Consider the following 69,688-nt stretch of genomic DNA (forward strand, 5'->3'; position numbering starts at 1 on the left):
GAGCCAGCGAACAGCGGTCCTCTTTGTGCCCAGCGGCAGAGGCCCTGCCCCGTGGCCAGACAGGCCTGGAACCAGCTGCAGGGTGCCCAGGAAGGCTTGGGGGGTGCAGGATCCAGCCATGATGTCACACGGGCCCTTTGCACCTGGGATCAAAGCCGCCAGGTCAACGGGCCAGCGAAACCATCGCCCTCCTTCCAGGCTTGTTTCTGTCCAGCTGTCCTTTTGCGCGCACACACTCACCAAATCCTCGGAGCGGTTTCTTTTCTCTCCTTGTGCTCTGAAAGGGGCCTGCCAGCCGCAGAGGCCTGTCAATGGGGCAGCTAAGCTTAAGGGGGCCCCTCCCCCCCCGTTTCCTTTCTAAGGAGGTGGCGGCATCCCCTTCCCCAGCTCTTGGATGCAGAAGAACTCAGGGGAGCAAAATAAGCTGGGTGGGAAGTGGGGAATCAAGGAGGACGCAGATCTCCACCGGTCCATACGCAACACCCCAATTATTTTATTTTTTTGCTTCCAAATGCACATTTCCCAAGACGGAGGCCTCTTTCGTGCCGCACTCAGAGGTGTTTCTGCGCCTCTAAGACTGGGCTTGTGTAGAATTCATGGAGGAGAGGCTGTCGATGGCTCCTAGCCAGGACTCCGCAGTCAGAGGCAGCAAGTCCCAATTGCTGGAAACTTCTGGAGTCGGGGAGAGGCTCTTGCTCTGGGATCCTGTTTGCAGGTTTCCGACACGCATCTGGCTGGCCTCTGTGAGAACAGGATGCTGGACCAGACGGGCCATTGGCCTCATCCAGCAAGTCCTTCTTATGTTCATTCCTAACTTCAGCAGACCCTCCAAGTGCTTCTATTTCCCAGGGACGTCCCTGATTTAGAGAAGCCGTCCCGGTTTCTGATCTGATCCCGGAATGTCCCGCTTTTCCTTAGAATATCCCAGTTTTCACTGGAGAAACGTTGGAGGGTATGGAGTTATCTGACCATCGAGCTGTCTGAAGGCAATCTTGTATAGGGAAGGGGTTTTTGTTTAATGTTTTATTATGTTTTTATATATGTTGGAAGCTGCCCAGAGTGGCTGGGGGCAACTCAGTCAGATGTGTGGGGTAGAAATAGTAAAATTATCATTATGGAATGGGACGTCCCTATTTCACCAGAGAAATGTTGGATGGTATGCTTCAGTTTTCATTTAGTTGATTTGAGGTTAATCCCGTGTGTGTGTGTGTGTGTGTGTGTGTGTGTATCTATCATCTATCTTACACGTACACACACATCCATATAGATCCCCTCCCCCTACTTTTGGAAGCCATGGGTTCCCCTAAATGGCCGATTCTCTCTCTCTCTCTCTCTCTCTCTCTCTCTCACACACACACACACACACACACAGTGTTGTTTTGGCCACAAAGGGATGCATTTGTCATTAGTAGCAGAGATGGATGGATCAATCTATATTTGGTTCATTTCAGTTTCCCACGTCTTCATTCATAGATATGTTCCATCTTTTTCTGCATCTGTCAGCATTTTTTTCAATAAAAAGCTGCATGAAAATTTGCATTAGGTTCACACACTGTTTTGTTTTTACAAAACACACATTTTGTGCACATTAAATCATTTGAACACATGCTAGCCATAAGTGTGTGTGTGTGTGCGTGCATGCATGTGTGTTCATGTATATTTCAGTACTTATTACTTCAGAAGGTGCAGGTTAAGTTTGTTACCTAGAAAGTGTGGCCAGAATAAGACCCTCAAGCATAATTGTTTGTTTGTTGATTGCATTTACATACCACCTTTTCTTCCAAGGAACTCAAGATGATGTAATCTCACTGTGTAATCTCACTGTATACAAGTTGTACAAGTGACAATAAAATATTTCAATTTCAATTTTTTTTAAAAAAAATAATAATAATATCTTTATTGTCATTGCCCCCTTCGGGGACAACGAAATTACTTAATTCAATTCAATTTCAAGATGCTTTACATTATTCTCCGCTCCTTGTTTTGTCCCTACAATAATCCTAGAGGGCAGGGCCGGCTGAAAGCACCAGCAACTGGCCCAACTCAGCGAGCTTCGTGGCCGAGTAGGGAATCGAACCCTGGTCTACCACGCCATAGTCCAGCGCTCTCTCCACTATTCCACACTGCTTATTATTCTAATTATTAGTGCATGGGATACATTCCCACTCTGTGCATGCGCAGGAACCCCACAGTCTCCAGAGCTGGTGCCTGGCTTGCAAGCCAAATCTTGAGCCACCAACACCCAGAGTTGAGATGAGGGTCTCTGCTGCCCACCCCTCCCTCATCTCCCACCCACTCTGCTCAGCCCCCACCCCAGCTGCTCCGCACAGCTGCCTAGGGCAACCCTCTGCATGGCTTTTCAGCTTCTTTGGAGAGGCACAGAGTCCCCATTCACAGATGCAGAGGAGCTTGTGAGGCCCCGTCCCGAGAGCCTCCTCAGAAGTCACCAACCCCCTTTCTTATATCTTATTCTATTATTATTTTTTGCCAGTCGCCCCTGCCCCTGCGCTCTGGGCACCCATTGTATCTCAGGTTGCCTCTCCAGACATCATGTCACTGAGCGGAAGCGCTGGATGGGGTCAAGAGGGAGAGGAGGGTCTCGGGATGAGCTGGTGAGCAAGGAGGGAACAGGGAGGTTTTTATGGGAGAGGCTGACATCAGGGCGTGTGACGCGGAGCAAGGGGAGAGCCTCTGAATATGCCTTTCAGTGGGGAAGATATTTCTGAAACACAGGTGGGGGGTTCCTAAGCTGTGCCCTCTGTTCTGAGATGGTTTGGACCTTGCATTCTGTTGAAAATAGTGATTTACCCCATACTACTAAGCACATGTGGGACGCGGGTGGTGCTGTGGGTTAAACCACAGAGCCTAGAACTTGCCGATCAGAAGGTCGGCGGTTTGAATCCCTGCAACAGGGTGAGCTCCCGTTGCTCGGTCCCTGCTCCTGCCCACCTAGCAGTTCGAAAGCACGTCAAGGTGCAAGTAGATAAATAGGTACCACTCCGGCAGGAAGGTGAACGCCGTTTCCGTGCGCTGCTCTGGTTCGCCAGAAGCAGCTTAGTCATGCTGGTCACATGACCCGGAAGCTGTATGCCGGCTCCCTTGGCCAATAAAGCGAGATGAGCACCGCAACCCCAGAGTCGGTCATGACTGGACTTACAGTGGTACCTCGCAAGACGAATGCCTCGCAAGACAAAAAACTCGCTAGACGAAAGGGTTTTTTGTTTTTTGAGCTGCTTCGCAAGACGATTTTCCCTATGGGCTTGCTTCGCAAGACGGAAACGTCTTGCAAGTTTGTTTCCTTTTTCTTAACACCGTTAATACAGTTGCAACTTGACTTCGAGGAGCAACTCATAGAACGCGGTGTGGTAGCCTTTTTGAGGTTTTTAAAGACTTTGGTGATTTTTGAAGCTTTTCCAAAACTTTCCCGACACCGTGCTTCGCAAGACGAAAAAAATCGCAAGACGACAAAACTTGCGGAACGAATTAATTTCGTCTTGCGAGGCACCACTGTAATGGTCAGGGGTCCCTTTACCTTCTACTAAGCACATAAGCTGAGCCCTGCTGAATCCCACTGCAGGCATGACTTGGCGGCTGAATTCTATGCTCTGGTAGCTTCCAGACTGGATCACCACAATATGGTCTACATGGAGCTGCCCTTGAAGACGACCTGGAAACTTTATTTGCTCCAAAATGCATCAGCCAAATTACCAGATGGGGTTCCATTTAGATCGCATATAACCATACCCTCCAACATCTGGGTGGTCCAAATCGGGACGCTCTTTTTTGGGTCCTGAGCTTTCGCAGGAGCCAACTGACTTGCGCCAGAGCACCAGACCAAAAGAACAGGACGTTCCAAGATCCAATGGGAAGCCAGGAATGACTCCTGTAATTCTGGGGTGTCCCACTTAAATCAGGATGGCTGAACAATATGATATATCCCTTTTTAAAAGGAGCTGTGTTGGTTGCCAGTTTGTTTCTGGGACTAATTCAAGCTGCTCATATAGGTATTTGTGTTGGTTCAAGGAGAAAGATCCATGAAAGAAGAATTTCTGCAGATGCCAAGATCCAAGTCTGGGGCAAGTACTCTTTGGTGACAGAACCCCAGCAGAGATTTAAAACCAGCAAAATGAAGCGTGAAAATCTTGGCTGTAAAACCTTAAAGATGTGCCCTTTCAAGTGAGTTCCAAAATTGTCCCTTTTAAAAGTTCCAAAGTTTCCCTCTTCCCACAGCATAGGAAAAGACGGCACATTTGGTTTACTTACAAACTCTCCAAAGGTCAGATTCATGTGCTTTTCCATACATCAGTCAGAAAAGCTGCACGGGCTTAGTTACGAAATGGCAAACATTCCTAGAACTATTGGTATAGGGACACAAAAGAGGCTGGTGAGAGCAGGAGTAGCTCAGAGCTCCTCACATGCTGAGCTTCTCTGGTAGGCTAGGGATACAACAATAGGCTTGATTACCTAGTTCCCTGCAATGTGAAGGGAACACAGCTAAGCCCTGCAAGACTGCTTACTCTGTGGCCTTAACCCCTTCATGCATTAATTAACCCTACCATTTTTAAAGCCCTAAATGACTCAGGTCTCAAATACCCGGAATACCACTTCTTTCCCTATAGACCAGGGATCTACCATTGTATTGATCATAGTTATTGATCAGAACATTGATCAGAGTTGTCGAGCTGTCGTTTTTTAGGAGGGTCACACCATCGACCAGGATCGACCAGGGATGCACCACAATTGACCAGTAGGACATCTGTGCTATAGACCCTCTTGGGTGCTGAGATGGGCAGAAGGGACCCTCTTGGTTGTTCCTCTACCTCCAGAGGCTCAGGGGTGGTGGCCCAGCGGGAGAGGCTCTTCATCGTGCAACTTCCAGAGGACACTGAAGACATGCCATAATTAATTTATGGAACTCCCTCCTATAAGAAAGGGCTATTGATGGCTTCTGAATCCCAGTTGCTGGAAACCGCAGGAGGCGAGAGGGGTCTTGTGTTCGAATCCTGCTTGTGGGCTTCCCATGACTGTGAGGACAGGGTGCTGGACTAAATGGGCCATTGGCCCGATCCAGCAAGCTCTTCTTATATTCTTAATCATTCTCATGCCTCAAGTGCAGGGGGTTGGACTACATGACCCCTGGGTCCCTTCCAACTCCCTGATTCTGTCTCTGTGTGTCACGGTCCGGTTCACGGCGATCAAAGTCCCGGCTGGGGACATCGGGACCGGGGGCAAGATGGCGGGGTGGGAGCAGGAATGGGGGTCCAGAAGCCAGAAAGTCAAGAGTCCGAGGGTCAGAGAGCTGGGAGTCAAGAAGCCAGGTGTACGAGGGTCAGGAAGCAAGGACTCATGAAGTCAAGGGTCCAGGGATCAAGAAGCTGGAAGTCAAACACAGCAAGGGAGGAAGCGTATTGCTGTGGCAAAGAGCCGAAGGGAAATGCTGACCTTATATCCCTTCCCAGCTCTTGCCACCAGGTGCTGTGAGTTATCAATCGGCCTCACCTTTGCAGCCGTGCCTTGCCTCTTCAGAACAAACTCAGGAAGGCCCCAGTCCTGCAAAGTCCTATTGGCCACAGGGCCTGGCTCCTGCACGCACACCTGACACTGTGGTCCAGCAGCAAGTCTGGATGAGGGCTGATCTGCAAAGGATGGTCTTCTCCTTGCCCTTCTGCACTCTCTGCCTTCATTTGGGCATGTTCCCCCCTCCGTCCAGCTTGGGCTTCCTGTTCTCTGTGTTCCAGCTGCCTGCTGACGCTTGCTCCACCTTCAGACACATGGACGCCATCCCAGGCATCCCTCTGGGGTCAGGCTGGCCTTGTGGGGAGGAGAGCCCCAAGCTGCAGCTGGGAAAACAGAAGCAAGGCAGGTGCTGCTGACCTCCTCCCCGACCATCCTTGGCCTCCACTTGGCCTGCTGTGTCTTCTTTTATATATATACATTTTTATTAGTTTTTTTAACATATCATCTTCAACAACCATATAACATATCTTCTCATCTTATACAACATTTTAGACTTCCGTCAACACCTCTGATGATTTTCCGTTCTTTATCACTTACTCTGCATTTCTTAATTTCTCTATTACTCTTAATTATCATTAACTAATAGTTCTCCTCATAGTCTCTCTTGCAATATTTCAAATAATCATCCTTACAAAACTTCTTGCAATCCTACTAGCATGATCTGTTCATTACAATTGCTTTTCAAATAGTTCGTATGTTTACTCCAGTCTTCTAAGAATCTCTGGTCCCGCAGGTTTCGAATCCTTCCTGTTAATTTATCCAATTCTGCTATAGTCCATGGCCTGCTGTGTTTTCATACAGACAGCAGAAGGACAGCTGGCAGCAGCTGGGGGTCCATCGGACCTTGGCATAAATGGGGGAAGGGGGCTGTTTTCTTCCCACCCCCATGGGTGTCTTGCTCTCCTTGGGGCTCTGTGTGGCAGCCATGCGCAGGGGCTTCTCCAAAGAGACCATATTTTGTCCTAGAGTGGCCCAACGTGCCACCTTTTCCCCCAAGTTAATTGGCATGGGAAATGTAGGGTCCCAGGGTACAGGATCCCAAGAGCTGGAAGGGATTCACACAGATTCCCATCCACTGAATGCCAGACTCCAACAGTCCGTCATATTTTTGCAGAGCAAACCGAAGGGAAGTTTAGCTAGAGAAAATCAATGTTGCAGAGGACAAAAAAACCCTGTCTCTTTAGCTATGTGGCTGGGGCAAACCAGCCAGATGGGTGGGGTGCAAATAAAATGATGATGATGATGATGTGTGGGGAGTGATTGTTCCATGATGATGATGATGATGATGATGATAATAATAATAATTTTATTCTTTACATCCCGCCCATCTGGCTGGGTCTCCCCAGCTACTCTGGGCAGCTTACAGTGTTAAAAAAGAACAGACTATCTTATGCAGACTATAAATAAAGCAATAAAGCAATAGAAAACAGCCACAACAACCACTTTACAATTATACCCAAGTTTTAAAAACTGCCAACCCCAACCCAATAAAACAACATCAACAGAGGAACCAAAATTTAAAACCCCACAAATTAAAAACCTTCTGGAGTGATGGCAAGAAGGTGCCCCTCCTACTGCAATACAGAGAACTTGTGGACGACATGGGAGGTGTGCAAAATGCACATTTTGCAAGAGTTTTCAGTGGATTATTTGTTTTAAATCAGGGATTGCAAACAGAGAATGATTCCCACCCACCCAGATCACATTTGCGATTTATGGCTCAGAGGAGACGTCTCCTGTGTCATGGCTGACCCTTCTGCTATAAACAACGGCGGCTCAGCTCTTGAGCAATGGATCCGTTTGTTCTCTTCCCACGCAGCCCAGGCCAGGGCTTTGGGGTGGACAGGGGCTCTCTGGAGGCTTGCTGGATGGAGCAAGGAAAGCTCTGATCTTGCTCTCCCTCTCCCCCCAACGTCCGGCCTCTTCCCCAGAAGAAGAAGCAAACGCTTCTTAAAAATATGATTCGTCTTCTCATTCCTTCAACTTTCCAGGCAGTTTTTGGAAGCAGAAGAAAAGCTGCCCCTGGACGCTTTTGGCAAAGCCCCACTTCTGTCAATAGAGATGGGCTCTGCCCCAAGAAGCAAGGTCAACGCAAGGCAGGAATAGGTCCCTTCGCAACATCTGCAGGAGGGATGCTATTCCACCCAGGAAGATGGAATGAGAAGGTAAATTGGTCCTTAGTGCGGCGATGGTGATAAGTTCCAGTCTGGTCCTGTTCACCTTGGCAGATGCCACTGAAGTGTGTTTGTGTGCACATATTTTTCCAAGTGTGGGGGGTTCAGTCCAGATGATGCCCCAAGTCTCTTCCAATTCTTGGGGTCCTGCACACAGGCAGGGCGAGAATCCAACAGGAATTTGCTGAACTGGACAGATAAGGGTGTTGTTGCTTTTTTGTAAGACCTTAAAGGTAAAGGGACCCCTGACCATTAAGTCCAGTCATGGCCAACTCTGGAGTTGCAGTGCTCATCTCGCTTTATTGGCCGAGGGAGCCGGCGTACAGCTTCCGGGTCATGTGGCTAGCATGACTAAGCCGCTTCTGGTGAACCAGAGCAGCGCACGGAAACGCCATTTACCTTCCCGCTGGAGTGGTACCTATTTATCTACTTGCACTTTGACGTGCTTTCGAACTGCTAGGTTGGCAGGAGCAGGGACTGAAGAAAAGGAGCTCACTCCGTTGCAGGGATTCGAACCCCCGATCTTCTGATTGGCAAGCCCTAGGCTCTGTGGTTTAACCCACAGCTGCCCACTTAGGTGTCCTGATCAGCATCCCAAAAGAATGAGCCAGGTTGCAAGAGCTACAGCTAAGGGACTGGGCCCTGCAGGCTAGTGGGTGGGCCTTCCTCCACCCACCCACCCCCTCCTGGCTGCCAGGTAGGAGAACAAGAGCCAGAGACACTTTGTTGGAGATGAGCTGGAAGCTGGAGACAGAGGCCAGCTTGCTCTGTACTGGATCCAAAGCTGCGATTAACGGAGAAGCAAGATTTGCCAAGGTGTTGGTGATGTGAGCCAACTGTACTCAGAATGGTTGGGATCTGAAATGGAAACAAGTATCTAATAAGAATATATGTGTATATATACACTACAGTCTGTGCTGCTCTTCACCTCAAGGAAACAGAACCTGGGTAACTGCCTGGAACGTCTGGAGTCTCTCACGGGTTGAAGATGGGCTTAGTGTGTAAAAATACATTTTCAATGGGTATTGAAAGATCTACATTGGATCCCAGTATATTTCTGAGCACAATTCAAAGTGTTGGTGCTGACCTTGAAAGCCCTAAACGGCCTCGGTCCAGTATACCTAAAGGAGCGTCTCCACCCCCATCGTTCTGCCCGGACACTGAGGTCCAGCTCTGAGGGCCTTCTGGCGGTTTCCTCACTGCGAGAAGCCAAGTTACAGGGAACCAGGCAGAGGGCCTTCTCGGTGGTGGCACCCGCCCTGTGGAATGCCCTCCCACCAGATGTCAAAGAGAAAAACAACGACCAGACTTTTAGAAGACATCTGAAGGCAGCCCTGTTCAGGGAAGCTTTTAATGTTTAACGGACCACTGTATTTTAATACTTTGTTGGAAGCCGCCCAGAGTGGCTGGAGAAACCCAGCCAGATGGGCGGGGTATAAATAATAAATTATTATTATATATTATTATTATTATTCCATGTGTAGCCACCCTTCTGCCAAGTCACTCAAGGCAGTCTACCATTTCAAAATGTTTTATTTCATTAGAATGCTGAAGGTTGCCTGGGGTGGAGGACGGGGGCTGAGGTGAACTCCAGAAAGGGCCCCCTCTCCATGGAAAGGAAGATTTGTGGTCCACGTGGTTTTGCTGCCCCAGCTGAGAAGCAGAAGGAAAAATGCCTCTAGCACGTAAAAGCCTGTTTCTGAGAGGTGAAGCTAGACCCCCATTCCAGCTCTAGGACTCCACGATTCTTTTTGGGAGAGATTTGAGCCACATCCTTTGGCCTACAATCCACAGTCCCTAATCCCAGAGGGAGGGGGGTGAATTCTGGTTACTTAATGCTACGGAAAAGCTACTCTGCAAACTCTCTGGCCAGAACCCCTCTGATATGATTTTATATCTCCTCGCAGACACAGATAAGTATCTGACCTGGCATCTAGCACTCTTTTCAACTGCTGCTAGGAAAATTAGAGCAAATTATATAGCCAAAGTGGGAAGCGGGTGGCGCTGTGGGTTAAACCACAGAGCCTAGGGCTTGTCAATCAGAAGGTCAGCGGTTTGAATCCCCGCGTTGCTTGGTCCCTGCTCCTGCCAACATAGCAGTTTGAAAGCACCTCAAAGTGCAAGGAGATAAATAGGTACCGATCCGGCGGGAAGGTAAACGGCGTTTCCATGCGCTGCTCTGGTTCGCCAGAAGCGGCTTAGTCATGCTGGCCACATGACCCAGAAGCTGTACGCCGGCTCCCTCGGCCAATAAAGCAAGATGAGCACTGCAACCCCAGAGTCGGCCACGACTGGACCTAATGGTCAGGGGTCCCAGTGTGGTGTAGTGGTTAAGAGCAATAGACTCGTAATCTGGTGAACCGGGTTCGCGTCTCCGCTCCTCCACATGCAGCTGCTGGGTGACCTTGGGCCAGTCACACTTCTCTGAAGTCTCTCAGCCCCACTCACCTCACAGAGTGTTTGTTGTGGGGAAGGAAGGGAAAGGAGAATGTTAGCCGCTTTGAGACTCCTTCGTGTAGTGATAAAGCGGGATATCAAATCCAAACTCTTCTTCTTCTTCTTCCCTTTACCATTACATTACATCAAGCTATATTCTATCTTTATCATCAAAATCTGAATATAATTGCACATTGTATTAATTAACATTATTTTTTAATATATTAGTGGCCATGTGATAATTTTAGCTTATAAATTTTATTGTTTAATGTCTTAACTTGTATATTAAGGTACTTTTATAGCTCTGTTTAGAGTAGGTAATGTCTTGATAATATAAATGTTTTAAGTTTTTTGTATCAATCCAGTATATTTTCTTTTAATTGCTGGATGGTTCTGTCTACATTGCGGCAGCCTTTGGCTATGTGGAATAAAACTGACAGACTGACTGGTGTGTCCTCTATTTGGATCCATTTCTGCCTTCTTGAATTATGTTCCTCCGTATTATCCCAGCAAGGAACAAATCCATTTACAAGTCACAGGTAATTGGTCACTAATGTGAAGGCTTTGAAAGAGGAGGAAGCAGCCGTTTAGGAAAGCCATTTGGGTAATGGGACCCCCGCTGCCCCCACAGCCACAATTATTATGCTCTGCCTTTGACATCCCATCTCCTCAGGAGGAAGCAAATCTATGCCTGGCAGTTTCACATAAGGAGGAACCCTAAATCAAGCACAGGACAATCCATCACTTCTGGGGAGAAAGGAGGTCATCCTATATGCTCCCCACCCCCTAATCTGGGCAGCTGCAACAGCTATCCTGACTTTCCAGAAACCGTCTCCCTCCTCATTCATTTCAATTTGCACAGCTCTCGTTAGGCAGCCAAATGCAGTTTTATGTCATTGTGGAAATAGGGGTGAAGAAAACATTTTTGTCTCTTCTGACAAGTCACTTCTGAAAGTTATTAACACAGCACAGAAAGTAAAAGCGAGGATCCTCCAGGGATTCCCTTTGTGAGAATTTCAGATATGAAAAAAATCTGAATTCAGAACTTTTGGAGGAACGTCCCGATTGCACTTTTATAAAGGCTGTGACAATGTTTTTGGCAGCTTTGATACGTACTAAAATATGCATTTGAAACATTGTTTCCTGGGGATATGAGGATTTGAATAGGAACATGGGAAGCTGCCTTGTATGGAGGGCAACTTGCATCGCCTACACTTCCTGGCAGATGCTCCCTCCAAGATATCAGGGTCTCCTACAGGAAGGTAGCAGGTGCAAACATAAGAAAAGCACATGGAAAGCCAAATACTCATGTTAGAATATTTACCTCTAGCAAAACTGATGGGAAGAGTTAGAGGAGGATTGAACCAGTTGGAGAATGGAGTTCTCCAATCACACCATATTAGCAGAACTTGAGTGATACACAACAAATACCGTTTTGGAGTAGACGGGAACAATATTAAAGAATATAAAACTCTGTGGGGAAAAACGACAGTATAAACAGTACAATGAGAATGTTTGGAAGACTCGTTTTGTCAGAAGTCTTTATTTAAGTGTTTAATTAAGTATTAATTAGGAAGATTAAGTGTTTTTTTATGTACATAAATTTGCTTTTCCTTCTTTCTTTTTTTCTGTATTATCTTTTCTTTTTTCTTGTTTCTTCTTTAATTTTCTTTTTGTAGTATGCAATTGTAAATTCTTTGTATAAGTGTGTAATTTAAATAAATAAAGATTATTTTTATTTATTTATTTTAAAAAGAAAGTCAGTTGCCAAGACATGCAGCAGACAAGCTCTTAGCAGTCCTGGTTACCTTCTGGCAGTGGCTTCTCTCTCTGAGGGTGCAGCAAGGCAGGGAGTCCTGTACAAGGTGGGTTTAAACACACACCTGTTTGAGCATTATGTGTGGGACCATCTAGTGGATAGTTAAAACCCTGCAGAGAGAAGGGGCAGAACATAAGTCTCCAGGATGAGGCCAATGGCCCGTCCAGTCCAGTATCCTGTTCTCACGGTGCCCCAAAGGGAAGCCTGCAAGCAGGATCCGAGCACTAGAGCTCTCTCCCCTCCTGCAGTTTTCTAGCATTCAGAAGCATCCCTGCCTTGACCCTGGAGACAGGGCAGAACTGTCCTGGCCAGGAGCCACTGAGAGCCCCCCCTCCCCTGAAATGGTCTAATTTGTGCAACGCTTGACTGCAAAATAAACTTCAGAGCGGTTTACAAAGAGAATGAAATGGTAAAATTGTCCGTAGAGACAGCACTTTAAACTATAGTTTTCTTTGTTCTTTGAGAAGCAGGTACTTGGGAGGTGACAGGAAGCACGGTTGATAACCTTTCGCGCCCTGATCTGGCCACTGTGATCCACGCGACTGTCACCTCCAGGCCTGACTACTGTAACTCGCTCTACGCGGGGCTGCCCTTGAAGCTGACCCAGAAACTCCAGCGGGTGCAGAATGCCGCGGCGAGGCTCCTTATGGGGTCCTTGTTGCAAGATCACAATCCTCCAGTGCTTTTCCAGCTGCACTGGCTCCCGTTGGAGTACAGGGTCAGGTTGGAGGTGCTGGTTTTGACCTTTAAAGCCCTATGCAGCCTAGGACCCTCGTACCTACGGGACTGCCTCTCCTGGTATGCCCCACAGAGGACCTTAAGGTCCACAAATGACAACATTTTGGAGGTCCTGGGTCGCAAGGTGGTTAGATTGGTCTCAACCAGGGCCAGGGCCTTTTCAGTATTGGCCCCGATCTGGTGGAACGCTCTGTCACAAGAGTCTAGGGCCCTGCGGGACTTGACATCTTTCTGCAGGGCCTGCAAGACAGAGCTGTTCCACCAGTCCTTTGGTTTGGACTCAGTCTGAACCTTATTTTCCTTCCCCTTATGGTTTTGATCTATGGGCTACTTTTAAAATGAGGCTGCATTTTAAATTGCATTTTAGCCTGTATTTTAAATTGTGGTTTTTTTCCTCCCTCTCTTTCCCCCCTATTATGTTTTTACTGTGATTTTATTCTATTGGTGTTAGCCGCCCTGAGCCCGGCTCTGGCTGGGGAGGGTGGGGTATAAATAAAATTTATTATTATTATATTAACAGTGGTCAGTGGTTGACTCAGGCGACCTCCTGAGGACCGCTCCCTCTTTGTGACATATTTGTGATGCGATGCTGATGCTGTTGGAAATCATGGGAAAGGGAAGAGAGGACTTAAAGGCAGGTGCAACCCCATGTGTGTGTGAACCTTGTTGCAACAAATAAAGTGTTAGGATATTTCCGTTCCACCTTAAAAGGGAGCAGGCTTTGTGAGTCACAGAGTCTGCGTATTTCCTGTTCACAGGATGTTTATGTTTTGTCTATGCTTTCGTTTCTCTCTCTGTGTCAGAGACACTGAAGCTGGCAGTCATGTTTTCTTTGTTCTGACCAACGCTGAATAAACTTGTAAATAATACTCTCCTGCGTGCATCTTTCGCTGTGAATTATCTGCTGATGGAGCGTGCATCAGCTCTGGAATGTGGCAAGCTATTTCTGGAGCTCGTGTCGCTAATTGCTGATACTGCGTGTCTACTGGAGATCGATGGACGTCCGGAGACGACTTGTGGGGCCATGATGGACTTTGTCTCCCTGGCAGTATCCCAACATAAAGATCAGGTCTACCGACTGCTGATTTGCTTCTTTTCTTGGTTGGGACTCCTTTCTTCTGCTGACCAAAGGGACCCGTGGCGAGTTGCACCCCGATGAGATGGGCAGCGGAGCAAATCCGCACCCCAGGATTTTCTGTAGCAATACAAAAGATAAACTGAGCCATAATCTAAAATCAGATTCAGGCACACACTACACATAAAACAGGCAGCGTCCTCCTCTGCCTGCAGGCTGCATGGCCACGAGGTGGAAGGAGAAAATCCATCCTTGACTGGGAGAAGTTGGTTGAGGACGTTGTGGCAGGCGCTGGTGTTAACAGAGAAATCCAAGGGCTCCCTTGGACAAAAGCAAAGACACCAGCCAGGACAACTGGAGCAAAACAGCAGCCAGTAGGCTTGGTCTTTACTGAAGACTGTTGCGACAGGCCTCCCGCTCTCACTGCAAGACGAAGCAAGATGGAAGCCCTGAACAAAAGAAGACTCCAACTTTTATTAGCTACTAATCCCCCATGCTATACCCCCAAGACTACATCATTGACACATCACAAAGAGGAGGGGTTCAGGGAGGAGTTGTGGTGGTAACCTGAGTGTCTTGTCACCTGTCCGGTTCCTCCTTTCCCCCTCCCCATGAGTACTTTCCAGAGGACAAAGGGGAGTTTGCAGTTTTCTGCCCCCAGAGGGAAGGGCTGGTCACTGTCCTTTGTTTCAGTCCAGTACTGAATCCACTCCCGTATGCAGGTCCTTTGTGAGTGTGATGATCTTCTGTCTAGGACCATCAAGGTTGTCATGCCAACTGGATATGGGGGATTTTCTATGAATTTATAACAGAAGCGTCATGTACATCGTGTGTGAGTGTGTTGTGTTTGTACAAACTGAATGATGGGGGGGGGTTTCCTGCAACACTGGTGCTTACTGGGAAGGCAGATGCGGAATGAGCAGACAGAGAGAGAAAGAGCCCCCGGGGCGCTGTTTGGAGCAGGAAAGCATCTTCCGCACTCATCACGGAGAACAGTTGGCAACTGACAGCCCAGAACATGGGACAAAGTTGCAGCATGTGTCCTGGTGGGAGTCAGAACTTCTGGGAACTCTGGGTTGTCTGGAAGGGAAATGATCTGTGGGGAAAAGGAACAGGGAACATTCCTGACAAGCATGTCCCACCCCCCCAGCAGTCTTCTGCTTCTCATTAGCTCACCAGAGACTAGCAAGGTGGGGGTGGGTGTTCTGAAAATGAGCATTAGGGAGGCAAGAGTCGCAGAATAATAATAATAATAATAATAATAATAATAATAATAATAATAATAATAATTTATTTATACCCCTCCCTCCCCAGCCAGAGCCAGACTCAGGTCGGCCAACACCAGTAAAATTAAAATAAAAACATAACGGGGGGAGGGGACCCAATTTAAAATACAGGTTAAAATGCAATTTAAAATGCAGCCTCATTTTAAAAGTAGCCCATAGATCAAAACCGTAAGGGGAGGGCAACATAAGGGTCAGACTGAGTCCAAACCAAAGGCCAGGCAGAACAGCTCTGTCTTGCAGGCCCTGCGGAAAGATGTCAAGTCCCACAGGGCCCTGGTCTCTTGTGACAGAGCGTTCCACCAAGTCGGGGCCGGTACTGAAAAGAATCAGCTCTCTCTGGGTGTGCAGACTCTGCAGTTAATCATGGAATTGCAGAGTTGGAAGGGACCCGCAGGGGTCATCTAGTCCAGCCCTCTGCAATGCAGGGATCGTGGCTAATTGGAGCCTTGTCGCTCTCACAAACTCACAGGGAGGGCTTCCATGTGGCGCCAACCAGATTGCTCCATCCTCACAAGCGTTTATGCTTCCTGATGAAACGATCTGGCCGCTTCTGCATTCATGCACTCTTAGGAGCCAGCTCCCTGGGGCCCTGGGAAGGAGGGGGAATTCTCCGTGATCCCAGTGAGACATCAGAACAAAAAACAACAACAGAGCGTCCTTCGCGCAGGTCAGCTTGCCCCAGGCTGAGAGAAGCAGGGGTTCTGTTTAACCAGAGGTCCAAAAATAGAAAGGGACTCTACAGCTGTTTGCTGTCCAATGCATCTAAAAGCAGTCTTTCGAAACTTATTGCAATTTAATTATTATATATTTCTTGCACCGGCATCCCATCTTTCATCCCCCACCCCCAAAGCAAAAGGTGGCAAAAATGGTTCTCCTTCCCCTCATTTAATCCTTACAACAACCCTGTGATGTAGGTTATGCTGTGAGGCAAGGGCACCCGGGGAGCTTCAGCGGGTTGGACTAAATGACCTTCGGGGTCCCTTCCAACTCTGCGTCTAATTCTACGATTCTATGATTCATGTCCGAGTGGGGATTTGAACCCTGATCTCTCCCAGGTGCTAGTGCAGCGCTCTAACTTCTATACCACACTGGTTCTCAATAAATCCCTTTTACAGCTCCAAGCATTCAGTGCAATATGACCCAGATGCTCTTGGGATCCCCCCTCGCCCCCAGTTCTCCTGTCACCTTATGTCTGTTGCCTGGGGTTGTTGCTTTCTCTTTCACCTCCTCCATTGCAGGGGGTTGGTCTAGATGACCCTTGGGATCCCCTGATTCTTCCTCCTTCCTCCAAGAGGTGGCTGCACTCCCAGAGTCCTGTCTGCATTTCTTGTTGACTATCCCCGCAGCAGCCATTGCCATCCATGGAAGCCAAGCCTTTTCAGAGCTGTCGACGAACTGTTAAATAATCATTTATGATTGAAATCCGTGGTGCAAACCCAGGGAGATTTTGGAAGCTCTCCCAGAGCTGAGAGCAGCTTTGAGCTAGCGTGGGAATCCCTGGGTGGGGGGATTTGCAGAGACCCAAACACCCACCCACACACTCTGTACGTAAACACGGGGACATCTGGGCTTGCACAGACAATTCTGTGCGCACAATCGCTGCTGGCTGATGCGCGCCACCCTCTGATGTGCAGCTAATATTGATGCATATGCTTTGGAACGGGGAGCTTGCGACATGTGTGAGAAGCAGAGGGCTCACACAGCAGGCTTCTTCCAAAACCTCAATTATAATTCACTGTAAAACCCAAGGAATCGAAACCACAGGGACGGGCGCTGGAGAAATTCAGACCACATTTGCACTTTCTGAAACAGTACACGGACTGAGACACAGCTATCCTTTAGAATCAAGGCCAGATCACCAAACAGACAGGGTGGGCAACGGCCTATGGGCCCCAAACCTTTTAGGGGCTACGCCTGGGCGATGTATCAAGGGGCAGCCCGCGAAAATCTGCTCTTATTCCCTTATGAGGGACACAAGAACCCTTATAGAGTCCTTTGCAGGTTCTCCATCGGTCGGAGAAAAGAACAGAGAATATTGAGAAGCAAAGCAGCTCGTAAGCCTGATCTTTATTGAACAGTTGCAATGGGGTGCCCCCTTCACACGCAGGAGGAGGACCCAGAACAAAGGTGTTCCCGCCCTTATATAGACATTTTAAATTGCCCGCCCTGGAGTCCAAGACCACCCCCAGAAACATCATACCTACATCACGGAAAGGGCAGTCTACAGCAGAAATCCGAGTGCCTTGTTTATCTTCTGTCTGGCAGGTTACCTGTTAATGCTCACTTGATTGGATTGCCTGGGGAGCCTGGCCAGTCTTTTGTAATGACAAATACTTAGTTCCTGAGCCAGATCACAGGCTCACCCTAGTCATACACAGACATACCCTTAAGACAGGATTTGTGAAGGAAAAGACAATGGGGAGGCTTTTCCATTTTCCTTTGACCTTGCAGAGAAAACATTTGGTCAGATTGGGAGTCAAAATGGTTCCAGGGCTGTTTTCCTGCACTGCTTCAGACATGTGGTTTATATATTTATGTACGTGTTTGCTTGGTACATTTATGAACATTTGTTATATATATAAGATCTTAATTTTTTTTATTTCACTGCATTGCAGGGGGTTGGACTAGATGGCCCTTGGAGACCCCTTCCAGCTCTAAAATTCTATGATCTCCCTGACCGTCCAACTAGCCCCACAGGGAGCGTGAGGCATGTTTATCCTTTTATTCCCTTGGCTGCCTCAGCCAACAATTGCATGTGGCAATCACAGCGCCCTTATGAAGTGTGGCAAAATAAACGTTGCCCAACGCCTCTCAGATAGATGTTTCACGCACAACAAGGGGTGCTTTCAAATCAATGGCAAGCGCCCGTCCTTTGCTGAAGCCCCCACCCATCAGGATGGGGCTGCTATTTATATTTATTCTGCTTCAGAAATATCCTTCCTAGAAAAGTAGCCATAAACTGCTGGCAACCTCCTGGGGAATAATGGAGCCATCTGCAATGATGGAGAGCAATCTCTTTCCCGCGGGTCTGATGCGATCGGCCCCCTCTCAAAAACAGACGAGGCAGAAAGCTCAGCGCAAACAAAGAATGCTGTTTGTGCAAATGTCTGAAGTGCAGAATGCTTGGCGATGCATCAGTGCGATATGATGGGTGACCTCAAGCGCAAAGTCACCCAGTGCGGGTGTGTGGCTGGTTTATAAAAGGTAAAGGGACCCTTGACCATTAGGTCCAGTCGTGACCGACTCTGGGGTTGCGGCGCTCATCTCGCTTTATTGGCCGAGGGAGCCGGCGTACAGCTTCCGGGTTATGTGGCCAGCAGGACTAAGCCGCTTCTGGCGAACCAGAGCAGCGCACGGAAACGCCGTTTACCTTCCCGCCAGAGCAGTACCTATTTATCTACTTGCACTTTGATGTGCTTTCGAACTGCTAGGTTGGCAGGAGCAGGGACCGAGCAACGGGAACTCACCCGTTGCGGGGATTCGAACCGCCGACCTTCTGATCGGCAAGTCCTAGGCTCTGTGGTTTAACCCACAACGCCACCCGCGTCCTTTGGCTGGTTTATAGGCCCCCTCTATCACAACGGGGTGTGTGGGATGCTAGGGGAAAGGGTGGTCCCTCTGGTGGGGACACATCCTGCTCCTTCTGGGGTCATTTGGCCTCCTTTGCACCCCCCCCCCACTCATCTCACACTTTTTTTGGGGTAAAGTTTTTATTAGAAATTTCAACATAACATTTTATCAAAAGACATATCATCCTTAGTCCCCCCCCTATTTTCCCCCTCCCCCCTCCCGAGAAAGACCCCCCCCCCGACTTCCCTCAGCTCCTCTCTCTGGTTTTTCAATACCTGTAATTCTCTGCATATCATAAAATTGTAAAGAACCTTAATTTATCTATCTATATGTTGTTAATAATAAATAGGTGCATGTTTATTCCAAACCTGCCAAGGAGTCCAGTTCATTTTGTTGTTTCTTTAAGTACTTTGTAAAAGGTTCCCATTCTTCTTTAAAGTCACAGTTGTCCTTGTCACGCAGTTTGTGTGTCAATTTCTCTAATTCCGCATAGTCCATCAGTTTCTCTTGCCACAGTTCTTTGGTCAAGATTTCTTCATTCTTCCATCCTTGTGCTATTAAGACTCTTGCCGCCGTTGTCGCATACATGAAAATGTTCTTAAACTTCCTTGGCAGGTCTTTTCCTACAATCTCCAATGCTTCAGGCTTTTTAACAAATGTTAATTTCATCTTGCACTTGAAGCTCCTACAAGCTGTTGGCACGCAACAGCGGCCACATCCCGGGAACGGATTCGACTGGCTGGCTAAACCAGGTGAGGGCCATCAATAGGTCTCAAGCCCTCAGACCTTTTCATACCATCAGACCCAGCCAGCACAATAAACGGTCCAGGATTATGAGAGTTGTAGTCCAACAACATCTGGAGATATACCAGTTCCTCACCCCCCAAATTTAAAGGAACTGCATTTACAGCCAACCTTTTCCGTGAGGGAGGGGTAGTTATTTTTCTGATCTGCACGCTGAAGAATTCTGTGTAATCTGGAAGACTGCATCATCGTTCATGATCACACTGGCAGCGCAATTCTATCAATGTCTACTCAGAAGTAAGTTTTAATTCCTAATAATAATAATAATAATAATAATAATTTATTATTTATACCCCACCCATCTGGCTGGGCTTCTCCAGCCACTCTGGGCAGCTTCCAACAAAACATTAAAATACAGTAATGCATCAAACATTAAAAGCTTCCCTAAACAGAGCTGCCTTCAGATGTCCTCTAAAAGTCTGGTAGTTGTTTTTCTCCTTGACATCTGGTGGGAGGGAGTTCCACAGGGCAGGCGCCACCACCGAGAAGGCTCTCTGTCTGGTTCCCTGTAGCTTGGCTTCTCGCAGTGAGGGAACCGCTTACTCTCTGGTAAGCAGGGTTAGGACTGCAGCCTAAGACAGAGAATCAGTAGAGTTGGAAGGGATCTCCAGGGTCATCTAGTCCAACCCCCGGCAATGGGGGATTGAGCTCGTTTTCTCCTGCTCTGGAGGATAGGACTCGAATCAGTGGCTTCATGTTACAAGAAAGGAGATTCTAACTAAACATCAGGAGGGGGTTTCTGACGGTAAGAGCTGTTCAGAAGTGGAAGGGACTCCCTCAGGAGCTGGTGGACTCCTCCTTCCTTGGAGGCTTTGAAGTAGAATGGGTGGTCACCTGTCATGGATTCTTCAGCTCTGATTCCTCCATTGCAGGGGGTTGGACTAGATGACCCTAGGGGTCCCTTCCAACTGTACAATTCTGATTCCATATAATAATAACGCAACAGGTTTGGGGGAATGGTTTTGATGAAAGGGCTGGTGCCCTGCTATTTTCATTGTAATTATTTGTATAGTTTTAATAGCATATTTTATTTTAATAGACTATTCTATTAAATATAATATTAAAATTTAAAAGAATTTTCTATTAAAATCATGCAAATAATGTAAGCATAAACAAATATCTCTGTCTATACCCATCAATGTCTGATTGCTTTTCAATTGCTTTTTCTCTATGTTTATATTTTTAATCTGTAAACTACGGAGGGTGGAAGTACAAATAAAATACATTTTGCTGATTTGGACGCTTCACCCGACGAACTTCTGCCTGCCCGCCCAGCAGCCCCAGGCCCGGCAGCCTCTTGCAACCGGAAAGCAGCGTCGCCGGCTCGGCAAGGAAGCCGCCCTGGGCCTCCGACGGGGCCGGAGCGCCGCCCGAGCAGAGCCGCCCAGGGTGGCCTCGGCCGGGGAAGAGGCGCGGCGGCCGGGCGGGGGAACGTTGCCAGGGCGGAACGGAGCAGCGCCGGGAAGCCGTTTCCACGCCGAGGGGAAGGATTTCGCGGCGCGCCGGCGTCCCCTGGAGGCGCCACGTGGGCGAGCAGGGAGGGGGGATCAGGCTGGATGCGGAGGCGGAGAGACAGCTGATTGATTGATTGATTGATTGATTGATTGGCAGTCAGGAGCCTGGGGGGCCGCTCATCTGGCAGCTCGGGTCCCCTGGAGCCCCTTTCCTTCCTCTGCCAGGTAAGCCCAGGTGCCCCCCTTGGGAGAGGACATTGTGGGGGTCACTTCGTGCTGGGGTGCGGGGGGGGGGCTCGGGGCAAGTGGGGGGCATTGGGGCGAGGCTGCTTACGCGCAGAGTTTTGGAGCTTTTCCCAGGGAGAAGCGGATCGGACCCTTTGCAAGGACAGTGTCACCCCCGAGCAACCAAGGCTCCATTCCCCTTCTTTTTAAAAAATATTTTTTTTAAATTTTCAGTTTTGCAATTCCAAAAAACATTTTACAAGCTTTAAAATATCCAGTGACTTCCCTTTCTTTTCTCCTTCCACTGTTCATTTTACATATCATGCATCCCTGCGTGTTTTACTATAACCATTCAAATCAGTTTTCCACTTTTACATCCGTCAAAAATTATTTACTCTGCTGAATTTATCTTAATGCTGCCAGCGTTTTCAGCTGTATACAGTCATCTTCCACATATTCAATAAATGTTTTTCAATATTCTTTGCTCCAGCCTGCTACTTCTGTTTTTTGTCCCACTTCTGTTGAGCTGTAGCTTGAGGCTGCCCCTCCAGAGGGCAATAATCTGGTAACACCGGGGGAAGCATCTCAGAACAAAGCAGAACGATATGTATAAATTGACCATTAACACACTATTGTTTTTCCAGTCAGTCTGGAGGGGCACTCAGAGAAGGCTGTGAAACTTTGGAGAACCACAACTTCTCCATTCATGTAGAAATGCGCTGTTGTTGCACGCGATGTTTTGCATTTACGTCTGTGCTCTTTCCAGCTCTTTCCACTAGTTGGATTGTGTTTTATTTGATGCTGCCTTTGGAAAAGGTTGCTGCAGTCACTAATCTGTCGGTTGTCTTAGGGCGCAGGAGGCGAAGATGCAGTCCATACGCAGCTGCATCGTGGGAGGTCTGAGGTTGTGCTGTTGGCGGCCTCCACGCTGGACCCTGCAACCGGCTGGACCCTGTGCTTGGGCTTCCACCAGGGGCTTGGATCCTGGGGTGCCCAGCAGAGAAGCAAAGTGCAAGGGAGGCTTGGAAGATTTTCATGCTAAGTTGGCGGCAGGGCCGTCATTGCAGCATTTCCTACAAGACGCTGGACCTGTGCAGGAAACTCACCATTTGCCGGCTGAAGCAGTGGAGGACTCAGCACCCTATCTTGGCTCCAGAACCCTGGCAGATTCCCCAAGAAAAGGTCTGTGTTGCTGCCTTGCTTTGTCCTGCCACACAGCACCACACACCTTCCGGAGCTGAGGATTCCTCTGGAGATTGGAATTGCAGATCTCCAATTCTGGTTTTGCAACTTGGGTGGAAAGGAGGGAGATTGGAGTGGGCTGCAGGTGGGGATGGTGGGTTGAGTCCTGATTCCTTGCCAGTGTCATGCTCCCTTTGATTCCCAAACTCATGTGTGATGTGTCAAGGGAATTGCATTCACACAGCAGACATCACAAACATGCTTCCAAGATTATAATTTAGGCCTAAACACTTTGGAAAGAAATGCCTGAACCACAGTTCTCTCTCTATAGATACAGCCTCTTGTGTGTGCTTTGCAACTTTAAATACCTTTATTGCATAAACAAACACCTTCCTCACAAAAACACATTATTTTTGCTAGGCTAATCAGATATCTGCCTGGAGAAGACAGCTAATCAATTATAGCAGCAGATTACGGTATCTTCCTTCATCAGACACCAGCACACAGCACAATAAGCATGGTTTTCTATTCTCTGGTTAGTTATTAGTTGGGGACGAAGACACTGAATAAGTCTTATTTTAGTTCTCAGCTGCAAAACAGGAAGAACCATCCACCCATATCATGGGGTTATCATAAAGATGACATTTAAGTGTCTTTGCCGTGTTTCATAAATTGATGGTTCAGTTTATGATTGTTTTCATAGAATTGTAGAGTTGGAAGGGACCAATGGGTTATCCGGTCCATCCCCCCGCAGTGCAAGAATCAGTGATGGGAATGGGAGACAGAGCGTTTGATTCCCTCCCCAAGAAACCAACCCTTTTCTCCTCCTCCTCCTCTTCTCCTCCATACCCCTTGCAGTGTACCTGGAGCCTTATGGCTGTCAGATGAATGTCAACGATACAGAGATCGCCTGGTCCATCCTCCAGAAAAGTGGCTACCTCAGGACCAGCAGACTGGAGGAGGTAAGCTTGGCCTCCGCAGTTGCTTGTGGCAGGGAACTGAGAGCGTGGGGATTTATGGCAGTTGGAGAAACACTTGTGATTTTCCGGTTTCGAAGCCCGTGGCACATGTTGCCCTGAACAATGGCTCTCTTCCACCTTGAGGGCTAGAAAGTTTGCTTTTTCTTTTTGAAACAGAATGATCTGAGTCTGAGGGTTCTAGTCTGGCACTAGAGTTCTGTCCCACTTAGATGGAGCATTTGGCCTCGGATGCTTCCCATCCGGTTTTAGAAATATTTTTTCTCCCTTTCATTTATCCCCTTCTCCTTCTCTCTTCCATTAGGCAGATGTGATTCTCCTTGTCACATGTTCAGTCAGGTAAGGAAGTATTATCTGGTTTCCAAAAGGGGTGCAACAGCGGTAACCCTCGCTTATTGTGACGTGTGTTGGTGTCCTTCGGAGAAATAGTTTCCTAGCCCTGGCAGAAAAGCTGATCCTTTGCTGCTCCTCAGGGAGAAGGCTGAGCAGACAATCTGGAACCGTTTACGATACCTCAAGGCTCTGAAGTCCAAGCGGCCCCGATTGCAAGCGCCCTTACGGATCGGGATATTAGGTAAGGCAAAATGCCACAGCAGGGGGGATTCGCATTGGGTAGGGCATATGAAGGGGGAGAGGGTTTATTGTTTTGTTCTTGCTCTTATTTTTATTATGCACTTTGTGTTTTTATCCTGTATTTTTATGCTGTGAACCTCCCTGAGATCTACAGATGAAGGGTGGTATACAGATTGAACAAATAAATTAGAACACAGTGAAATTAACGGTTGTTGTTGTTGTTGTCTAGTCGTTTAGTCATGTCCAACTCTTTGTGACCCCATGGACCAGAGCACAACAGGCCCTCCTGTCTTCCACTGCCTCCCACAGTTTGGTCAAACTCATGTTTGTAGCTTCAAGAACACTGTCCCACCATCTCGTCCTCTGTCGTCCCCTTCTCCTTGTGCTCTCCATCTTTCCCAACATCAGGGTCTTTTCCAGGGAGTCTTCTCTTCTCATGAGGTGGCCAAAGTATTGGAGCCTCTGCTTCAGGATCTGTCCTTCCAGTGAGCACTCAGGGCTGATATCCTTCAGAATGGAGAGGTTTGATCTTCTTGCAGTCCATGGGACTCTCAAGAGTCTCCTCCAGCACCATAATTCAAAAGCATCAATGAAATTAATGGTAAAAATATCTCCTTAACGTGCAAAGTATATATTCAGCAGTAAACAGTTGTCCCCTGTTTGCAGGTTGCATGGCCGAGAGGCTGAAGGAGAAGATCCTGGAGCGGGAGAAGTTAGTCGACGTCGTGGCAGGCCCTGATGCTTACCGCGACCTTCCCAGGCTCCTGGCAGTGGCCGAAACAGGCCAGCAAGCCGCCAACGTCCTGCTCTCCCTGGATGAAACTTACGCAGACATCCTTCCTGTCCACACCAGCACCAGCCCCACGTCGGCCTTCGTGTAAGTGCCAGGTGGGCTGCTTGCTCCTTCGGTCAGGCTCTGTGGGGTTGCGAGTTCAAGTGCTCTTGCACACGGGTTGCGAATCTGTTCAAAGTGACCAGAGCTCTTTGAGGTCCCAAGTCTCTCATCTTCATGCATGCATCTGCCTCCCTCTGAGTTGCAGAGCCTGCTTCTTTCTACGAGCCAAGCTCCATGGGCTGCAGGCAGTTGGATCTGAAATAGCCTCATTTTAAAAATCAAGATGCTAGCCCTCATGTTTGAATATACAATCTGAAGAAATTGCAGTTGGCATTTCCTGAAGGCTTTAAAAAAAAAAGCGGTTTAAGTTCTGTTAGCTTTTAATTTCTTTTTAGTGGTTATATTTTCCATATTTTTAGCTTATGTTTTATTTGTGTCATTTTGATAAACCACCTTGAATGGTGATTACACACACATACAATCTACACTACTTGCTCAAAGTGGTTTACAAAAAGATAAAACAATAAAATTGAGAAAAATTCACCACCGTGTTTAAAACATACAAAAAGTTTAAATACTAAAGCAGGCTAAAATTTGCACCAACTTTCTAAGCATGTCGGTACACTTGGCTGAACAGGAATGTTTTTGGTAGGTGCTGAAAACCTTCCCCATAATTAATATTAGTAAAGGGGAAAACACATTCGGGAGGCTCCCCAGAGTCAATTCTTGGCTCTTATACCCTTTCCTTCACGGCTCCTTTTAAGCATCCTGATTTTCCTCCCTGTCGCTTGGAGACAAATTACCGTATTTTTTGCACCATAACACTCACTTTTTTCCTCCTAGAAAGTAAGAGGAAATGTCTGTGCGTGTTATGGAGCGAATGCCTGCGGGTGGCGGGGGGGATCTGCTGCAGTCGTGAGCAGAAGATCCATGGTTCCCCTTCCTTCCCTCCTCCGGGGTTACAAAGCATGGATCCACATGGATCCTCAGGATTTTTGCATTGGGCTACTCCAAACTCACTGTCAGATCACATGTCTGTGGCCACAGCATGAACCACAAAAATCATATATCCACTATTTCGTTTAGAATATTTTTTTTCTTGTTTTCCTCCTCTAAAAACTATGTGCGTGTAATGGTCTGGTGCGTGTTATAGAGCGAAAAATACGGTAGGTATTGCAATTGGAACAGACCATAGAACTTGATTTAAGGTTGATCGCATCCTTTTTGTGCAGGGGCCTTGGTCTGTCCAGCTGGGGAGGGGTGTCATAAGTGTCAGGAGTTCAGCCTACGCTTGAGTAGGACCCTGATAGAGACACATGCCTGACTGGTATGTTCTCTCCCTCCTGGTCATTTGTTTGGGAGCTTCAAAAGCTTTCTTCTGCCTGAACATCACAGCGACCAATGCCAACAGACATTGGCACACTTAGGGATTAGCAAAGTCTTCGCAGTTTACGTAACAGACCTCAGCAACTCAGCATTTTGGCTAATCTACTTTATTTACATATAAACACACACGGAGCACTGCAACATGGCTCCCTCTCTCTCTAGCATCAGACAGCAAAGAGGAAAAAGAACAAAGGACAATAGTCCCACTTCACGGAACACAGGAACACAAACATCTCCATCACTTCCCACTTTGTGGAGTCAAAACATATACCGTCATGTGAAAGACAACAATCCCATGACTGCAGTCACGGAGCAGGAAATTTAACAATAAGAAGAGCCTGCAGGATCAGGCCAGTGGTCCATCTAGCTCAGTATCCTGGTCTCACAGGGGCCAACCAGATGACTCTGGGGAAGCCAGCAAGCAGGAACCCAGCTCTCTCCTCCTGGAACTGGGACTCTCTTGAGGCAGAGCGTAGCCATCTTGGCTAATAGCTGTTGATACCCTCTCCTCCATAAATTTGTCCAGTCCTCTTTTAAAGGCATTCGAATTGCTGGTCATCACTGCCTCTTGTGGGAGGGAGTTCCACCGCTTAACTTTGTGCTGTGTGAACAAGGACTTCCTTTTAGCTGTCCTGAATCTTCCAACAAATTGGTCTGGCAGACTTGGCGTATATCTCAGTCCTGGGAGGGGAAACGGAGACTGTGAAAAACTCCCCTGCCTTGGAAGCAAACCGAAGCCAGTCTGGCCACCACCTACCTACCCACCCCATGGGGGACTTCTCTCTCTCTCTCACAGGTCCATCATGCGCGGCTGCGACAACATGTGCACCTACTGCATCGTCCCCTTCACCCGCGGGCGTGAGAGGAGCCGGCCAGTGGCCTCCATCCTGCAGGAGGTGCAAGCACTCTCAGACCAGGTGACCAGCCCCACTGCAAAACTCGCCTGCTGCATTGTGGGCAGGGAGGTGGGATGAGACCTGGAAGCCAGAAATGGGGCTCTCCAGGCCCAGAGGGTGGGTGTGCTCCCCCCAGGCCTCTCTGCCTGGGCCCAGCCTTATTCCTCACTGTAGCGTTCCCAAAACAAGGAAGGATTGGACTCTGATTAATAGAATACACATGAGACTTGACTAGTAAGACTCTGGGAGGGGTGCGTATAATAATAATTCGTCTCCACCCCTCGGCCCAGGTCGTTTTATTCACAAAAGAATTTTTTACACAGTGTTCGTAAGGACCAATCAGATTTCCTCTGAGCGTTTCAACAAACCCCACGTGGGGACAAAGTTAAACTACAAAAAGCTAATTTAAGCATGCATACTTCTGGGGTAAATAAAACAGGACTAAAAAGGAGGAATGCATTCAGCAACCCCAGAGGTCATAAACAAGCAGTAAACATGAGAGGAAGGATGGCAAGGAAGATAGGGATCTTTATCACCTTCATGTGAAAAACTATTTCCTGGCCCTACGATTAACAAAATCAAGGAAGAAACTGCCTACTATCTTTTATGGCCTAGGATGCCTGGTGCAGCAACTGGCCTGTGTCCTAGAATGCTTATACGTGCTTGTCAGACAGAGAGAAATGGGCAGTAGAGGAAAAATGGCATAAATGTAGAAGCTTGTGGGATTTGATCAGAAATTATTGTCAATGAATCAAACCCAGTCAACACAATGCTTTCATCGCGGACACCATGGCCTGATGCATATTTTATAATTCCTCATAGTAATCCCATCTGATCACTACACTCACCATGCCTGCTTTGCACCCCGGCACCCTCCATTCCTGAGTTTTTTTTTGCCTCGGCTGGAATGCCGCTGTGACCTCTGGTGATGCTTATTGCTTGCCTGGATGCAATGTAAAATGCCTTTGTTTCCTGGCTTCTCCTGCCACCCTTTCCGCTGTGCCAATAATGACCCGCCGCCTCCCTCTGCAGGGGGTGAAGGAGGTGACCCTGTTGGGCCAGAACGTCAATAGCTACCGGGACACCTCCGAGGCCCAGTTCCTCTCAGCGACCCCAACTCATCTGAGTCGCGGCTTCAGCTCTGTCTACAAGCCCAAGCAGGGCGGGTTGCGCTTTGCGGACCTCCTGGACCGGGTGTCCGCCATCGATCCAGAAATGAGGATCCGTTTCACTTCCCCGCACCCCAAGGACTTCCCGGACGAGGTGAGTTTGGCTCCCCTTCCTCTGCTGGCCTATTGGCCTAGGGCAAGTGGTTTCCCACAGCCTGGGGTCCACTGATGGCCGCTGTGTTTTCGGCAGGTCTTCCAGCTCATGAAGGAGAGGCACAACATCTGCAAACATCTGCACCTCCCGGTCCAGAGCGGAAGCACCCGTGTCCTGGAGGCAATGAGGAGAGGGTGAGTCGGAGCTCTTGCACATTTTAGATATCCCTACTATATCAAAACTTTCCCCAAAATATCCCAGTCCTTGCTGGGCAGCAGCAGCAGTTCTTATGAAGCCTGTCTGTATCTGTATGCCACAGGGTACCAGTGCCTCCTAACTTCGCCCTCTCTGCTTCACCCACCCAGATATACCCGGGAAGCTTACTTGGCGCTCGTACACCTCATCCGAGACTCTTTGCCAGGTTGGTTTCTCCTGTAGCCGTTGTTGCTGATTCTTACTCTTCCCCCTTCCCTACTGGCTTGACTTCCATCTTTATGGACTTTCAGCTTCACCTGTGAGCCCGTGTGAAAGTGCAGTGCCGGGGCTGCATTGCATAAGGTGTATTTCTCTGTGTTGGTGTGATGGGGAAATAGTTCTGCTTCCAGAGACTGGAGATTCGTGGGCAAGGGAGCCCCAGGAGAGGGTGCAGGATTGGGGAGCTGAAGAAGCAGGCTGGGTTCAAGGCCAGGTGGCCAGAATGATATTAAAGGCAAGGTTGCTCAAAATGTATGGTGCTGGTGGTGTCACAGATTGCGTAGATTTGTAGAACGGGAAGGGACACCAAGAAGAATGTGACAGCCAAATTCTCAGGCTGTCAGATGGAAGCACAGAGCCGGCTGGGAACTGATCTGCTGCTCTCAAGACACATGTACAGTTTTCCTTGGAGCAAGGGGCTGGGCGAGAGGCTGCCCTCTTCTTGCTGAGGTTTCCCCAAAATGAGAGTTTTGACGGGCACCTCATTCCAGAGCTGAGCGAAGTTAGGAATTCCTTCCTGAGGTTTAATGGTCATAAGTGGGTTGTTGTTTTTATTTTGATTATGTATTTTTTGGTTTTATGTTTTGATTTTGTTCTGTGAACCGCCCTGAGACCTCCAGGTATAGAGCGGTACAGTGGTACATCAGTTTAAGAACAGTCCTGTTTACGAACGATTCGGTTTACGAACTCCACAAAACCGGAAGTAGTGTCTGGTTTGCGAACTTGACCTTGGTCTGAGAATAGAATCTGAATGGTGAAAGGGCCCTGGCGACGGGAGGCCTCATTAGGGAAAGTGCGCCTCGGTATAAGAACGGTTTCGGTTTAAGAATGGACTTCCAGAATGGATTAAGTTCGTAAACTGAGGTACCACTGTATATACTGTATTTTTCGCTCTATAGGACGCACCGGACCATAGGATGCACCTTGTTTTAGAGGGGGAGAACGGGGGGGAATTCTCCCCCTCTCTGCTCATCGCCCCTTCAGCGAAGCGGCAGGAGAAACAGAGCCCCTTCCATTTTACCCCCGCTTCGCTGAAGGGGCGCTGCGCAGAGAGGGAAAACTGTGTAGCGCCTCTCCAGTGAAGCCTGTAGAGCAAGAGGGATTGGTGTGCACCGACGCCTCTCGCTCTCCAGGCGGCTATCCACAAGGCTTCGGAGCGCAGCGGGAACTCCCGCTGCGCTCCGAAGGCTTGCGGATAGCTGCCTGAAGCCTCCGGAGTGCAGCGGGAGTTCCCGCTGCGCTCCGGGGGCTTCAGGCGGCTTCAGCGAAAGCAACGCGAAGCCTCTGGAGCACGGGGGGAGCTCTCCTTCTGCCCTTCAGAGGCTTCGTGTTGCTATCACTTAAGCCAAGGAGCCTGCATTCACTCCATAAGACGCACACACATTTCCCCTTAATTTTTGAAGGGGGAAAAGTGCATCTTATAGAGCGAAAAATATGGTAAATTCAGTAAATAATAAGTGTGTGCTGAGACAGAAAGAACCTCCTTGTTCTTCGCTGGTTTCCACCTGCTGCACCATCCCATTCTCTCTGATTCCCGCTGAGTGTCTCACTTTGTCCCCTTCACATTGCAGATGTGACTCTCAGCAGCGACTTCATTGCTGGCTTCTGCGGGGAGACAGAAGACGACCACCAGCAGACACTGTCCCTCCTTCGCGAGGTCCGCTACAACACGGCCTTCATCTTCGCTTACAGCATGAGGGAGGTGAGAACGGTAGCCCCTTACTGAACGGACCAAGCAAGCACATTCTGCCTCCAAGTCCCAGGGAGGGGGGGGATCCTGGAAGGGACCCCCAAAGGTCATTTAGTCCAACCCCCTGCAGTGCAGGAATCACAGTTAAAGAAGCTATGGAAGCCATCCTCTGCTTAGCAACCTCCGAGGGAGAGGCCACCACCTCCTGAGGGAATCCATTCCGCTGTTGAATGGCTCTTGCAGTCAGAAAGTTCTTCCTAATGTTGCGTTGGAATGACATAAAATTGACATTTCAAATGATATGAAAGGGTTCCGCTCTCCAGAGCAGGAGAAAACAAGCTTGTTCCCTCTTCCATGTGACAGCCCTTCAGATATTTGTGTTTTGTTTTTTTTAAAAAATATTGTTTTCCTTATACATACTTTTATAATGCAATACAATAAATCACTTAAATACTTTTAGCTCTGCCGAGCTTGCGACCTCCCTCCCTTCAGCGAGTATCCCTTATTTTCTTATATCGCGTATTATATTTTTAAACTTATATCTGCTGTACATTGTAAGAGCTATTTCAGTCCTACCAGTGTTTTTAAAGTTTTACAATTATCCTTTATATACACCATAAATTTGCTCCAACTTTATTGAAACCTCTGATTGTCCTGATCTTGGATTCTTCCCGTCAGTTTGGCTAGCTCCGCATAACCCGTCATTTTCGTCTGCCACTCCGCAATAGTAGGAATTTCTTGTGATTTCCAGTTTGGGATGAAGCCCTTCAGATATTTGAAGGTGGCTGTCATATCACCTCTCAGTCTTCTTTCCTCCAGGCTAAACATACCATATTTTTTGCTCTATAAGACGCACTATTCCCCCTTCTAAAAAGTAAGAGGAAATCTGTGCTCGTCTTATGGAGCGAATGCAGGCTGTGCAGCTATTGCTGAAGCCAGGAGAGCGAGAGGGATCGGTGTTTACCGATTCCTCTAGCTCTCCTGGCTTCAGGGATAGCCACGCAAAGCCTCCTGAGCGTGGTGGGAGGAGCGCTCCCCCTGCCCTGAAGAGGCTTGGCATGGCTATCCCAGAAGCCAGAACAGCAAGAGGGATCGCTGCTTTCGCTGTGCAGTGATCCCTCTTGCTGTTCTGACTTCGCTTCGCTGGAGAGCCGCTGTGCAGCTTCCCTCTCTGCTCAGCGCCTCTTCAGTGCTGAAGAGGTGCTGCGCAGAGAGGGAAAGCTGTGCAGCGCCCCTTCAGCAAAGCGGGAGGAGAAACGGAGCCCCTTCCGTTTCTCCTCCCGCTTTGCTGGAGAAAAGTGGGAGGAGAAATGGAAGGGGCTCCGTTTCTCCTGCCGCTTCGCTGAAGGGGCGCTGCGCAGAGAGGGAGAGAATATTTTTTTTCTTGTTCTCCTCTAAAACTAGGTGCGTCTTATGGTTGGGTGCATCTTATAGAGCGAAAAATACGGTAACCAGCTCCTTCAACCGTTACTCATAAGGCGTGGTTTCTAGACCCTTGATCATTTCGTTCGTCCTCCTCTGCACACCTTCCAGCTTGTCAACATCCTTCTAAAATTGTGGTGCCCAGAACTAGACATGGGACTCCAGGTGTGGTCTGACCAAGGCTGAAGCCTATGACTTCCCTTGATCTGGACATAACTTCTATTGGCCTCTTCCAACTCTACAATTCTCTGATTCCCATTGCAGAATTTGAAGAGCCACAGAATTTTGAACATGGTGTGTGTAGAATGCAGGTGACCCCTTTTTAACAAGGTGCAGGGCTTCTGCCTCCGAGTCACTGGCACTTTGTTTCCCCAGAAAACCCGGGCGTTTCACCGCCTGCAGGACGACGTGGCTCCTGAAGTGAAGCAGAGGCGGCTGAAGGAGCTCATGACCGTCTTTCGCGAGGAGGCGTCCTGGGCAAACGCAGCCGCCGTGGGACGAGTGCAAGCGGTCTTGGTAGAGAGTGTGAGTGCCACTTTGATAAATGCTGCAGGAATCAAGAGGGCGGAGGCAGAGAGCGGTCTTAGTCCTCCCAGGACATTCTAGACAAGATCTCAAAGTAGCTGTCATATTACAAAACAATTTCAGAAATAGACCGCAAAGAGAAGTTGCTGAATTGCAACTTATTACCACACTTAAAACAATGGAGACCTGGTCTGAATAGAGACATTGGATTCTTATCTCATTATACATGATATAGCTATTTTTAGCCATCTCACCCCTTGCTTTTTCCTGTAAGACCAATTGCAGTCGTTAACAGTCATCAACAGGTTTACCACACCTATCAGCCAGTCACCCATTCCCACCCCCCTTCTGAGTAAGACTCCTCCCCACCCTCTCACTATATATAAGGGTCTGGTGACTTCTGTTTCAATGTATCTGAAGAAGTGGGCATGCACACGAAAGCTCATACCAAGAGCAAACTGAGTTGGTCTCTTAAGGTGCTACTGGAAGGAATTTTTTTTATTTTGTTTCGACTACGCCAGACCAACATGGCTACCTACCTGTAATTAGTCCTCCCATGTCTGCCTCTTCTGCACATAGTGGGTGGTGGTGTCAGGGGGTCTGCTTTTAGCATCAAAAGAGGGGAGCAGAGAGGAGAGGAGCTGACCTTGCTGTGTGCCTCCACCCCCATCATTCTGCCCGGACACTGAGGGCCTTCTGGCGGTTCCCTCGCTGCGAGAAGCCAAGTTACAGCGAACCAGGCAGAGGGCCTTCTCGGTAGTGGCACCCGCCCTGTGGAACACCCTCCCACCAGATGTCAAAGAGAAAAATAACTACCAAACTTTTAGAAGACATCTGAAGGCAGCCCTGTTTAGGGAAGCTTTTAATGTTTAATAGACTATTGTATTTTAGTGTTCTGTTGGAAGCCGCCCAGAGTGGCTGGGGAAACGCAGCCAGACAGGTGGGGTATAAATGAATTATTATTATTATTATTATTATTATTATTATTATTATTATTAGCTACAGTATCCGGGACTGTCTTCAAGGGCAGCCCTTTGCAGAATGCATTACAGTAATCAAGCTGGGAACATGAGAACCTAGGAAGACCCCACTGGATCAGGCCAATGGCCCATCTAGTCCAGCATGCTGTTCTCACCGCGGCTGATCAGATGCCCCCATGGGAAACATGCAAGCAGAATTCAACCACTCTCCCCTCCTGCGGTTTCCAGCAGCTGGTATTCAGAAGCATTTACTGCCTCCAGTTGTGGAGACAGAGCCAAGCCATCATGGCTCTGCCTCCAAAGTAGGCTTTAATAGCTTTTCCCATGAATTTGTCCTATCTTCTTTTAAGGTGGCCATCACTGCCTCCTGCGACAGGGAGTTCCATGGATTAACTCTGTGCTGTGTGAAGGATTTTATCTGTCCCAAATCTCCCAACGTTCAGCTAAATTGGATATCCAAGAGGTCCAGTGTTAGGAGGGAGGAAGAAAAACCTTCCCCACTTTCTCCATTCCGTGCATGATTTTATAAACTTCTGCATGTCACTTTTTCCTTGAGTCTTTTCTAAACGAAAAAGCCCCCCCCCTTCATAAGGGGGACATTCATCTCCCTGATCTTTTTGTTGTCCTAAACTGTCCTGAACTTGGAAATTTGTAAGGCTGTTGCCCAAGCTTTTTCCCTCCAGGCTCAGGAATGCCTATCAAATCCTGAAATACCCTCAATCCTAATAATTTGGACTGCTCGTATTCAGCAGTTTGGCAAGCTTCCCTTCTTGGAATGATATCCCATAAACTAAAAGTATCTGAAGGGCAGAACTCAAATGCACTTTTTAATTGATATATGGCACAATTACATTCCTTATACAGACATTGAAGCAAAAGATCACTCATTGACGGCTCGTTTAAGACTCTATAGAAGCTTTATTCTCAGTCATGATGGAATTCACAGGTGGAGAACAGTTATTTTTACAAAGCTTTATTATTTGTAAAGGGAATCTTTATAAACAATATTTGATTTATCCCATTGGAGCTGTGCTGTATCTTTGTACTTTTTTCCTTCTCGGCTGTGATGCTTCATGCTTTACATTTTCAATCTTTTGCCCCTCTTTGCTATGTTTGCATTATGTTGTTGTTGCTAATTAACCAATAAAATAAATAAATTTTAACACACGCCCTCCTTGCTTCCCCAGACGAGCAAACGCTCAGCCTTGGACCTGTGTGGCCGGAACGATGGCAACATCAAAGTGATCTTCCCAGATGTGGAGGTGGATGACGGCACCGGCTTGGGATCCAAAGTCCGAGTCCAGCCGGGCGATTATGTCCTGGTGAAGGTGATTGACCAGTCCCTTGCATTTTCCTAGGTGGAAGCAAATGGCCTAAGGAGAGAGTAGCAGCTAAATGTGCTCCAAGGCCAAATGAGTCCAGCATCCTGGCCTCCTCAAGTGACCAACCAGATGCCCTAATGGGGGAAGCCCTAAAAGGGGTGTGGGGGGGGGAGGGCAGCAGCCCCTCTCCTCACTTGGGGCCCCAGAAACTGGTATTTCAGGGCATGCTGCCTCCGACAGTACAAGCAGAACATAGCCATCAGGCCTAGTGGCCGCCTATGGCCATCTCCCCCCTCCATTAATTGTCTAATCCAGGGGTCAGCCAACTTTTTCAGCAGGGGGCCGGTCCACTGTCGCTCAGACCTTGTGGGGGGCCAGACTATATTTTTTTTTTGGGGGGGGGGAAATGAATGAATTCCTATGCCCCACAAATAACCCAGAGATGCATTTTAACAAAAGGACACATTGTACTCATGTAAAAACATGCTGATTCCCGGACCGTCCGTGGGCCGGATTGAGAAGGCGATTGGGCCGCATCTGGCCCACGGGCCTTAGGTTGCCTACCCCTGGTCTAATCCTCTTTAAAAGCTATTCAGGTAGGTGACTGTCACTGCCTGCTGGACGGAGTTCCATAGTTTACTATACACAAGAAAAATCCTAGTGCCTGATTTTTATTTTTATTTTATTTCACAAAATGTCTACGCCGTGTGATTGGATTTTTAATTTTTTTAAAAAAAAGTCCTTCAAGCGGGTTACAAAAAAAAAAGATAATTCTTCTTAGTGATAGTTTTATTGTTTTAGCAGCAATAATTTAAGACTTTTAGCAAAGTGAAAATAACTCTAGGCTAAAAACGGATGAAATCTCTCACCAACTTTCTAAATGTCTGCATTGGCTTGTCTAAACAAAGATGACTTATAGTGGGTGCCAAAGAGAGTACAGTGGTACCTCTGGTTAAGAACTTAATTCGTTCTGGAGGTCCGTTCTTAACCTGAAACTGTTCTTAACCTGAAGCACCACTTTAGCTAATGGGGCCTCCCACTGCCGCTGCGCGATTTCTGTTCTCATCCTGAAGCAAAGTTCTTAACCCGAGGTACTACTTCTGGGTTAGCAGGGTCTGTAACCTGAAGTGTTTGTAACCCGAGGTACCACTGTACAATGAAAGTGTCTTGCCTGGTATCAATAGGCAGGGAGTTCCAAAGTGCAGGCACTGCCAGTTCCACAGATTGAAGCGGTTGAGTGGTTGCATCTGGAGGTCAGGCGATCTTGCAGGTGAACTCACCGGTTCCTTATTACGGGGGCACCTCCTAACATGCATACGCACCTTCCTTCTTTCCAGATCTCCTCTTCCAGCTCCCAGACGCTGAGGGGCATCCCACTCCGCCGAACCACACTGAAAGGATCCACAGCGTTTGGAGGAGCAGACTGAAGGGGTGGCTGGAAGGGAGGAGCAGAAGGCGAATTTGGGACTGGAGACAGATCCTGGCATGTCCCAACTCTGCTGAGAGGGTTGCTCAGTTTAATGACCTGGTCGGTCAGCCTTCCTCACCCCTCTGCTTTGCCAGGCAGGGGGCAGGGTCATTTTTCTAGTACACCTGCCATTAGGTGGGACCCAGCCAGCGCTCTTCCTTGCTGATGCTGCGCTTGGTTGGCATTTGTGCTGATGAGGAGACTTAAGTGGCCAGCTAAGGCTGTTGTCTTCCAAAGAGACTTGTCTGACCGGGGGAACGGGGACAGGGGGACGACCAGTATCCTTCGGTGGACAGTAGGAACATTGGCAGAAACTTAAGTCACTAATGACTTAGGCATGTCTGGATTGCTCCAGCCATACAATTTGGCCTGTAATTTTAATAATAAATAATAATAATAAATTTTATTTATACCCCGCCCTCCCCAGCCAGAGCCGGGCTCAGGGCAGCTAACACCAGTAAAATTACAGTAAAAACATAATAGGAAAAAAACCACCTATGTAAAGGTATGTCTTCTTAAAATAAAAGCTGTTGACCCGAGTATTGAATGTTGGTTGCTTATTGCAGAACGAGGAACGATTTATAATGTTTACTCACATTTTGATGTATTTTTTCTTGGGCGTGACACACACAACCCATCAGGTCAGAACTTGGGGCGTGTGTCCTGTGCCACATTTTGACATTTGTGGTTGCAGCACCTAAGGGTATGTCTTACCAGGAATCAGCAACCTTTTTCAGCCGTGGGCCGGTCCACCGTCCCTCAGACCATGTGGGGGGCCGGACTGTATTTTTTTTGGGGGGGGGGAATGAACGAATTCCTATGCCCCACAAATAACCCAGAGGTGCATTTTAAATAAAAGGATACATTCCCCTCATGTAAAAACATGCTGATTCCCGGGCCGGATTGAGAAGGTGATTGGGCCACATCTTAGGTTGCCTACCCCTGGTACCCTCTTAAGCAAGCTCCACTGTTTTTGGATTGGAATCGAAATTTCTTTTATATATGCAATTATTTTATACACATTTTAATTGCATTGGGAAAGGAGATCTGGCATCTCCTACCTCTGCCCATTTTGAACCACCTGTTTAATTAGGGTTTATGAAGGGTGGTTAGATAGATAGTAGATATGACTTAAAGTGTTTTTAGAGTTTACATTTTCTTTTCTTTACTTCATTTTCTCTTTTATTGTACACAGCTTCTATAACTACGCTGTGAAGTGGCTTATAAATCCATTGAATATAAATAAATATGCAGAGGAAGCAAAAGGCCTATTAACGCAGGAAGAGGACTTTACTGCTGAAAACCTTCATGAAGGGGAAATAGCAATGCAGACATTTTGGGTAGGAAGTCCTTGATGCATCACAAAGGAAGAAAGTGAGGGGGAGACAAGATAGTCAGACAAATAGTATATTTTGCTGGACACGATCCACAGGCTGATGCTTGGAATACAGGAGGAATGGGAGATGTAAACCCATCAAAGGAGACCTGTGCTCAGTTCATCCATCAACAGAAGACACCAGAAGAATGTCAGAAGAGAAAGCTGGATTAGGCCAATGGCCCATTTAGTCCATCATCCTGCTCCCATAGTGGCCAAACAGTTGCCTGTGGGAAACCAGGGATCAGGATTCAAACACAAGACCCCTCTTCCCCTGTTTCCAGTGACTGTGGAGGCAAAGCATAGTCATCCTGGCTAGAAGCCATGCAGAGCCCTTGAAAGACAAGACTGGAAAGACACAAACCACTTGAAAGCTTTCTCACGCAAGCTTCCCTGAAATGAATGGGAGCTGTGCAAAGCCTGTTCAGGAATCCTTGTGTGGCTCCCATCTGTTCCAAAGGGGCTTGCAAACACAAGTCCCACACATGGGGTGCGCACATTGCCTTTTGCCACAACTCAGAAGTTTAAAGCAATTTTATTTCTTGCATGCTACTTGACTATAGGAATACTAGTCACTCCAAGGCTGGGAAAAGCATATATATATATATATATATATATATATATATATACTGTTCCTTGAAAGATTTCTATCTCCTGACACACCTTTTGATTTACCAACTTTGTTCTGTAAAATAAATTCTTTCATCTGTTAAACATTTCCCTAAGACTCCAAGTATCAGAGAATTTATTAAGATGGAGCTCTCCATAACTGGTGGAGCGTCACAATAGGAAATAAAATCCCACAAGCAGAAGAAAGTGTTTTAGATTTCTGTGAGGGAAAATTCCTGTCAGGAAATGGCAGCTTCTCATAAACCTCCAAGGAAAGAGGAGGCAGTCAGGGAGAAGCTCAGACTGAAGGAGCGATTTCTGAGGGAAATTCTGGTCAGGAGAAATGGAAAACAGAATAGAAGCAGAAAAACAGATTCAGTTAGCCAAAATACAAGGCAGAGGAGAAAGAAAGAAAGAAAGAAAGAAGGAAAGAAAGAAAGAAAGAAAGAAAGAAAGAAAGAAAGAAAGGTCAAAATACAAGCAGAACAAGAACAAGCAGATTCAGTTAGCGAAAACACAGGCAGGTGACAGAGAAAGGGAGAGAGAGAGGCGGAACGCGAAAAAGAAATGTATAATCTTAAAACGAGAAAATAGAGCTTAGAGCAGAATGTCTGGTTCCACAGAGAAGTGGGGAAGTTACCTCAGTGGAACAGGCAAAATTTCAAAAAGGAGATGATATAGAAGCATTTTTGTTTAGTTTTGAGAGAACCAAATTCAGAGGTTCTGGATGAGGCCAGAATGAAGGATCTCCTTAGGGAGATTTACTCAGAAATGAGGGATGAGGAAACCGCCGATTGTGGACTCTTTAAAGAATGAGGGAGAGTTTGATTGTGGCTCACGACTGAGCAGAGCAGGAAAACATTTTGGAGAAATTAAGAGGAAACCTGGGGGAACTTATGCCCAGTTATGTTATGGCCTCCAGAGCCTGGCTGAGGGAAGGAAGGGTCAGGCGCTGGAGGAACTGAAGCAACTGATAGTGTGGGAACAGTTCTTGAAACATGTCTCCTCACATTTGGGATAAAAAGCTGAAAACGGTGGGGGAAGCCGCCAGTTCCCTGGACGAGATGGAAGGAGGTTGGGGAGGTTTGTGGTCCCACCCGCCTTCCGGAAAAGCCAAGTTTGGGGCTGCTCAGAGAAGTCGGAGGCAGCCAAAACCAGCCCTGCGAGGCGGGTCCCTCCCCTGCAGAAGAGAATGGGGGGGGATCTGTTTCCCCTCAGACTAAGCTCAGAGGCTTCCTTCTCTGGCCAGAGGAGAGTTCGAAGGGATCCCAAGGCAGGAATCCTATCAGAGACCAGAGAGGAGGAGGGGAGAGGCCAGGATCAGGCGCTGCCGGGAAAAGGAGTCCCTTGGCAGCCCGGCTTGGGCAATGTTCTCCCTGAGGAGAAGGATGTGTGTTGGCCCTCATCTCGCCCCTGAGCCCCAGCCCCAGTTATGGCTGCTTAGAATCGCAGGACTCGGAGCTGGAAGGAGGAAGGAGAGAACCTGCTGCCCATTTCTCTGTTTCTCATTTCCATGCATTCGGGATCGGGGGGGGGGGGCAAGTCCCCAGGGAAATCCATCAAAAGTTCAGTGTACATTTCTCCGGATACACACATGGTTGCGTGCAATTCTTCCTAACACGGACAGTTTTGCAAAGCAATTTCTCATCCCATAACATGCTTTCCTAGGTTATTTTCACTTTATCTTAATATCTATCTACTTATACAAATTTCTTGGCCAGAGGACTGCACTGCAAAAACTGGGGGGAGTGTAAATTTCAAAGGACGGCTGTGCATTAATGTCTGCATATTCAGCCCCCCCTTAATTCTAGTCCTCCCTTGAAAAGAGGACTTTCTCCACACCTGTTGACTAGGTGACTCTTGGGGGTCCCAAGGTACCTCCAGGAGAGAAGGAGCCCTTGGCCAAGGGGGTCCCTCAGGCACAGGCAGAGTCCCCTCATTTCATGGGCAGCCCCTTCATCCCGCCATTTGTAGGGAGTTCCTGAGAGATGCCCCCCATTTTGGTCTCCCCACAGCCAGCAGGTGGGAGGGCCCAGAGCCAAGGTGGAGATATTGGGCCAGGCTAACTGCTGGGTGGCTTTTCAAGGAACAGCAAGCAAGCAACTTTCCTCAAAAAAGCGGCATTTGCAGATGCATTTGGCAAAGGAAGGAGCAACATAGCAAATGAAATGGCCTAGCTTTTCCCTTCCTGCTGCTGCCAAGGTCTGGGTTGCACCAGTGTAATTCTACTAAGGTAAAATGGCTGGTTAGTCCAGCGAGATCCCAACACACCTCCACACTGCAGCCGACACACTAGCAAAATTTGGAAAGCGCTGCTCTATCCTAATTTAGGCACCTCCTTATTTTGGCTGACTCACAGAGGAAACTCAGTAAACACTTTGAATTCTGCAACATGACTTGAGTTTTGAGACGATTGCACACTGGATTTAATTTCATTTGCAAGTTCCCCAGTGAGAAAGCTGGAGTCCCTGGCAGTACCCAGAAGATCCCTTTACTTTGATCATTGCTCTGCATAATTTCTACTCCCCATCCCAGCACCCCAGTAGCTTAACCATGAAGAATTCATTCCCCTCAAATTTCAGGGCTCAATACTTGCTTCTCTTCCTTCACAGCAACCCTCTCCTTTCTCGGTGTGAGGAACCCCAGGGAATGAACAACTTTGCAGGGCCTGAGTTCCCCTCTGTGAGCCTACGCCAGTGTAACTTGCCCCATGGTGTGTGCACTGACTTTTGACATCAAGATCTAAAATGCCAGGGCACCAGAGTTACGTGTGCATGCATGAAAGAGTGCAGAGAAAGGCATAAAGAACCAGGTTTAGGTGCTTGGGAGTTTAGTACTTATCTGGCAGGCATTTGGGTCTCCCTCTCTACCAGAATACTAATTTGGGAAGTAATGGGAAGATTGTTGTTGTTTCGTTTAGTTGTGTCTGACTCTTCGTGACCCCCGGACCAGAGTACGCCAGGCACTTCTGTCTTCCACTGCCTCCTGCAGTTTGGTCAAACTCATGTTTGTAGCTTCGAGAACACTGTCCCACCATCTCGTCCTCCGTCATCCCCTTCTCCTTGTGCCCTCCATCTTTCCCAGCATCAGGGTCTTTTCCAGGGAGTCTTCTCATGAGGTGGCCAAAGTCTTGGAGCCTCAGCTTCAGGATCTGTCCTTCCAGTGAGCACTCAGGGCTGATTTCCTTCAGAATGGATCGGTTTGATCTTCCTGCAGTCCATGGGACTCTCAAGAGTCTCCTCCAGCACCAGAATTCAAAAGCATCCATTCTTCGGCGATCAGCCTTCTTTATGGTCCAGCTCTCACTTTCATACATCACTACTGGGAAGATACAAAAATGGGAAGATACAACCATACAAATGCAGGAGAAGCAAAGTGTTTATTAATGCTGAGGGCTTCCTTGATGTAAACCTTCATGTATGTAGTAGCAAAGCTGATGTTAGAGGTAACAGATTATTGTTAATTGTTGCTGTGCCCTTCATAATCACAGAAGAAGAAGAAGATGAAAGAGAGGTGAGACAATAGCAGTGGCAGTAGACAATATATTTTGCTGGTGTTGTAAACAAAACCTGCTCCTTTTCCCTTATTGGGGTACCCAATAGCCCATATAGAGTCCTTAAGTAGGTTCCCTATCGGTAGGAGAAAATAACAGAGGCCAACCAGAGAATATTGAGAAGCAAAGCAGCTAGTAAGCCTGATCTTTATTAAACTGTTGCAACAGGGTCCTCACTCACCACACGCAGGAGGGAGGAAGAACCCAGAACAATGGTGTGCAGACTATAGACTTTTGAAATTGCCCACCCTGTAGCTCAAGACCACTCCCAAAACATCATGCATACATCACAGAAGGAGGTGGTCTACAACAGAAATCCTGTCTGCCAGGATACCTGACAATGGTCACTGGTTGCTTTACCTGGGCAGCCCGGCCATTCTTTTGTGATGGTAAATACTTTAATTCCTGAATCTAGGACACAGGCTGACCCTGTTCATACACAGATACGCCCTAAAGACAGGTAAGCAAAAGACAATGGAGAGGCTTTCCCATTTCCTTCCTCCTTGCAGAGAAACATTTGAGGTCAATTTGGGAGAGTCAAAATGGTTTCAGGATTGTTCTCCTGTACTATTTCAGACACGTGGTTTACATACTTATGTATGTTTCAGTTACAGATGGGTAGCCGTGTTGGTCTGCCATAGTCGAAATAAAAAAATTCCTTCCTGTAGCACCTTAAAGACCAACTAAGTTAGTTCTTGGTATAAGCTTTCGTGTGCAAGCACACTTCTTCAGATACACTGAAACAGAAGTTACCAGATCCTTCTATATACTGAGAAGGTGGGGAGGGGTATTACTTAGAAGGGTGGTGGGAATCGGAGATTGGCAGATAGCTGAGATGAGCCTGTTGACGACTCTTAACGACTGTAATAGGTCTTACAGGAAAAGGCAAGGGGTGAGAAGGTGAGAAATGGCTTAGTCATGTATAATGGGATAAGAATCCAATGTCTCTGTTCAGACCAGGTTTCTCCATTGTTTTAAGTTTGGTAATGAGTTGTAATTCAGCAGCTTCTCTTTCCAGTCTATTTCTGAAATTCCTTTGTAGTAAAACAGCTACTTTGAGATCTTGTATAGAATGTCCTGGGAGATTGAAGTGTTCTCCTACTGGTTTCTCTGTTTTGTGATTCTTGATGTCAGATTTATGTCCGTTTATTCTTTGGCGTAAGGTTTGGCCTGTTTGTCCAATATAGAGAGCTGAAGGACACTGTTGGCATTTGATGGCATACACAATGTTAGACGATGAGCAATTAAATAGTCCCGAGATGGTATGTGTGATGTTGTTGGGGCCAGTAATGGTGTTGTCCGGGTGTATGTGGCAGCAAAGTTGGCATCTGGGTTTATTGCAGGTTCTGGTGCCAGTGTCCGTGTTAAGTCTGGTTGTAGTATTATTGTGGGTTAGGAGCCTTTTACACAAAATTGGACTCAGACCCCACACAAGAATACAAGAAAGAACTGAACAAGATTGTTAAGGAGCTACCCCCACACATCCAAGAACAGATCCTCACCAACACACCAACAGAACCTCGACCAGGAACTTTCTATCTTCTACCTAAAATACACAAACCAGGAAATCCAGGACGCCCCATCATTTCAGGTATTGGCACTATTACAGTGGGTGTCTCCGGTTATATGGACTCTGTTCTGAAACCATATGCCATCAGTGCTCCCAGCTATGTACGTGACACCACAGATTTTCTGAGGAAAATACAATCTTTAAATAATCTTCCCAACAATACTATACTAGCTACTATGGATGTGGAATCTCTGTATACCAACATCCCACACAACGATGGTTTACAAGCTATAAAGAACACCATTTCAGATAAAACCACAGCGGACCTTGCCACCAAACTCTGCCAATTTGTCCTTACCCACAACAACTTCAAATTCGGTGATGACCTGTTCCTTCAGATCAGCGGCACAGCAATGGGCACCCGCATGGCCCCACAGTATGCCAACATCTTCATGGCAGATTTAGAACAACGTTTCCTAAACTCCTACCCACTCAAACCTCTCTTGTACCTACGATACATTGACGATATTTTTATCATCTGGACACATGGTCAACAGACCCTGGACACCTTTCACCAGAAATTCAATGATTTTCACCCCACAATCAACCTTACAATGAATCAATCTATGCAAGAAATACATTTTTGGACACTACTATAAAAATACAGGATGGACGCATAGACACCACCTTATACCGTAAACCAACTGACCGACAAACATATCTACATGCCTCTAGCTACCATCCCAAACATACCAAACAGTCCATTGTATATAGCCAGGCACTACGTTACAGCCGCATCTGTTCCAATTCTACAGACAGAGACTCTCACCTAAGAGATCTACAGCAAACCTTCTCAGAACTAAAATACCCAGCAGATGAAGTTAGACAACAGATCAGCAGAGCCAGACTGATACCCAGAGAGAACTTGCTGCAAGACAGACCCAAAAAAGAAAATAACAGAACACCACTAGTCATCACATACAGCTCCCAAGTTAAAACAGTTCAACGCATCATCAGAGATCTACAACCTCTCCTGGACAATGACAGTTCTCTTTCTCAAGCTCTGGGAGGAAGACCTTTCATTGCCTACAGACAGCCACCCAATCTTAAACAACTCCTAACCCACAATAATACTACAACCAGACTTAACACGGACACTGGCACCAGAACCTGCAATAAACCCAGATGCCAACTTTGCTGCCACATACACCCGGACAACACCATTACTGGCCCCAACAACATCACACATACCATCTCGGGACTATTTAATTGCTCATCGTCTAACATTGTGTATGCCATCAAATGCCAACAGTGTCCTTCAGCTCTCTATATTGGACAAACAGGCCAAACCTTACGCCAAAGAATAAACGGACATAAATCTGACATCAAGAATCACAAAACAGAGAAACCAGTAGGAGAACACTTCAATCTCCCAGGACATTCTATACAAGATCTCAAAGTAGCTGTTTTACTACAAAGGAATTTCAGAAGTAGACTGGAAAGAGAAGCTGCTGAATTACAACTCATTACCAAACTTAAAACAATGGAGAAACCTGGTCTGAACAGAGACATCGGATTCTTATCTCATTATACATGACTAAGCCATTTCTCACCTTCTCACCCCTTGCCTTTTCCTGTAAGACCTATTACAGTCGTTAAGAGTCGTCAACAGGCTCATCTCAGCTATCTGCCAATCTCCGATTCCCACCACCCTTCTAAGTAATACCCCTCCCCACCTTCTCAATATATAGAAGGATCTGGTAACTTCTGTTTCAGTGTATCTGAAGAAGTGTGCATGCACACGAAAGCTTATACCAAGAACTAACTTAGTTGGTCTTTAAGGTGCTACAGGAAGGAATTTTTTTATTTATACTTATGTATGTGTTTGCCTTGTAAATTTATGAACATTTAATTTATATATCTGAGACCTTAAATTCTTATAAAACCGGGCAAGCACCTGCTAAGTGGTGGTTGGAGTATCGAAGGAGATCTGGAGACCTCCATGCTCATTTCATCCATTAAGAGGGATTGATACATTGGGAAATACGACTGTCTCCCCATTGGGCACTAACCACTTGAAAGCACTTTCAAGGAAGCTCCAGTCAAATCGATGGGTGCTGCTTCATCAAGAAGAGCATTCAGGACCCCGTGTGTGGCTCCCACCTTGCACTGCCCATTGCCTCTTGCCACAACACAGACCTTGTAAGCAATTTAAACCCTAAGAGAGGCCTTCGCTACAGAAATCCTAGGCTTTCCAAATTTGGAGGAAGCACCATTTCCTGCTGCTGGTTGGTGCTGCTGAAGGAAATGGCCCCAAATGGAATGGAAGTGGTGAGAGACGATACTGGCTTCCTGGTTTTCAAACAGGACTCCTGAGGACATCTTTACTTTGTGATTATAGAAACCAAGAGGAATTCCTATAGCAAAGGAAAAGGAAGAGTTCAAAATGTGCCCATCCGACTCCTGGAGTGTGATGTTTTCTCCCAATGCCAAAGTTTTCTCTCCTCCAACTCTGCTTTTTGAGCCCTTCCCAGAGGGCTCCCACCCTCTGCCCCCTGACTCCTGGAGCCACAAGACCCTGCTAAGATCCCCTCCTTTTCCCTGCTGCCTCCGCAGCCTTCCCTTCCCTGCTTCATGCCCTCCCTGAGGCTTTTCTCTGGGCTAAAGGGTGCTTTGAATCCTGGCTATACCTCTCACTGGCCTGGTTAGAGGGGGAAGGCATGTCCAAACGTCTGGACTTCTGCATGGCTGCAAACTAGCCGACTGTATAAAGTTAAGCGTCACAACCATGCCTAGACCTTCTCCTGGTTCTGGCCTCACCCATCACCAATGGTATGTGCAACCCCCCTTCCCAGAATGTTAGACACAAGGGTTTGTGGCTTGCTGGCTGAGAAGAGTCCCCTGTCCTAGGGGAATCACAGTCTCTGTGACTCCACTGGAGTCGATGCCTGTTAAAGCAGACTGGACTCCTTTAAATGAAGTGACTCAGCTCAGTGAAGCTCAGGGCCGGGCTGCCCATGAGGCAGATGGAAGCAGCTGCCTCAGGCAGCAGAGTCCCACAGGGCAGGGTTGCATGGAGATGACTTCCAGCAAGATCTCGGTCCAGTATACCTGAAGGAGCGTCTCCACCCCCATCGTTCTGCCCAGACACTGAGGTCCAGTTCCGAGGGCCTTCTGGCGGTTCCCTCACTGCGAGAAGTGAGGTTACAGGGAACCAGGCAGAGGGCCTTCACGGTGGTGGCACCCGCCCTGTGGAACGCCCTCCCACCAGATGTCAAAGAAAATAAGCAGCTATCTGACTTTTAGAAGACATCTGAAGGCAGCCCTGTTTAGGGAAGCTTTTAATGTTTAACGGACCACTGTATTTTAATACTTTGTTGGAAGCCACTCAGAGTGGCTGAGGAAACTCAGCCAGATGAGCGGGGTACAAATAATAAATTATTATTATTATTATTATTATTGAAATGAGGGAGAGGGGGAGATTTGGGGTGCAGGGGTGGTATTCTCCTGAAGCAATGGCCTCTGCAGGGGCAAGGCAAAGGCACCCTGGATAGCTGAGGCTGGAGACCTCCATAGGAGAAGGGGCCAGGTCCTGTTTCAGCAGCAACCAGGAGTTGCAGTTCTATCAGGCTTGCTAGCTAAACCTTCCCCAGGGACTGCCCGCCCTGCGTCGCCATCTGAGGTGAAACAGGAAAGTCACCACCACCGATGCCCTTCCCCAAAGCCTTGCTAACAGAACTGTATGGCTGTGGTGGCAGCTTACAGTTTCCCCAGCCACTCTGGGCTGCTTCCAACAAAGATTAAGAATACATTAAAATGTCACACATTAAAAACTTCCCTGATCAGGGGTGCCTTCAGATGTCTTCTAAATGTCAGGTAGTTGTTTATCTCCTTGACAAGGGAGGGCGTTCCACAGGGCAGGCACTACTACCAAGAAGGCCCTCTGCCTGGTTCCCTGTAACTTGGCTTCTCACAGGGAGGGAACTGCCAGTAGGCCCTCGGAGCTGGACCTCAGTGTCTGGGCAGAACGATAGGGGTGGAGATGCTCCTTCAGGTATACTGGGCCGAGGCCATTTAGGACTTTAAAGGTCAACACCAAAACTTTGAATTGTGCTGTTGGCCTAGCTGTGGGTTCCCCCTGCACATGTGCGCAACAACTCATTTCTTGCCGCCTGTTTGCCTTGCCATCAGAGCTTCCTACATAGAGTGCCTGCTCTGCTGAACTGCGGCAGGGACTTTGTGGAAAGTCCCCTGCAGCACTCCAGGGCTATTCCTGCCTCTTAAGACCCTCCAGGGCTGCATCAGTCAAAGCCTGCATCCTGAACCATGGACTAAATGCCAAAGGCTCACATCATAGGACGTATCTTCCATCTTCATCACTTCGCCAATGTCTGGAACCAGTGGCAAGGGGAGCTCCTGCTGCAGGTAATCTGGAGAGAAGAAACACAACATGCACCAATTTGGGTCAACAGAAGGCATCCTGGTTCATGTCACTAAGCCAGATTGAGGAGTGGCGGGTAGTACCACGTTCCTCTCTCCTTGACATTAGGGCGTCTAGGTAAAAGTAAAGGTACCCCTGACTGCTAGGTCCAGTCGCAGACGACTCTGGGGTTGCAGCGCTCATCTCGCTCTATAAGCCAAGGGAGCTGGCGTTTGTCCACGGACATCTTCTGGGTCATGTGGCCAGCATGACTAAGCTGCTTCTGGCGAACCAGAGCAGCGCACGGAAAAGCCGTTTACCTTCCCACCGGAGCGGTACCTATTTATCTACTTGCACTTTGATGTGCTTTTGAACTGCTAGGTGGGCAGGAGCAGGGACCGAGCAACGGGAGCTCACCCCATTGCGGGGAGTCGAACCGCCGACCTTCCGAGCAGCAAGCCCTAGGCTCAGTGGTTTAGACCACAGCACCACCCGCATATCTTAGGGCTTCTACACAGCCACAAAGGGGTGCTTCTCCAGAGAGCCTGGCTGAACTGAGGCTCAGCTGAAGGCATCAGTTCAGCCATCGGTGCTACCCAACAAGCAAGCTTTGTGGTTTAAGGCTGAAGCGATGGCTTGGAAGGAAACCTCAAAGGTGATCAACGCTGCGCCTGTACCTGAGTCAATGTCACCTCATTACCCCACAACTCTTACCCAACATTGGAAAAGGACTCTCTTGGTTCAGCACTTTCTCCAGCATTTCCACAGCGTCGTATGCACCTCCGTGGAGCCGGGCCCTCTAGAAGAAGAGATGCGATCAGCAATGCAAGGAAGCCGCATGGAAAGGAAGGTTTCCTTCCAAGCCATCTCACGCCCAGGTCCAACTGCACCATAAACCATGTGGCTTCAACAGAGTCAGCATGAGGAGCCATCTCAAGGCACTTTGCTCCAGAGATAGACAATCCTTTTGACACCTCCCTCCCTCCCATTAATCAGTTGTGGTGCCTTGGGAAGAGCGTCACCTTCTCCTCCTGCAAAACCCTCCTGCAACGCCATACCTGTTTTTATCCCAGATGCGTTTGCTGCTCTGGACTCCTTGGGAGGAGTGGAGGGATATAAATTTAACAAAGAAACACACAATTTAACAAATAAGTAAATATACTGTAGTCTGATTGGTCCTAGAACAATAGGGTCCAGAACGCAGCAGATTGGTCCTAGAAGAATAGGAATCAGAATGCAGCAGTCTGATTGGTCCTAGAAGAATAGGATTCAGAATGCAGCAGTCTGATTGGTCCTAGAACAATAGGGTCCAGAATGCAGCAGTCTGATTGGTCCTAGAACAATAGGATCCAGAATGCAGCAGTCTGATTGGTCCTAGAACAATAGGATCCAGAATGCAGTAGTCTGATTGATCCACAGGAGCCACCCAATCCAGCTCCAGGTGGAAGTGAATCCGCAACCTGATTGGCCTACAGGAGAATCCCAGAATTAGCCAGTCACGTGGGGCCCATTGTGTAAATAATGTATATAAAGCAGACATTTCGGGGGAACTTCCATTCCTCACTACAATGAGCTGAATAAAGTGCATGAAATCCACACTCGACTCCGAGTATATTTCAATTCCTTTGAGCTAGGCCAGGAGCAGCCATGGCACTGGGCCCAGAACATAACTGGCAGCCACTGCAAATCCTGACATCACCCATGAACAAAACCTTAGACTGAACGGAAGCAGCGCCAGCAGGTGGAAAGAGCAGACAAGTCAGCCTCTGAAGTCCTGAGTTCAAATCTCTGCTTGGTCATGAGTTGGCTGAGTGTCTTGGGCAAGACACTTAGAAGCTTTTAAGCACAATCATGGTCGTTGCCGTGATTCTCTGAAGAGGGACTGTGAGGAAGGTCAAGCGAAAAAGGGCTAAAGAAATGGATCTTGCTATACGACAGAATGTATTAGAATAGGTGGAAGAGCTTACGTTATCGCCTTCCATGTCCAGAAATCCACTGCAAGGAAAAAGGAAATGCTTGTTAGAAGTGGCTTAGCACACGATTCCCGTCAACTGCATTGTGCGTGATTCTGAAGCTTCCCATCAAGGGTCAAAAATCCATATCTATTAATTAATTACATTTGTATACCACCCTTCATCCGAAGATCCCAGAAAAAAAATCTGAGCTTGGACTCTTAGCAACAACTATCTTCCAGTGCCCATCTGACCCCACCAGTCTGCCCTGTGCCCTGCAAAATGTGACCTATATCCTGTTTGCCCCTGATATAGGAGAGTAGGACATGGGGCAAAGCTGCTCCTACCACTAGGCATGGTGAGGCGAGTGCCTTGGGTGGCCTATCCTGGGAGGCGGTGGGGCCCCTCGGCTCTTCCTCCTGAGTCGGCTCTTCCTCCCTGACCAGAGTCTTCTGCTGCAGAAGAGAGCTGTGTGCTGTGCCCCTTGCTCTCCACCTTTCTAACAACTTTGAATTATTACTTCATTATTATTCCCATCTAAGGATGAAAACCATCATCTCCAACTACTCGTAACCTTTGGCTTCTGCCACTCGACACACGTGAGCAAAACGCCCCATTTTAATTGGGGCTTCTGTCTTTATCTTAACTGATTTTATTTGAGATTTCAGAAGAAGTAATCTTACGGCACACTGCTTAGAAACGACGGTGTTAAGCAGTATATTGTACTGTTTTGACTAGCTTGCTTTATTGTTTTTATGGAATTGTTGTAGTGTGTACTTCAGTTATGTGTGCTTTCTGGTTGCTTTTATACTTGTAAATCACATAGAAGCCATCCTGGTAATTAATTGGTATATAAATTAAACAGCAGCAGCAGTAGCATCTACCGGCATGCAACCTTTTGCTTTTATCATCCTGCACATGCAAGCAAGAAGTTCTATCATGTACGTCAAGAGGCAATGACGCTGAATAGGGCGTCAGGGTGTTTGTTACCTGTCTAGAGTTAACAAGAGCTTCAGCTTGTTGTCTGTAATAAAAATATCAGCTGATAAACAGTAAGCCTGCCATGAAAGAGAGAGAGAAAACAAGAGAAGGTCCATTCAGTGGAGGGAGACGGTGCTGATGTACCAAGAATGTTCTCCTCCAGAAGACTCCCCAGACTGGAACTCACATCGGTCAGAGTCCAAACGGCGACCTCCATTTCCTTGGTATTGAACACCTCCATCTTTAATGGATGGATCACATAAAAACTACCATAGGCCCCATGGAATTTAGGTGGCCCACGAGCCGTTACGTTCACCAGGTAGTCGTTCAGCTCCTGCAGAGACACAGTTTAAATGGAAATATAAATCACTCTTTATTCATTTTTTAGAAATTAATTTATTTGGTTTTTCAGATTGAAATTTTACAGCCACATATCCAACATACAACATTAAAAACTAGATTCCAAGGAATCTATTGGACTTCTCTCCTCCCTTTTGTGGGTCCGACTGTTAATCATTTCCTCCTGCATCTTTTATAATAATCCAGGTCTTTTTTATCTCTCCATTGCACCCAAATTCACCATTAAACTACAAGTGATATTCCAATCCTACTAACGATTTTAGCTGTTTACAGTGGTCTTTAAGATAAGTTATAAATTGATGGATTATGCTGAAATGGCTAAAATTCCTAGAAGAACCAGAAATCGGGAAGAACAAAAGTTTAATAAGGAATGGGGAAAATTTAAATCACTCTTTACTGGAAGAGCAGCTCTCGGGCTACCTGTTTGTAATGTTCTCGCATATCCTAATGCAGACATGGCAACTTCCATTTGTTGAATCTGTTTTGTAACAACAGTGAGCAGTTGTCCCCACACACCCCAAGATCCTCATCGTCCATTACAGACTGGTATTATACCTAAACACTATTGATCTTGAACTCAAAAATTTATAAATTACCTCCTTTGATCTTTCCGGTTGCTGTTTCTCCATCTTACCTGTCTTCATGTTGCCTGGTTGCTTTGATTTGTTTGTGGGAGCATCAAGAGGGAGTCCCAAGACTAAGTTCACAAGATTTCTTATGCCTGTTTTGGTTTCTTACTATGCATTTCTTCTTATATGAGAAAGCTTCATTAAAAATCATTTTTAAAAAGACAAAGAAATTTCAGAAGGAGAAACCATGTTTAAAAGCAGAGCCGTACTAATGAAATGTACTCACATCATAAGAAACTTCCCCTGGAAGCGCAGGCAAAACACTTTCCAACAGGCAATAGCCCTGGGAGATGTACATGGAATGAGAAATCAATGGAGAAGGTCAGAGCAGAGAAGTGGACTTTCATTCTTCCCCATTCTGCTGACTGTCCTTCCCCTCAACAAAAATAATCTCCATTTGGCTGAGCCACACTTTGGCCTTATTATCTCATGAGCTAACTTGCTATTTAAAACCCCCTCTGAAAACAAGAACATCCATGTGTTGGATTAGTGTTAGAAGAAATTCAAAACCATTTCAAGCAGTTCTGAGTGAGGAGAAGATGCAAAGTGTATTTAAGTCTTCTATGGGCCCAGAGTTTGCCCTACAACAGGGGTGTCTGCAGTCAACAATTTTTGCTCATCCTCCCTCCCAAAAAAGTTCAACAACTCTGGTCAATCCAATGGGTAAGAACACTGCCAGTTTATTTATAGTGGAAGTAGATCGCTGTCTAAGGGACGCGGGTGGCGCTGTGGGTTAGACCACAGAGCCTAGGACTTGCCGATCAGAAGGTCGGTGGTTCAAATCCCCACGACGGGGTGAGCTCCCGTTGCTCGGTCCCAGCTCCTGCCAACCTAGCAGTTTGAAAGCACGTCAAAGTGCAAGTAGATAAATAGGTACCACTCCAGCAGGAAGGTAAACAGTGTTTCCGTGCACTGCTCTGGTTCGCCAGAAGTGGCTTAGTCATGCTGGCCACATGACCTGGAAGCTGTACGCCGGCTCCCTTGGCCAGTAAAGCGAGGTGAGCACCACAACCCCAGAGTCAGCCATGACTGGACCTAATGGTCAGGGGTCCCTTTACCTTTTAGATCGCTGTCGTATGGAAGTTGGACATGCCTGCCCTACAGGGCCAAGGGCAGTGGAAGGAACCAGATGCAGCTATAACAGACAACGCTACTCACCATTCTGTGATCTTTGTCCACAACGAAGGGCTCAAAGGGGTATAAAAGCTGGTTAAAGTTCTGCTCCAGCTGGTTTTTTGTCATGGCAACGTCCGCAACAGCTCCATCTTGTATTGCGGGAAGAGACTTCAAGAGGTCAGCAATCCTGTCTTCTGCTCTGCTGTCTGCTTCTCCTTCTCCTGCAGAGAGCTGGAAGCAGCAGCCGCAGGAGGAGTTGTGTGTTTCTCACGTGTCTCTTGAACACCAGTAATGTCTTCAAATGGCCCTTTCCCTGTTACTTATAGCGCTGTTGATGCCCCAGCTAGAGCCACCATGCTTACATAAGAAAACTGGAAGAGCTCGCTGGATCAGGCCAATGGCCCACCTAGCCCCCTAACCTCTTCTTCTCACATTGGCCAATGAGATGCCTGTTTTAAGCCCCAAATCAAGAGATGAGCCAACCACACTTGTAATCCCCAGAAACTGATATTCGGAGGTGGTTGATGTACTATGTTTGTTTGTGACACTATGCATGACCTTGAATGTTGGCATTATGACAGACCTTCACAAAGCTGTGAAGAGGAGGTGTCTGTGAGACATGGTGGACTCCAGGGCAGACATACCATAAGGGTATGCCCTCAGGATTTGCACCAAAAAATAATTCCCCCCATTTCCACAGAAGTGGATGAAATCCACCAACATGGGAGGCAGTCCAGAGTTGATTAAGCCTGCCAAATTGTTCCCCCAGGGGGGTTAGAACAGGGCTTCTTTAAATTTTGATTTCCTTCAAGAGAAACTTTCCTTTCCTGCCAGAATTGGATGTACAGTGGTACCTCTAGTTATGAACTTAATTCATTCCGGAGGTCCGTTCTTAAACTGAAACTGTTCTTAACTAGAGGCATGCTTTCAATAATGGGGCCTCTTGCTGCCACTGCACTACTGGCACACAATTTCCGTTCTCATCCTGGGGCAAAGTTCTCAACTCGAGGTAACTCTTCCAGGTTAGTGGAGTTTGTAACCTGAAGCGTTTGTAACCTGAGATGTTTGTAACTCAAGGTACCACTATAATTTGTAGGTTAGGCCACCCCACCAGAGGAGGACAAAGCCTGATGATTTTGAGGTTCCACATACTTAGATTGCAAAGCTCCATTTGGGTCCCTTCCAACTCTACGATTCTACGATTCTATGAACTTCCTTGAGCAATTGTTCTGATACCAAATGACTCCTGGGACATTGCCTCAAATCTTTACATCTATGGTCTCGTAAAGAAGATTACTATCTGGTGCTGAACTGATACAGTCCCTCCTTCTAATTACGTAATACAGTGGTTCTCAACCTGTGGGTCCCCAGATGTTGTTGGACTACAACTCCCATCATCCCTGAGCTCTGGCCTTGCTAGCTAGGGGTGATGGGAGTTGTAGTTCAACAACATCTGGGACCCACAGGTTGAGAAAGGCTGTAATAGCTAACACAAATCTAACAAATCCCATGAACGGTTGCCAGTGCTTTGCGCTACTAGGTCCCCTCGTTGATCTCTTTCTGAACAAGCAGGATCCCATCCCCTGTAGGCAAATGCTTGGTACTTACACCTAGGTCGAGGATGAGAACATCGTCTTGTATTTGGAAGCTCTGGAGAGAATACTGGATCCCGGCAGGTGACAAGTCAACTGCACAAAAGGCAAAAATGAGATAAGGAGAAAGGGCTTTATTGTTGTGGCTTCAGGACTCCTGGAGGATGTCTCCCTTGAGCACACAGCTCTCCTGGCCATGAGGAGACCTGGGAGGCCCGGGTTCAAATCTCCATTGGCCGTAAGCTCACTGGGTGACCTTGGGCCCGTCACCATCTCTGAACCTGTCCTACCTTGCAGGTTGTTGCGGGGATTAAATGAGGAGGCAGAGAACTATGCATGGCAGCTTGTGCTCCTTGGATTAAAAGGAGGAATATAAATGCAACGAATAAGAAACTAAAACAATAAAAATAAAAGCACACACGCTTTTGATACATTTTCCAGTGATGGCTTTCCCAAAATCTACAATAGTGGAATGGAATGTGGATAAATTAGGGTAAAAAAATAATGTTTCATTTGTTTTTCTTCAACCAAACAACCATGAGGCAGATTTCCCTGATTTTTTTGCAGATGCCCATTGTGAAAAACACCCCAGCATGAATCCCCATGTTTATTTTGTTTCGTTTCAAATTATTTATCACTTTCAGTTTTACAGATTGGACATTTAACCAAATGCAAACTATCCATTTGTCACCAACTTCCCTTCCTTCCTGGTTCATTTTATTAGCCTTCTAACGCCGCATCTTCTAGCATGGGGCCTGGGAGGTGGAGGCGAGGAACAGCTACTCGACCCTTCTCTGTTTTGGAAGAAAAAGTCTAGAGGGAGAAAAAAGGAAGGGACTCACCGAGGTTCTGGAGGCTCAGCAAGAACCCATCGGAGTCAGAAAGGGACGACAGCAAGAGGTCACAGGCCTGCAAGACAAAAGCCACAGAGCCACAGAGGCTGCTGTCATAGGAGCTGCAGGCCATTGGGGTGTCTTGGGTGGTCTTTGCAATTAGCAGGGCAATTAGTGCCTGCTAATGAGTCATAATGTGGCAGTGGTCCAAAGGGCCACAATAAATGTGATAATGTGTACCCCTGTAAATCCTTGAGGGTGCTTTTAGTAGAGAAGTTATGGTAGCCTGCTACTTTATGAAACGGATGATTTTGCAAGTCGCCGCCCACCCACTGGGGCAGAAATAAAAGTAATACGTGAATAACAAAGATACACGTAAGTTGCTACATGGTGCAAATGGCTACACGTAACACAGGTCTCCAACATGCACACTAACACAATGTAGCAGAACATGGTGGGAATCACTGGCAGAAATTGCCAGTGCTTATTGCGCATGTGTATTAAACATGAAATGACGTAATGATGTATATGATTGGTGGAAATTGAAATGCTTTGTTTGAAATTTTAGAAATACTATGGACCACTGGGCAGGGTTGCAGTTTTGCGGCACGATCCAACTGCAACCTATTGCTTTGCAGTAAACAACGCTGGATTACTAACTCCTCACGTTTCTGAGTTTTATTGGCGTAAACTCAGGAGATACGCTATTTTCTGGCTTACAACAATGAGACTCCTTCGCACCAGAGCTGCCAGATTTCCTCATCTCTGTTTGTGCCACATGTGTGCCAGTCCTTGTGCCACAAGGAGTTGCGCCAACAGAGGATCTTCTGAGCCAATACTTCAAATACAGGGAAAGGACCCCTGGACGGTTAAATCCAGTCAAAGGCAACTGTGGGGTTGCGGCGCTCGTCTCGCTTTCAGGCCAAGGGAGCCAGCGTTTGTCCACAGACAGCTTTCCGGGTCATGTGGCCAGCAAGGCTAAACTGCTTCTGGCGCAACAGGACACCGTGACGGAAACCAGAGCGTGCAGAAACGCCGTTTACCTTCCCGCCACAGTGGTATCTATTTATCTACTTGCACTAGCATGCTTTCGAACTGCTAGGTTGGCAGAAACTGGGGCAGAGCAACAGGAGCTCTCCCCGTTCTGTGGATTTGAACCACCAACCTTCTGATCGGCAAGCCCAAGAGGCTCAGTGGTTTAGACCACAGCGCCACCCGCATCCCATACTTCAAATACAACCCCACCCAAGAATACTCTAGGTAAGACCTACGTTTGCGTCCAAAACAGGAACTAGATTTTTATCCAGGGACTTTTTCACCATTGGTGTGACGCCTTCCTTCAATGCTTTGACAGTTCTGAAGGGAAATAAAGGCAGTAGCAAAAATGAGAAAAGCTGGGAGAAGATAAGAGTTCCTCTTTAACCAGGTCTTTGACTGATTAACATCCAATGCCTTTTTTAAATGTGTTGGGAGGGGGTTATTGGGTTATTGCTTTTGTTTTTATTTTGAATGTGTATTTCGTGCTTTTATATTGTGATTTTATCTTGTGAACCGCCCTGAGACCTGCGGTGATAGAGCAGTACATAAATAAAAATAAATGGTAATAGAGCAGTTGTCTGCAAATCAAATGAAGGGCCAAGTACCACAGAAGAAGGGGAAGCACCATAGTCTGAGGGTGAAATGCAATGAAATGCTAGAAATGGGTGGGGGACAAATTGCCTTTTGTGAGTTCTTAGGACAGGCCTGGGACTACAGCTTAAAAGCATAAGGTGGTTTTGGACTCTGCAGTTATATAATTCTGTTATTCCAGATATTATTCCCAGTGGCACCAAGTACAGTGGTGCCTCGCATTAAGTACTTAATTCGTTCCGGAGGTCCGTTCTTAACCTGAAACTGTTCTTAACCTGAAGCACCACTTTAGCTAATGGGGCCTCCTGCTGCTGCCGCACCGCCGAAGCACAATTTCTGTTCTCATCCTGAAGCAAAGTTCTTAACCCGAAGTACTATTTCTGGGTTAGTGGAGTCTGTAACCTGAAGCGTCTGTAACTTGAAGCGTATGTAACCCGAGGTACCACTGTATTAGCAAGTATTTAGGGGTTTCAGCTGTTGGAGTCTTTCTGCATCCAGTCATTACGGTTGAACTCAGGGCCGGATTTGTGGGATGTGAAACACAAGAGCAGTCAAGTACAACATTCCTAGAGTGAACATGTTTACACATTTGGAGGAATGTTTGTCCAGCCAGCAGGTAAACTTCCTGTTTCCTTCTGGGCTGGGACAGACTCATCTGCATGTGGCTAGAGGTGGGTGTGGCCTCACCTGTGCAGGTAACGACAAAAGCACAGGGCAGGACAGACTTCTCTCTCTCTCTTTGACTACATGCTTCGAAGAAGCAACATCTGCTTAGCCAAAGATGCTCTCTTGGCCTCCAGCCAAGAGAGGACAGAGGGACTGGCTCCTTATGAGATAGTTTCCAGGTGTATGCTAAGTTTGCCTTCTGGGAGCCTATTGTGAACAGAATGATGTGTGAGTAAACCTTTTTATAATTTTATAGAAGATTGTGTCGTGTCTTATCTTTTATGAGGGAATAAGGGGGAAATACCAGAACAGTTATTATAGAGGCTTTAGCAAGCCTGAGCAAACGTATCCGCTGCGAGTTTAAAAAGGGGAATGTTACTCTGCTAAATTGTGGAACTTGTTAACACAAGTTGGAAAAGGATATAATCAAACAATATATCCTCTCCTGCATCCCTGAACATTCCCACAGGATTTAGGTTTGATGAGACCCTAAGCCACTGAAGGTAATGGGGCTCTTTATATGTCCAGCTGTCCTTTGCCAACCACAAATTGTCACTGTTTTTAGGGAGTAGGCTGGCAGGCGGGGCCCATTACATTATAGGAACCGACACAGCACAAAACACTGTTGCTGTAGGTAGGTTTTATTTTATTTGTTTTCTATCTTAGATTTTGGAAATGTACATCCAGGTTTTTTCCCCTTTAATTTTTTGGGGAGCCCCCGAGAGAGTGGGGCCCTAAGCTATAGCTTGTTTAGCTTATACGTAAATCCGGCACTGGTTAAACTGGTTGCAATGGCCCTCCATTTCCCATGGGAAATTGGGTAGGATTTACTAGCAGGGCTATTCCATACCCAGGAAAACCTCAGCAGGGTGCAGATTCAAGCTGCCTTGAGACATAATGTTTGCAGACTAACCCTTCAGCAAAATGCCTGGAGAGGACTCCCGTTTCGTGCCAATATGTCTGTGTCCCTCCTTTCCCTGCCCCAGAATCTGGTCCATGCTCTCAGATGGATATTTACTTGTACCAGGTTTTGATGTGCGATATCCCAGCACAGGAGTGGCAGCTCTGGAGGCGGAATCCATCGCTGCTTCCGTTAGCAACAGCGGAGAAGTTCTTTGTCACTTGAATCTCAACGTCTTTGCTGAAGGCATCCGGGGAAAAGGAAAGAGATAATTTATTGCAACTTGGAGACTCAGAGTGATAATAGTTTTAGCCTTGCAGAAGCCTGGTGAGCATAGCCTGAGAGACAAAATGTAGGAATCATAGAAGGAAACCCAAGCGTCCAGCGCTGCAATGCAGGAAGGACAGCTAAGGAATCCCTGACGGATGGCTGTCCATCATCTTGAACTTCAGGGCCAATTAGGGATTTGAACTTTCCCAACCCAAGCCCAGAACTCCCAAGAATCTGGGCCAAAAGACAGCCTTTCCTTGAAGCTGGCGATAATGTTCCACTCATTACTTGATTAATAATAATAATAATAATAATAATAATAATAATAATTTATACCCCACCCATCTGGCTGGGTTTCCCCAGCCACTCTGGGAGGCTCCCAACAGAATTAAAAGCGCAACACCATGCTTGTCTTGGTTTTCCATTGATTTTAGTCTGCAGCTTTGGAGGTTTCCATCCAAATGGCGCAAAATCTCACTTGCTTTTTATATATTAGATTTCTCATTTATTGCACTTAGTTCATTAGGAGAAATAATATAAGATGGAGAAGCCACTGTCTCTAAGGTCTGGGCAAGATAAGCAACCCAGTAAAGCATAGGTGATATATATATATATATATATATATATATATATATATTCAAGACAAAAATCTTACAAAAGGGGAGAATGCTTGATTATTATTTTTCTAATTTAGTGATTTTAAAAACTTTTTTGTTTGTTCAAATCAAATTCCAGTAGAACATTACTATAAACCAAAAGACAACCTTGTATTAATCATTTTGCATAAGACACCAGTTGGGATTTATCACTGGTGAAGTAGCACAATGTAATATCAGCCTAAATTACAAACATACTGGGCGTGAGGGGATGGGTAGCTAGAAATGAATGTCCCTACACTTACACATTAATTTGGAATATTTTTTCCTCAGTCTTCAGCAAACAAAGGTTCCTAGATTAGTTTGCAGAGATCAATGGCAAGGCATTTAAAGTTGCTCAGACTGTTTGGAGCCCCTTTGAGCTGAGAGGATGGAATCCTGCATCCTTAAGGAACAGATTGTTGGGTACCTCCTTCTCCCAAATTCCACAGACTTACAGAGAGTTTCTATACTCTTGTTCCTCGAGGCTTTTTCCCAAAATGAAGATGCTAACAAGGAACTCACTATTCAAAGTAGATCCCAAATTGCACACTGAGATGGATGTTGAAGGAATCATTGGATCGCATGGCTATTTCGACAGCTGGGAGATACGGGGTCTCCACCTTCAGCCTGCAAAGAGAACAAACTCAGACAGGGGCCCAGTCTATGCGAGGAGCGCCAAGTGGGAATGTGCCTGAAACTTCGGGTCTTACCTGCCTTATGCCCCAAGGATAAAAGCGCAATCCACTGGGACATTTTCTTGGAGAAGGCCTATTAAACTGAATGGGAGCCACATATAATATTGTTGTAGGTTTGGGGCTCTGTCTGGATGGTGCCCGGAGTCCTTCCAATTCTTTTTTTTTATTATTGACTTAAGAAAGTTACCATACAGACAGCAAAACAAAGAAGTCTAAGTTAACATTGCCTTCTACCAATAAGAAATAATAAGAACTATTACAATAATGAAAATACTAAAAATACATTATACAATATATTACTAAAATACTAAAAATACAATATATTACTATTCTGTAAGAATCTATTATATCCTTTGCTGTCCCATATATTATTTTATTTCCCAAATTCAAACTAACCCTCCCCTCCTCCCCACTGCTTCTTCCAATTCTTGGGGTCTGGGACCCAGTGAGACTGGTCAGGCGATTTTCTGTGTAAGACAATGGCCTTACCTGGGCCTCATGAGCATCCCAAAAGAATGAGCCAAGCTGCAAGAGCTGCTGCTAAGTGATGGGGCTCTCCAGGCTAATGGGTGGGCATTCCCCACACCTCACCTGGCTGCTAGGTAGGAGAAGGATTTTGGGGTCTGAGCTGAGCAGGAAGCAGGCTGGAAGCTGGAGACACAGAGACCAGCTTGCTCTGTGCTGGATCCAAAGTTATGACTAATGGAAAAGTAAGATTTGTTGGGGTGTCGGTGCTGTGAACCCATCCCTCCTATGCTCAGGTTGTATATATGTGTAAATAAGACCAAATCATCCTAAAGACACCGCAGTCTGCTGACCTTCGTCCCAAGGAAACAGGACCTGGGTAAGATCCTGCAAGCCCCAGGGTCTCTCACTGCTTGGAGATTGGGATGGCGGGTAGCAAAACAACAACAACAACAACAACAACTATTATTATTTATACCCCGCCCATCTGGCTGAGTTTCCCCAGCCACTCTGGGCGGCTCCCAATTGAGTGTTAAAAACAATACAGCATTAAATATTAAAAACTTCCCTAAACAGGGCTGCCTTCAGATGTCTTTTAAAAATAGGATAGCTGCTTATTTCCTTGACATCTGGTGGGAGGGCGTTCCATAGGGTGGGCGCCACTACCGAGAAGACCCTCTGTCTGGTTCCCTGTAACCTCACTTCTCGCATTGAGGGAACCACCAAAAGGCCCTTGGCGCTGGATCTCAGTGTCCAGGCTGAACGATGGGAGCGGAGACGCTCCTTCAGGTACTGTATACAGGACCGAGGAATATTGTTGTTCGCTTACAGAGTTCCCATTCCAAAGTGGGGACTCAGCTACACAGGTCAATTATAACGTAAAAAATGTGACACCGGGGGCGCTTTACAGCAGTACATTGAGAGCTATGTGACCTTTTTTTCTTAGCGTTTTTTTAGATCCCTGTCAATCCAACCAGGGTTTAGCTGCCCATATCTGGTGCTCCCATGAAAAGCTCTGCCCTCAGCTGTGCCAACCGTTCTCCACGCCAGTACAGACTCTACCTGGGTGATAGATTTTCTAAGTATCCGAAGAAGAACCTTCCAGCGCCGTGCCGTGGCTCTGGGTTGCGGGCCGAAATCAAATGGGTTAGTTCTTCTCCCAGGTTGGACTCGACCAGGCACTTTGCAAGCTCTGAAAGAAATGCAAGTCCATTATAACTGTGAGTTTGACTGTGCGCATAGCCGTGAGCTCTGCTAGAGCGCATGGTCTGAGGAGGATGAGCTCCTGCAGGGAGAAACCCAGGATGAACAAGAAAGGGAGCTAAGGGAGGAGTTAGCAGCCAGCAGCAGCTCTACTTAGCTGACTGCAGCTTCGGGGAGCTTGTGACTTGGAAATAGTGGAGGTGGGGGGTTGCAAGGGTGGCCCAGGGTGCTTTCTCACAGTGTATGTAGGACCAAGAGACATGGATGGCGAGGGAGCTGCTGTGGTGACTTGCAACACCTGCGCCATGTTTATCTTCCTGCCTGAGAATGTGCAAAACTGCACCTGCAGCAAGTGCAAGCTGGTTGCCTTGCTGGAAGGGAAGGAACAGCAACTTGGGGCACTGGGAGCTACTGGGCGAGAGGAGGAATTTCTCAGTAGAGCAGAGTGGACTGTTTTGGAGCCATGACACAGATGGGGTGACCTTAAGAAGGAGGAATATTGTCCACTGCAAGAGCCGAACACCTGGAGGAACGTGATGCCAAGAAGCAGGACTGTCAGGAACCATGCTGTGTCACTGCAACTGCAAAATTGACACCTGTCAGGATGCTGTCAGTGGCTCCCGGCTGGTTGCCCAGGAAAAGACAAGGGAAAGTTTCCTAGCATCCTTTTTTATTTCAATCATTACAGAGAGAGGCTATAGAACCCAGCCTCTTGGATAATGGTGTTGTCCTGGATGAATCTCCACCCGTCATCTCTCCCACTTCCTTGTTTGTCATTCTCATCATCTCCTCTAGGGGTGCTGCCACGCGCCCTCTGTCTCTGGGCTCTTTGCTCTCCTACTTTTAAGGCTCACCAGGTTCTGGGAGATGAAGGGTCTGGAATGCTTTCTAACGACAAAGTGTCAGCCGGGCGTTGTTGCTCTGGCTCGCCCATGATTTCCCAGCTTTCCCCCTCATCTGCCTCTGAGCTGTAAGGTAAAGGTAAAGGGACCCCTGACCATTAGGTCCAGTCGTGGCCGACTCTGGGGTTGCGGCGCTCATCTCGCTTTACTGGCTGAGGGAGCCGGCGTACAGCTTCCGGGTCATGTGGCCAGCATGACTAAGCCGCTTCTGGCGAACCAGAGCAGCCCACGGAAACGCCGTTAACCTTCCTGCTGGAGCAGTACCTATTTATCTACTTGCACCTTGATGTGCTTTCGACCTGCTAGGTTGGCAGGAGCAGGGACCGAGCAACGGGAGCTCACCCCGTCGCGGGGATTCGAACCGCCAACCTTCTGATTGACAAGTCCTAGGATCTGTGGTTTAACCCACAGTGCCACCCATGTCCCACCTCTGAGCTGTGACTTCCCTCAAACCCCTATTGTAAATCTATACAGTGGTACCTTGGGTTACATACGCTTCAGGTTACAGACCCCACTAACCCAGAAATATTACCTCAGGTTAAGAACTTTGCTTCAAGATGAGAACAGAAATTGTGCTCCGGTGGTGCAGCAGCAGCAGGAGGCCCCATTAGCTAAAGTGGTGCTTCAGATTAAGAACAGTTTCAGGTTAAGAACAGACCTCCGGAACGAATTAAGTACTTAACCTGAGGTACCACTGTACTGTCTTCCTATTCCTCCTCCCTGGAAGGGTCAGGGTGGGGAAGCAGTCTCCACCGTTCCTCCCCTGCTCAGTCCCTGACAACACCATGCCTTTGCCTCAGATTCTGATTCTGGGCCAGAGGAGCAAGGACAACAGTTGCAGACTTCAGAATACGCCAAGGTAGCTGTGAAAGGTGTAGTGGATAGAAGCATTCCTGCCCCTCCCCAGAGGAGGAAGAGACATGTGGTGGTGGTGGTCAAGCCCATGTTTTGCCTGCAGAAGACTCTGGGCTCATTTCCTAGCATCTCCTGTTAAAGGAGCTCAATGTCCTCTGCCTGGGGAAAGGAGACTCACTCACCAGGCTGGAAGTGCCTACATTTTCCAAAATCCCCTGCCCATCCACCTCTTGTGCCAGCTGCTTGGCAAGGTGGATCTGCCTACACTATCTGATACAGAAGATGGGAATGTTTTCATTTCTCACGATCCTCCCAGAGGCAGCTGTGATTGTGTGGCTTCCCCAAGTCAGGGAGGTGTCAGTGTGACGCTTACTTTCTTCCAGGTATTTCTTTTTGATCCTCAGAAAGACCCCCCGGCCCTCATGTCCCAGAGTCAGGCTCAGGAAACCGCAGAAGAAGAGAAGTCTCCATGCTCGGACCATCTTCTCCTCTTATTGCAGAAATTTCTAGCATGAAGTTCACAAGAAGGATGCCAGAAACCTAGAGGTGCCTGTTAGAGATGATAGGGAAATATTCAGGAGGGTTCAGTCCAGCGTCAAATATAGGGACTTGCTAATCCAATTCGGAGAGAGAAAGGACTAATAGAGGAGTACTTTCCAGGAAAAAGCTGGCAACTCTGTGGACGATTATCAGTGTTAGATAAGGAGGGGGGAATAAATTTGATTCTGTGTACATCTAATTCACACGTTCCAAAACAAAACACGAAGTGAAACACTGCTATCCTTTGAAATTCACAATTCTCTGAATTTTGCAATGCAGTTCTCCAGTCAATTAATGTGCACCAAAATGCTCTGGGGTAAAGTCTCCATACAAATGTACATTTTTGGAGAAATAACCCATAAACATGCATTTTATCAAGGAAAACTGCTTTGCAAAAATGTGCGCATTAGGCAAAATCACATTTTTTAAAGTGTCTCTGTAAGGACATTTTCATGTTGACTTTTAAAAATCCCCAAAGGATATGGAAATGTAGAGAACTGACCGTAACACTGAAAAGTGAGAAACTGAAATTGCATATTAATCTATCCCCAGTCATGGACTACAAGGTATACCTTCAACCGTAGGTTTCGGGTTGCTTCTTGACCCCTGATCCTGGGTGCTCCAGAAATCCCTCCCCATGCGCAAGTCCCGCCCCCACTTCCCCCTCCCCACAGGACTTTGCCACCAAGAGACCAGAGCTGGGCACGCAGCTAAGTTAGTCGTTTGCTGCTCACCTCTTGGAGTCAGCTGCAATTCTGCAAAGATGAAGCCCTTTTGCTTTTGGGAGTCTCCACCAGACCAGGCTGAGAGAGAGGACTGATCCTGCTCTGCTGCTGCTGCTGCTGCCGGCACCAGAAGTCCCTGGACACAAATGTTCAGGTAACCTCACTCCCCAGGGATGCAGCTGTGTACTTGCAAGCGATCTGCTCTCACACCTGAGCCCCGACCTCAGCTATTGCTGGGTTTTGCTGCTGGAAGGGAACAGGGCGAAAAAGCTTCCAACATATATAAAAACATAGGAAAGCATTACAGTGGTACCTCGGGTTACATACGCTTCAGGTTACATATGCTTCAGGTTACAGACTCTGCTAACCCAGAAATAGTGCTTCAGGTTAAGAACTTTGCTTCAGGATGAGAACAGAAATCGTGCTCCGGCAGCGTGGCAGCAGCAGGAGGCCCCATTAGCTAAAGTGGTGCTTCAGGTTAAGAACAGTTTCAGGTTAAGAATGGACCTCCGGAACGAATTAAGTACTTAACCCGAGGTACCCCTGTACACGTTAAAAGACTTCCCTATACAGGACTGCCTTCAGAGGTCTTCTAAAAGTTGTGTAGTTCTTTATCTCCTTGACATCTGAAGGGATGGTGTTCCATCAAGAATGCCCTCTAATTGGTTCCCTGTAACCTCACTTCTCACAGGGAGGGAACCACCAGAAGGCCCTCGGAGCTGGACCTCTGTGTCTGGGCTGAACGATGAGGGTGGTGTTATAAGAATTTTAACGTCTTAGATATGTAATAAATGTTCATAAATGTACCAAGCAAAACGTACATAAATATATAAACCACATGTCTGAAACCCCACAGAAAAAAAGTCCTGAACAAATTGGCCTCAAATATTTCTCTGCAAGGTCAAAGTGGGAAACCTCCCCATTGCCCTTTCCTTCACAAATCCTGTCTTAAGGGCATATTTAAGAATAGGGTGTGAGCCTGTGACCTGACTCAGGAACTAAGTATTCATCATTACAAAAGACTGGCCAGGCTCCCCAGGGTATCCAGTCAAGTAAGCATTAACAGGTAACCTGCCAGACAGGAGATAAACAACAACAGGAGATAAACAACGCACTCAGATTTCTGCTGTAGACCGCCCTTTCTGTGATGTAGGTATGATGTGTCTGGCAGGTGGTCTTGAGCTATGCCCCTTCTGTGATGTATGTATGATGTATCTGGGGGTGGTCTTGGACTCCAGGGCGGGCAATTTAAAATGTCTATATAAGGGCAGGAACACCTTTCTTCTGGGTCTTCCTCCTTTCCTGCGTGAGAGGGGAACACCCTGTTGCAACAGTTCAATAAAGATCAGGCTTACTAGCTGCTTTGCTTCTCAATATTCTCTGGTTGGCCTCTGTTATTTTTCTCCGACCGATGGAGAACCTGCAAACGACTCTACAAGGGCTCTTGCGTCCCCCATAAGGGAATAAGGGCAGATTTCTGTTTATTACAGTGGAGACGCTCCTTCAGGTCTACTGGGCCGAGGCCACTTAGGGCTTTAAAGGTCAGCACCAACACTTTGAATTGTGCTCAGAAACAATGTTCTTAAATTCAACAGAAAGGGGGCACTCTTTGATTTCTTTTGGGAAGGACTATGTCTATGCAGATAACAGCAAGGTCAATCGTGTTTGTGTTAGGAACTGGAAGCATTTAAGTGGCAGCTACACTGTGATTCTATTCTGAGATTTTATTTATTTTTATTTTTACAGATGGAGCTGGAAAGTGTCTTTGATAAGAAGCTGATTAAGACCGATTGCTGAAATCAAAGACAGATCAGGGAGACAAAGGGAGAAGTGTTTTTGGCCTCCCTTGCCCAACCTCCCTGCTTTATTATCAAAGCACATCGCCCTGCATTTCATAGATTTGTCTGTGTTGTTTTATGTTGAATTATGTGGGGGACGGGAAACACATAAACAGCGCATATATACACACAAAGTTGCATGTTGTACGCGTGATATTCCACAATGCACTCACAAATTTCCATGTTGAAGGTGGAAGGGCTTGCGTTGCTTTTGCGTCTGCTAAAGTTTGGTCATGTATGCATATTGCAAGGAACACTCACAAAGGAGGCTGCTAAAATGTTTCAGACCAGTTCCTTTGTGAAATCAATCGGTCCTGGTGAATGTGAACATCACACTCATATAATATGCAAATGATCAATTCTAATTGTTCATAAAGGTAAAGGTAAAGGGAGCCCTGACCATTAGGTCCAGTTGTGGCCGACTCTGGGGTTGTGGCGCTTATCTCGCTTTACTGGCCGAGGGAGCCGGCGTACAGCTTCCGGGTCATGTGGCCAGCATGACTAAGCCGCTTCTGGCGAACCAGAGCAGCACACAGAAACGCCGTTTACCTTCCCGCCGGTAAACTTCTACTTGCACTTTGACGTGCTTTCGAACTGCTAGGTTGGCAGGAGCAGGGACCGAGCAACGGGAGCTCACCCTGTCGCGGGGATTCGAACTGCCAACCTTCTGATCAGCAAGTCCTAGGCTCTGTGGTTTAACCCACAGTGCCACCCATGTCCCAATTGTTCATAGTGTAATAGAATAAGGTCTCTCTCTCTCTCTCTCTCTCTCTCTCTCTCTCTCTCTCTGTGTGTGTGTGGCGGGGTACAATCACATCCATTTGTGACAAAGAAGCAAGTCTGCCAGCCCTGATTTTCAAAACCCAACAAATGATTATGATTTCCATTTATATCCCCCCTTCCAATGGAGCCTATTTGAAGTTTTGCATTTTAAACTCACTTAAGTCACAGGATAGTCCCAATATCCTGAAGAAAATGTGGTTTTCTCCTGCTGCCCTGGTGCAAAACACACTTATTTGGAAAGAAGCACTTGTGGAAGGCTGATCTCAGCCAACACCATCCCCTCTGTGTGGCAGCGACTCTCCAAGACCTCGGCCAGAGAGGTCTCCCCCAGCCCTTTCGCCTCAGAGCCGTTTAGCTGGAAGTGCTGGAGACCCAACATGTTGGGACCTTCTACATTCAAAGCACCTGTCCTTCCACCCAGCTAAGCCCACTCACGGTTAAAGCAAAGGCACCATATCCAAATCCCCTCTTCTGCATTGCCCCACATGTTTTGTGAGTTCCTGACATGGAAATCAGGTTCTGGGGCTAAGCCATTATTAGAGAAGACCCCGCTGCTTCAAAATCTAAGCTCAGGAGTCTTGCCTTTGGCGCAAGAGGGGAGAAGGTTTTTGCCCTGGATGTGTGGAAAGAGCAGACTCTGAAACCTTCGTGGTGTTGTGAAGAGAAATGTTTTATTATCAAGGCAAGATAAGCAAGCAGAACATCTTAGCAATTCACAGAGGGAACCCTGCAAAAAGACTCTGGGCCAAACACTCCACTGCTTTCAAACAACAGACATTCAAGGCAAGGTTTCCCAAGAGGCAGATTTGACCCCAGCCTTACGGGATTTCCCGTGGTCTCAAGACTCAGGTGCCAACACTTTTAGCTTTGACATTTGTGCCATTCCCAAATGGAAGGAGGCAAATCTAGCTCCGGAAATCGCGTTGCAAAGGATCCATTGCTGCTTTCGAGCCCCTGAAGCAGAGAGCCAAGGGATGTCACAGGCTCCAGAGGTCCAAAGCTCTGCCCGTCAGGGGTGCTTCAGTTGTGACCCGTGCATTGCAGGGGGTGGACTAGATGACCCTCGGGGTCTCTTCCCATTCTACAATCCTACGAAAGCAGAGGCGTAAAGGGGGAAGGGAAGGGAAGCAGCAGCAGCAGCGTTATCCATTTTGTTCCAGGATCCTTCCCTCGATTCAGGTGAGGATCTTGACCCCCACATTCAGGAAGCCAGTGGGGGAGCGAAGAGCAGAAGAGCGTTCTGTGAAAAGGAAGACAGTCGCGTTAATGCTGGCCATAATTTCAAGTAACCAAACAATTTAACCCCTGTGTTGCAAACAATAGCCAGTAATATCCAAGGCAACACGATGACCAAATACAATGATACGATATCAATATACAGTGGTACCTCAGGTTAAGTACTTAATTCGTTCCGGAGGTCCATACTTAACCTGAAACTGCTCTTAACCTGAGGTACCACTTTAGCTTAGGGGGCCTCCCGCTGCCATCACACCGCACTTTTTGTTCTCATCCTGAAGCAAAGTTCTTAACCCGAGGTACTATTTCTGGGTTAGTGGAGTCTGTAACCTGAAGCGTATGTAACCTGAAGTGTATGTAACCCGAGATACCACTGTACGCTCTTTATATAATATGAAATATATGAAATCACATAAAGAGAAAACTTATGAATCTCTGAAAGTCACAAAATATGCACTCTTAATGGATTCTCTTGAAAACATAAAACTAAATAATCCTAAGTCTTATAAGTCTCTGAAAGTCTTTGAAGACTATGCAAGTCTCTGAAAGAAGCAATGTATCAGTGGGTATATCCAGAATCACTGTTCACAACGTCTGTTTGCGAACTACCTCAGCGGTGTTGGACACCATAAACAAATCTCTAAACCTGTTTTCACCAGATAAGAATCTGGTACATTGCATTAAGAATTCATATTTGGTGACTTTCAGAGATTCACAAGTTTTCTGTTTATGTGATTTCATATATTTCATATTATATAAAGAGTGTCTATTGATATTGTATCATTGCATTTGGTCATCATGTTGCCTTGGATATTACTGGCCACAATTTCAAGCCTGTTTTCTTCTTGGCTATGGCATGTGGGTTCCCAAGAGCAGCTCACAGCCGTTTTGCTCCACAAGGTGCTGGAGATTTAAATGAATAGCTGTCAACTTTTCCCTTTTCTTGTAAGGAATCCTATTAGGAATAAGGGAATTTCCCTTTAAAAAAGAGAAATGTTTAAATGACTAACAGACTTTGAGAAGCTGGCATCACTCGATTCATCATTTTTTTTTGGAATTAGTAGAACCATTGGATTTTGAATATAGTGTGTGTCAATGGATAATTGTTGCCGTTTCAAATTTTCTTCTGTTATTATCTTCCTTAGTGGGTTGTGCAAACCGCTGTTCTGGATAATGCTTTTTACAGGGCAGGGGTCCTTATGGAACCAAGGGGGTGGAAAAGTTTGGGGACCACTGGACTAGAGCATCCTTACCTGGCCAGGGGCAGCGTTGAGATGGTCGACGCCAAGCTGTTGCACCAGAGGCAACGGGAAGCCTTCTG

The 69,688-nt window shown here is 47.1% G+C and overlaps 4 protein-coding genes and 1 long non-coding RNA gene across 8 annotated transcripts in view; 1 reads left to right on the top strand and 4 right to left on the bottom strand.

Moving 5' to 3' along the window:
• Positions 1-4,865, bottom strand: part of KIAA1755 — a gene marked incomplete at both ends in the record, with an annotated part of 24,783 nt that extends 19,918 nt beyond the window's left edge. Inside the window, 2 exons of the mRNA XM_081010231.1 lie at positions 241-288; positions 4,821-4,865. Coding sequence (XP_080866357.1) covers positions 241-288; positions 4,821-4,865 — 93 coding nt within the window. The remainder of the gene's footprint in view (positions 1-240; positions 289-4,820) is intronic.
• Positions 4,866-20,911: 16,046 nt separating this feature from the next.
• Positions 20,912-36,633, top strand: CDK5RAP1 (CDK5RAP1 mitochondrial tRNA methylthiotransferase). Of its 3 annotated transcripts, XM_081011223.1 has the most exons (14): positions 20,915-21,098; positions 21,949-22,280; positions 23,139-23,242; positions 23,562-23,596; positions 23,731-23,831; positions 24,497-24,707; positions 26,848-26,968; positions 27,980-28,210; positions 28,307-28,404; positions 28,576-28,631; positions 30,256-30,386; positions 32,172-32,321; positions 34,489-34,629; positions 35,961-36,633. In XM_081011223.1, the coding sequence occupies exons 2-14, from the start codon at positions 21,965-21,967 to the stop codon at positions 36,048-36,050; spliced, it is 1,785 nt and encodes a 594-aa protein (XP_080867349.1). In that variant the 5' UTR covers positions 20,915-21,098; positions 21,949-21,964; the 3' UTR covers positions 36,051-36,633. The 3 variants fall into 3 exon arrangements, 2 of the variants coding, with proteins under 2 accessions (XP_080867349.1, XP_080867350.1); XR_013987918.1 differs by lacking the exon at positions 35,961-36,633 and having other exon boundaries at positions 20,912-21,098; positions 28,530-28,631; XM_081011224.1 differs by lacking the exons at positions 20,915-21,098; positions 21,949-22,280 and adding an exon at positions 22,321-22,425.
• An 8,380-nt stretch (positions 36,634-45,013) lies between these two features.
• On the bottom strand, positions 45,014-53,103 carry LOC308480205 (uncharacterized protein). Of its 2 annotated transcripts, XM_081011652.1 has the most exons (8): positions 52,639-53,103; positions 51,707-51,763; positions 50,679-50,825; positions 50,501-50,568; positions 49,526-49,553; positions 48,273-48,357; positions 47,489-47,568; positions 45,014-45,555 (listed from the first exon to the last, which is right to left on the bottom strand). In XM_081011652.1, the coding sequence occupies exons 1-8, from the start codon at positions 52,720-52,722 to the stop codon at positions 45,523-45,525; spliced, it is 582 nt and encodes a 193-aa protein (XP_080867778.1). In that variant the 5' UTR covers positions 52,723-53,103; the 3' UTR covers positions 45,014-45,522. The 2 variants fall into 2 exon arrangements, with proteins under 2 accessions (XP_080867778.1, XP_080867779.1); XM_081011653.1 differs by lacking the exon at positions 51,707-51,763.
• Positions 53,104-54,211: 1,108 nt separating this feature from the next.
• LOC308479486 lies at positions 54,212-56,363 on the bottom strand. The gene is made up of 3 exons (XR_013987707.1): positions 56,293-56,363; positions 55,031-55,097; positions 54,212-54,284 (listed from the first exon to the last, which is right to left on the bottom strand). It is a non-coding gene; the product is annotated as an uncharacterized lncRNA (long non-coding RNA).
• An 11,417-nt stretch (positions 56,364-67,780) lies between these two features.
• Positions 67,781-69,688, bottom strand: part of LOC308480070 (BPI fold-containing family B member 1-like) — a 19,360-nt gene continuing 17,452 nt past the window's right edge. The window contains exons 15-16 of the mRNA XM_081011346.1: positions 69,621-69,688; positions 67,781-68,371 (exon numbers count right to left, since the gene is read on the bottom strand). The exon at positions 69,621-69,688 is cut by the window's right edge and continues 9 nt beyond it. Coding sequence (XP_080867472.1) covers positions 68,333-68,371; positions 69,621-69,688 — 107 coding nt within the window. The 3' untranslated portion in view covers positions 67,781-68,332. The remainder of the gene's footprint in view (positions 68,372-69,620) is intronic.

Source organism: Podarcis pityusensis (genome assembly GCF_964106645.2).
Source record: "Podarcis pityusensis genome assembly, chromosome: 6".
NCBI lineage: Eukaryota > Metazoa > Chordata > Lepidosauria > Squamata > Lacertidae > Podarcis > Podarcis pityusensis.

What these genes read in the sequence shown, in the direction of transcription:
- CDK5RAP1 (XM_081011223.1), top strand. Translation starts at nt 21,965, where the DNA reads ATGCAGTCCATACGCAGCTGCATCGTGGGAGGTCTGAGGTTGTGCTGT. An exon ending in CTTGTCACATGTTCAGTCAG is followed by an intron (nt 23,597 to 23,730) that starts GTAAGGAAGTAT and finishes GCTGCTCCTCAG; the next exon opens with GGAGAAGGCTGAGCAGACAA. An exon ending in CTTACGGATCGGGATATTAG is followed by an intron (nt 23,832 to 24,496) that starts GTAAGGCAAAAT and finishes CCCTGTTTGCAG; the next exon opens with GTTGCATGGCCGAGAGGCTG.
- LOC308480205 (XM_081011652.1), bottom strand. Translation starts at nt 52,722, where the DNA reads ATGACAAAAAACCAGCTGGAGCAGAACTTTAACCAGCTTTTATACCCC. An exon ending in CAGGGGAAGTTTCTTATGAT is followed by an intron (nt 50,826 to 51,706) that starts GTGAGTACATTT and finishes GTGTCTCTGCAG; the next exon opens with GAGCTGAACGACTACCTGGT. An exon ending in TGGAAGATACGTCCTATGAT is followed by an intron (nt 45,556 to 47,488) that starts GTGAGCCTTTGG and finishes CCTTTGCTATAG; the next exon opens with GAATTCCTCTTGGTTTCTAT.